This window comes from Mus caroli, unplaced genomic scaffold (genome assembly GCF_978045245.1).
Source record: "Mus caroli unplaced genomic scaffold, Mus_caroli_1 scaffold_22, whole genome shotgun sequence".
Lineage (NCBI taxonomy): Eukaryota > Metazoa > Chordata > Mammalia > Rodentia > Muridae > Mus > Mus caroli.
In genome coordinates this window covers 1,559,284-1,631,372 of record NW_028227277.1, presented here as the reverse complement: position 1 = coordinate 1,631,372, position 72,089 = coordinate 1,559,284, and positions in this window count along the sequence as shown.

Below are 72,089 nucleotides of genomic sequence, written 5' to 3'. Positions count from 1 at the left end.
CCTGCAAATCTCAGGATGTCCTCATTTTTAATAGCTGACTAGTATCCTATTGTGTAAATGAAACACATTTACTGTATGCATTCTTCTGTTACTGGACATCTAGGTTGTTTCCAGATTCTGTCTATAACAAAGAAGGACACTATAACATAGTGGCACTCATACACCTATGGAATGTTGGAGAATCTTTTTAGGTATATTTCCAAGAGTGGTACAGCTGGGTCTACAGGTAGATCTATTTCCAATTTTCTGATGAACCTGCAGACTGATTTCCAGAGTGTTTATACCAGTTTGCAATCCCACCAGCAATGGAGGAATGTTCCTATTTCTCCACATCCTCACCAGCATCTGCTGTCACCTGGTTTGATCTTAGCTATTCTGATTGGTGTATGGTGGAATCTTAGGGAAGTTTTGGTTTTTCATTTCTCTGATCACTAGGGACTTTGAACATTTCTTTAGGTGCTTCTCTGCCATTCGAGATTCCTCTGTTGTGAATTCTGGTTTCAATACTATTCCCCATTTTTGATTGGACTATTTGGATATTTTGTGGTTTGCTTCTTGGGTTCTTTATATATTTTGAATATTAGCCCTCTATTGGATGTGCTGTTAGTGAAGATGTTTTACCAATCTATAAGTTGCCGATTTGTCTTATTGAATATGCCCATTGCTTTGCAGAAGCTTTCCAGCTTCATGAGGTAACATTTTTTCAATTCTTGATCTTAGCTACTGAACCATTGGAGTTTTGTTAAGGAAATTCCCCCTGTGCCAATGAGGACAAGGCTTTTTCTCACTTTCTCTCCCATTAATTTCTTCTGTTATGTTGAGGTTCTTGATCCACTAGACTTGAGCTTAGTGCAAGGTGACAAATATGGGTCTATTTTAATACACTCAGCCAGTTAGACCAGCGCCATATTGGAAGAAGCTTTCCTTTTTCCATTGTATATTTTTGGCTTCTTTGTTAAAGATCAAGTGTGCATGTATGGTTTTATTTATGGGTCATCAATTTTGTTCCATTGATCAATGTTTCTGTATCTTTACTAATACCATGCAATATTTTTCACTATTGCAGAAGTGCAGCTTGAGGTCAGGAATGCTGATTCTCCCATCTGATATTTTTTTTGTTTTTTATAAGATATTTTATCTTCATTTAAATTCCAAATGATATTCTCTTTCCTGGTTTCCCCACCTCAAAAACCACCCCTTGCTTCCCCACTATCTCTGCTCACCAACCCACCTACTCCCACTTACTGTTCTTGGCATTCTCCGTTTAGACCGAGGCATAGAGCCTTCACAGTACCAAGAGTATTTCCTCCCATTGATGACTGACTAGGCCATCTTCTGCTACATATGTATGTAGCTGGAGACCTGAGTTCCACTATGTGTACACTTTAGTTGGTGGTTTGGTGTCTAGGAGATCTGCGGTTACTGGTTTGTTCATATTATTGTTCCTCCTATGGGGTTGCTAACCCCTTCAGCTCCTTAGACCCCATGTCAAGCACCTTCATTGTGGAACCATGTACTCAGTAGAATGGTAGGACTTAGGATCCACCTCTGTTTTAGTCAGGCACTGACAGAGCCTCTCAGGTGACAGCTATATCAGGCTCCTGTCAGCAAGCTTTTATTGGCATCCACAAAAGTGTGTGGGTTTGGTGATTTTATATGGGATGGATTCTCTGGTGATGCAGTCTCTGGATGCTCATTCTTCCAGTTTCTGCTCCACACTTTGTCCTTGTAACTCTTTCAATTGGTATTTTGTTACCCCTTCTAAAGAGAATTGAAGTATCCTAAAGTTGGTATCCCTTCTTCTTGTGTTTCGTGTGGTTTATGAATTATATCTTGGGTATTCTGAGGTTCTGAGCAAATATCCACTTATCACTGAGTGTGCACAATGTGTGTTCTTTTGTGATTGGCTTACCTCACTCAGGATGATAGTATATAGTTCCAAACGTTTCCCTAAAAATTTCAAAATTTTTGTTTTAATAGTTGATTAGTACTCCATTGTGTAAATAGACCAAATTTTCTGTATCCATTCCTTTACTGAGGGACATCTGTTTTTTTTTTTTTTTTTTTTTCAACTTCTGGATATTATAAATGAGGCTGCTATGAACATAGTGGAACATGTGTCCTTATTACAAAGTGGAGCATCTTCTGGTTATATGCCCAGGAGTGGTAATGCTGGATCTTCTTGTAGTACTATGTCCAGTTTTCTGAGGAAACACCAAAATGATTTCCGAAGAGGTTGTACAAGCTCACCATCCCACCAGCAATGGAGAAGTGTTCCTCTTTCTCCACATCCTTGCCAGCATCTGCTGTCACCTGAGTTTTTATCTTAGCCAATCTGAGTGGTGTGAGATAGAATCTCATAATTGTTTTAATTTGCATTTCTCTGATGACTAAGGATATTGAACATTTTTTAGGTGCTTCTTGGACATTTGATATTCTTCTGTGGAGAATTATTTGTTTAGCTCTACACTCATTTTTAGTGAGGTTATTTTGTTCTTTGAAGTCTACCTTCCTCAGTTCTTTGTATATATTCGATATTAGCCCTCTGTCGGATGTAGAATTGGTAAAGATATTTTTTCCAATCTGTTGGTTGCCTATTTTACTTATTGACACTGTCCTTTTCCTTACAAAATGTTGCAATATTATGATGTCCCTTTTGACAATACTTTATGTTACAGCACAAGCCAGTTGTTCAGTTCAGGAATTTTCCACCTATGCCCATATGTTCCAGGTTCTTCCCACTTTCTCCTCTGTAAGTCTCACTGTATCTGGTTTTATGTGGATGTCCTTGATCCACTTGGACTTGAACTTTGTGGCAGGTGGTAAGAATTTGCATTCTTCAACTTCCTTACTGCCAGTTGAACCAGCACCATTTGTTGAAAATGCTGCCTTTATTCCACAGAATGGTTTATCTACTTTGTCAAAGAACCAGTGAACATCCATGTTTGAGTTCATTTCTGGGTTTTCAATTCTACACCATTTATCTACCTGCCTTTCACTGTACCTGTACCATGCGGTTTTTCTCACAATTGCTCTGTAGTTCAGCTTGAGTCAGGGATTGCGATTCTACCCAAAGTTTATTATTGTAGAGAATAGTTTTAAATATCCTAAGATTTTTGTTATTCCAGATGAATTTGCAAATTGCCCTTTCTAACTCTGTGAAGAATTGAATGGAATTTTTTTTTATGGGAATTGCATTGAATCTATAGATTGCTTTCAGCAAAATGGTCATTTTTACTATATTAATCCCGCCAATACATGAGCATGGGACATCTTTCCATCTTCAGAGATATTCTTTGATTTATTTCTTCAGAGACTTTAAGATTTTATCATACAGAAATTTCACTTGCTTAAGTAGAGTCACACAAATGTATATTATATTATTTGTGACTATTGTAAAGGGAGCTGTTTCCCTAATTTCTTTCTCAGCCTATTATCCTTTGTGTAGAGGAAGGCCACTGATTTGGTTGAGTTAATTTTATTTCCCCCTAATTTGATGAAGTTGTTTATCAGGTTTAGGAGTTCTCTAGTGGAATTTTTAGGTTTAATTAAGTATACTATTATGGCATTTGCAAATGGTAATAGTTTAAATTCTTCCTTTCCAATTTGTATCCCTTTGATCTCCTCTTGTTGTCTAGTTGCTCTGGATAGGACTACAAGTACCATATTGAATAGATAGGGAGAGAGTGGACAACCTTGTCTATTCCCTGATATTAGTGGGATTGCTTCAAATTTCTCTCCATTTAGTTTGATGTTAGCACCTGTTTTGCTGTATATTGCTTTTCCTATGTTTAGATATGGGCCTTGAATTCCTGGTATTGACAAGAATTTTATCATGAAGGGGTGTTGAATTTTGTCAAATGCTTTCTCAGCATCTAATGAGATGATTATTAGGTTTGTCTTTAAGTTTGGTCATATAGTGTATTGCATTGATGGATTTCCATATATTGAACCATCCCTGAATCCCTGTGATGAAGCCTACTTGATCATGTTGGATGACCTTTTTGATGTGTTCCTGGATTCGATTTGGAATAATTTTATTATTTTTGCATCGTTATTCATAAGGGAAATTGGTCTGAAAACCTCTTTGATTTTTGGGTCATTTTGTGATTTAGATGACAGAGTAAAGGTGGCTTCAAAGAATGAATTGGGTAGAGTGTCTTCTGTTTCTATTTAGTGAAATCGTTTGATGAGTATTGGTATTATGTGTTCTTTGAGTGTCTAATAGAACTCTGGCCTAAACCCATCTAGGCCTGGGCTTTTTTTGGTTTTGAAACGATTAATGACTATTTCTATTTCTTTAAGGAAAATGGGACTGTTTAGATTATTTATATGCTCTTGATTTAACTTTGGTACCTGGGATCTGTATAGAAATTTGTCCATTTCATCCAGGTTTTCTACTTTTATTGATTATAACCTTTTGTAGTGGGATGTGATGATATTTTGGATTTCCTAAGCTTCTGTTGTTATGTCTCCTGTTTCATTTCTGATTTTTAAAATTGGGATACTGTCCCTGTGCCCTCTAGTCAGGCTAAAGTTTTATCTATCTTTTTTTATTTTCTCAAAGAACCAGCTACTGGTTTGGTTGATTCTTTGTATAGTTCTCTTTGTTTCTATTTGGGTGATTTCAGCCCTGATTTTGATTATTACCTGTCATCTACTCCTCTTGGGTGAATTTGCTTCCTTTTGTCCTAGAGTGTATAGGTATACTATCAGGCTGGTAGTGTATGCTCTTTCTAGTTTCTTTTTGGAGGCACTCAGAGCTATGAGTTTTCCTCTTAGAAATGCTTTCATTGTGTGCCTTAAGTTTGTGTAAGTTGTGGCTTTATTTTCATTAAACTCTAAAATGTTGTTAATTTCTTTCTTTATTTCTTCCTTGACCAAGTTATGATTGGCTAGAGTGTTGTTCGATTTCCAGGTGAAAATTGGCTTTCTGTTATTTATGTTGTTATTGAATGTCACCCTTATTCTGTGGTGATCTGATAGGATGCATGTGCTAATTTCAATATTTTTATGCCTTTTCAGGCCTGTTTTATGACCAATTATAGAAAAATGATTGTTGCTTCCTGTTATTTTGTTGTTGTTGTTGTTGTTATAGTTGGGATTCTTTTCTTTAGGCTATCATATTTTTGGTTTGTTGAAGCATTACTTTCTTTCATTTTCAAAGTTGTAGTTTCAGTCCTTGTGTTGTGTTTTCCCTTTATTATCCTTTGAAGGGCTGGATTCATGGAAAGATATTGTGGGAATTTGGTTTTGACTTGAAACACTTTGGTTTCTCAATCTATGGTAATTGAGAGTTTTGCTGGATAAAGTAGCCTGGGCTGGCTTTTGTGTTCTCTTAGGGTCTGTATAACATCTGGCGATAATCTTCTGGCTTTCTTAGTCTCTGATGAGAAGTCTGGTGTAATTCTAATAGGTCTGCCTTTATATGTCACTTGACCTTTTTCCCTTAATACTTTTAATATTCTATCTTTATTTAGTGGATTTGTTGTTCTCATTATTATGTGCTGGGAGGAAATTCTTTTCTGGTCCAGTCTATTTAGAGTTTTGTAGGATTCTTGTATGATCATAGGCATCTCTTTCTTTAGGTTTGAGAAGTTTTGGTTTTTGTTTCTGTTTTTGTTTGGTTTTTTGGTTGGTTGATTTTCTTCTATAATTTTGTTGAAGATATTTGCTGGCCCTTTAATTTGAAACTCTTCATTCTCATCTACTCCTAGTATCTGTACTTTTGGTCTTCTCATTATGTCCTAGATTTCCTGGATTTCTTGGGTTAGGATCTTTTTGCATTTTGCATTTTCTTTGATTGTTGTGTCCATGATTTATATGGAATCTTCTGCTTCTGATATTCTCTCCTCCATCTCTTATATTCTGTTGCAAATTCTCACATTTATGGCTCCAAATTTCCTTTGTAGGTTTTTTACCTCCGAAGTTGTCTCCCTTTGACTTTTCTTTAATGTTTCTACTTTCCTTTTTAGGTCTTGGATGTTTTTGTTCAATTCCATCACCTGTTTGTTTGTGTCTTCCTGTAATTCTTTACAGGATTTCTGTGTTTCTTTTTTAAGGGCTTCTACTTGTGTAGCAGAGTTTTCCTGTAATTCTTTAAAAGAATTTTGGGTTTCCTCTTTATGGGCTTCTACCTGTTTAACTATGTTTTTTTGTATTTCTTTAAGTGCGTTATTAAATTACTTCTTAAAATCCTCTTCCAGCATCTTGCAATATGATTTTAAAAATGAATCGTGTTTTTCAGGTTTGTTGGTGTATCCAGGACTCGCTGTGGTGGGAGAGCTGGTTTTTGATGATGGTGAGTGGTCTTGGTTTCTTTTAGTAAGATTCTTACATTTGCCTTTTGCCATCTGGTAAACTCTGGGGTTAGTTGTTATAGCTGTCTCTGGCCGGAGTTTGTTTCTACTGTGATTATGTTAGCCTAAGTCAGCAGTCCTGGGAGTCTAACTCTCTCCTGAGTCCCAGTGTTCAGAATATTCTCTGCATGCCACCTCCACTCTTGCAGGGAAGGTGCAAGGAGATCTGGAGTTCAGCTTTACCTCCTGGCTGAAAATGCAGGCCTGAAAGGGGCGCTTTCCCAGAAGCGATGTTGCTTCTGCAGCCTGTGAGCCCTCCGTGGAGACCACATCTCCTCGGGTGGGAAAAGTGTGCAGATGTCTGGCGCTCAGTTCTGCTTCCTGGCTGAAGATTCAGGCCCAAAAGATGCTCTGTTCTAGAAGCTTTGCTGCTTTTTCAGCAAGTGCACTCTCCTGCCCAGACTTGTCTCTTCTGGACCTGGGACACAAGATGACTCTCTCACTCTTAGAGCTTAGAGCTTAGTGCTTCGAGCCCTCCCTGAATGCCACCTCTCCTCTGGTGTAATAAGTCTCTGTGCTTCTCCTTTAAAGTGCTTCTATCTGTTTCCTTTGCTCCCCTGTTTTTCTCTAAGGGAGTTATTTATATCCTCCATAAAATCTTCTGTAAGCTTCACGACACATGATTTTAACTCTACATCTTGCTTTTCTGGTGTGTTGGGGATTCCAGGACTTGCTGTGTTGAGGGAACTGGCTTATGATGTTGCCAAATAATCTTGTTTTCTGTTGGTAAGATTCTTAGATTTGCCTTTTGCCATCTGGTTATCTCTGGTGGTAGATGTTCTTGCTGTCTCTGGCTGGAGCTTGTTCCTCCTGTAGGTGTGTAATCCTCTGTCTCCACTCCTGGAAGACTAGCTCTCTCCTGGCAGAACTTGTGCACTCAGGACTCTGGGACAGCCCAAGCTGTGGTTGGAGATTTTGGACAGGAAGAATCCTGCCCTAGCTGCTCCACTGATCTTGTTCTCCTTGTCAGCCCCTCTCTACAAAGTTATTGGACAGAAAGTGGCTGTCTAAACTCCTTTCCCAGGAGCAAAAAAAAAAAAAAAAAAAAAAACTCCTGGAAGAAGAGGTCCCTCCTGGTGGGAACCATGCTCAGCAGGCTGTGGAACAGCCTCAGGTAGCAGGTACAGATCCAGAAGTGATTTGTTAATGAACCAATATTATCGCTGTTATGTATGTGCTTCAAATTCGATGTGTTTGTTACAGTTATGTGAATCCAATAAGTGAGTCTGCATCCAATTTCATTCCAATATAGAAAATGACTTTACAATATTAGTTGCACCTAGTTGGTTATGATATTTAACGATGTAATATATAAATTAGTTGTGAAGAAAAGTCTATATTCAATTTAATATATCAAGTGAATAAAATAGATGCAAAATGCCATCGAGATCAATTTTGTTAGCCATCTCAATCTTAGAATGTAGTAGGGAACCATTTTTTTTTCTTTTGTTCATTTGTTTGTTTGTTTTTAATTTCATGTTACTCTTCTTTGTTTTTCCCAAACAGGTTTTTGTATATTATGGTTCTGTATTTTAATTATATTTTAATTGGAGTTTATTACTTCCTTTTTTTGGGTCACAAAAGGCTTACTATTTTTAGAAGAAATGTGAAGCCTTAATGATTTCAATGTCAAGTAAAATATGGAAACACTAACAACTTAGGAGAAAAGGCCAAATTCTCCAAACCAGTTTTTCTAGATCATATTCAAGGGAATATGGCAAAACAAATACAAATCTGTAATTAAAATAAATACAGAAAAGGAAGATAAATTCTGTTTTTAAAGGATCCCAAATCCTTTCAATTCTGGAAAAATGATTTATAAAACTTTCTTCATGAATTATATTTTAAAATTTAAATTATCTATTCTGGTTTTTAAAAAAGGAACTTTATTTTTTTTTTTATTCTCTAGCAAATATGGCAAGATTTTACTTACTTCCCTACATATAATTGCTGTTATCATCTCTCTCTCTCTCTCTCTCTCTCTCTCTCTCTCTCTGTCTGTCTGTCTCCCCACACAACAACAAAAACACAAAACCAAAAACTGAAAAGAAATGAAACGTAAATCTTGGAGTACATTAAACACAAACTTTTATGTATCCCATTTACTGCTTCTTATGGTATTGCTTGGGATTCATGAATGTGTTATCCTTAAGAGATCATGCCAATAGCTTCAATTGTATCATGATGTTCATTCCTATATCAGTCTTTGAGGGTAAAAAAGACAGAGAGTGTAAGGAATTTTTAATTATGTTTGTATTCCAGATATGGTAGGTTTTGGAGTATGGGTGTACAAAGTGTCAAGGCACAGGATAAATGGTCTTTCAAATGATTTTGAAATTATAAAATTATAAAACTCAATATGGATATTTTAAAACAGTAAGTTCTTAAACTGAGTGATTGTATATACAATCAACTGGAACTTATTTTTCTTTAAACAACAACAAAAAAATTCCTTCTTTGGTATATGTGTAGTCTTCTATTGTTTACCAAGTAAATTAGAACAATATGCTTTTTCACACCGTTTACATGAGACCACAAAATCTATATGAAATATTTCACATGAACACTGTGCAAATCAACCCACATTTTCAGGGTTGAGTCAAGCACTGAATTGTTATGTGTTCATTAGGTACTGATATGGACATTTAGGAAGTATGTCATATTCTAATTTCTTTCCAATGAAGAAAATAACTTCTGAGTATAAGTTATGCCTCCGTATCAAATTTTTATATACAAATTAGTGGTAAAGGAGAGTCTATATGTGGTTTAATATATCAACTCAATATAAGAGATGAAAAACGCTACTGATTTCACGGTTTGTGATGGCTATCTACTGTTCTGGGTGTTTTTCTCCTTGCTCCAAATTACTGGTTTCGGTTTCTACCAAAGAGGTATTTTTGTGGATTACATTTCTGTATTTTAATCTTTTTGTAAGATGAGTTCTGAGTCTGTGTGTTTCTCATGTATATTTTCATCAGATTCTGCTTGTTCCTTCTCTTTGTTCGATTCTGCTTTTTTTATTTTTGTTTAAGTCATTTTATATTATATTTTAAATATTAATTTTTGTTTTAGTAAGAGAAAATATTTGGGGCTGAGATGGGAAGTTTAAAGGATGAGACATGCTTGGTGGCACATGCCTTTAATCCCAGCACTTGGGAGGCAGAGGCAGGCGAATTTCTTAGCTCAAGGCCAGCCTGGTCTACAGAGAGAGTTCCAGGACAGCCAGGGATATTCAGAAAAACTCTATCTCAAAAAAAAAAATATTTTAAATAACAGTACCTATGGAAAAAAGTCAAATTCTAATTTTAAAAATTAAATAAAAGCTAGAAAGATTTCTTTACCTCACTTTAAAGACCTGTTTTCCTATGACATGCCCAAGGCTCATTTTCATGTGTGCCTAAACTCAATTGTTGTTAATATCTATTTACTCATCAAAAAGATAAAAAAAATTCAAGCAGGCACAACATTTCTTTGAGTATATGTACTCTAAGATGTATAAAAACATATTTAGCAATCTTAACGTTTGAAATATCTAATTAGGAAAATAAGGTAGTAAATGAATTGTGGTAATTTATAATCCTTCCTGTGTTGACTTTGAATGACATCACCAAAAATCTTAATATTCATACTTTATTAACTGAAATGGTGAATTTAAGTTCTCTGAGATATACTCACATTAAATTTCTTGGCCACAAATTTTAATTAAAATTGAAGACATTTATACAAGTTCCAAGATTTCTAATGAGACCAATCCATGTTAAAACCAATAGAAGATAAATACATAGTATTTCAATACTGAGATGAAAGTCATGTCATATTTTGCATGTTGTGGATATTTTAATTGAAAAAGTAGCCTAGAAAGAACAGTTATTCAAATCCTGGAATGAAAAGAATTTATCAATGAATGACATAATTGTGCAGCATTTAGGTTTTAGTGTTAAAACATAGGATATGAAATATGTAAAAGCAGTACTTCATGAAAATGTGTAAAATATTATTGCGAGCAAATAGCACCATGAGTAATTCTGCAAGCCAGGAAGAACACACAGTTATATGGGCAGAATGAAACAATGTTGTAGTCATGGTGTCATCCATATTATTTCTGCTTTGGTGGAGAATATAAATGGGAAAGAAAGTAGAAAAGAAAATTCTCAGAAGATTATGCTAGGCATGAAAACACTGAATGCAATGAAGAAAGGCATACCCTGATACAGCATAGAGTAGGTAGCGTATCAAAACCTGGAGAGAATTTGAATACATTGTATAACTGAATATTTGTCCTTTAACTCATATGAATTAGGAAAGACTTTTTAAATTATTGTAATAGAGTGTCATAGGTTAATAGAGTATGGCCAGGGGCAGGAGGCAGGTCTTTCCTGAACATTTAGAAAAGCAAAAATTTTGTACATGTACCTTCATTGACTCACTGGGATAAATTTTGCAGGCTCAGGTAAAAAACAATCTGAGTCTGTCCATTAACAGTTAAGACTCATGACCTAACCATAGGAATGAAAAACAGACCCACATTCATAATTATCAGAGACTCTTATACCTAATGTGAACTCAGATAAATTAGGATGTAAACTTCACAGTACTGCAAAAGAAAAAAAAAAAATCAGTTAATACCATGCTTTGAAATTGTTAAACTGTGCTTTCAAGTCAGGGAAGAAAAATCTTAATGCAAAAGTGACACTAAGACTCACCTGGCTTATTTCTGACTTTGTGCAGTCTTCACAATTTTAAGAAGGAAAGAGAGACCCTTAGAGCTCAGTAGCTTTTTTTTTTTTCTTTTTATTTATTTTTTTTTGGACTGGCAATTAAAATACCAATTCAATCATGATATAGGTGGAAATGCTAAAGTCTACAAACCAGTTTCTGTAGGTCACACAATAGGAAAAATTCAAGATAATTATCAATCTGTACATAAAATTAAAAAATAGAAAGAAGACATATTTAATGGTTAACTCTCCTGAAAATTTCTCAAATCAGCCAAAAATTTTTTTGAAAAATCTGTTCTGTAATTTACATATAAACTTTAAATTGTTTAGTATTCCTAATTTTTAAACAGTATATTTTAATGAAATATTCATCTTCTACCAAATATGTTCATGTTCTCCTCTGTTACCAACACACATTTTTTTCTTCATTATCTCTCTTAGGGTAAAACACAAAAACATAAACCATAAAACTGACCAAAAAAAAGGAAGGAAAGAAAGAAGAGAAAAGTAAATCATGTAGTCCATGAAACACAAACTTCTATTATCTGCTGAACTACTAATTTTGGTTAAGCTTGGGGTGGGTTATTTTGTTATCCTTAAAAGATCATGCCCATAGCTTCAAAAACTGTATCATGTTAATTATTTCTGTGCCAGTCTTTAAAGGTAACAAACATATTGAGTGTAAAGAATTTTAAAACTTGCAAGTGTTTCAGATGTGTTGACATTTTTACATGGGTAATGAGAGTCATGGGATATGATAAATTGTTATCTCAAAGGCTTTTGGAATTCTATTTTATTTCATAATTTTGGAATTATAAAATGAAATATAGATACTTTCATCTAGTAATTTTAAAAACAATAGAATTGATTTGTAATCAACTTGCACATGTTTTTTAATTCTTGTTTGGTATATGCTGTAGCCTTGTTTTATTACCAAAGAGATTAGAATGATCTGTTTTTTTGACATTGTTTACATGAGAGGTTAAAATCCATGAGATGTTTCCCAGGATAGCTCTGTAAATCAACCTATATTTTAGGTGTTGTGTAAGGGATTGAACTGCTATATGTCCATAATTTATTTTTATTCAGTAAGGGTGTCTCGGTCTACAAAATGAGTTCTAGGACAACCAGGGCTTTACAGAAAAACCCTGTCTCAGAAATCCAATACACACACACACACACACACACACACACACACATTTCCAATAAAGGAAATAATTTCTAATAGTAAGCTTGATCTCAATACCAAAGTATAATGTCCTAGTTAAGAAGAATCCATATTTAATTTAATATAACAAGTCAATAGGAGAGATGAAAAGTGCAATGAAGTTCATATTTTTTGTTGGCTCTCGACTGCAGGGAATCTTGTGGAGCTTTTTTTTTTTTTTCTATTTGTCTTGGATTCAAATTTTATGTTAATGTTTTGTTTTTGTTTTTAACCAAACAAGTTTTTTGTATATTAGAGCTTTACATTTTGATTTTATTTTACTATGAGTTCCATGTCTCTTTAATTCTCTTGTGTGTTCCCATCTCCTTTTATTTGTCTGTTTATTATGCTCTACTCCCGTTTGGTTGTTTATTTTTGTTAAAGTCATTGGACATTAAATTTTTTATGTATTTGCCTTTTAATGCAATAAAATATTGAGGATTATATAGGAAGTATAAAAGATATAATAGGGGAAGCTATCATAATACCTATACCTGTTGGAAAAAATATCTAATTCTATTTTTAAAAATGAAAATAAGCTAGCAATTTTTTTCTTTACCTCTCTCTAAGTATGTTTTCTTACACAATGCCCAAGAATCATTCTTACATCTGCATAAACTTAAATGTTTTTTAATATCTTTTCATCAAGAAGCTTACATTGGCAGTTACACACATATTAACAATGAAAAAGAGAAAACCCTGATACAGCGTAGAGTTATTTAGCATATTAGCACAAGATGAGATTTTGAATATTGGTGTTTGCCATGTATGAATTTTGGAAGATATTTTAAAAACATTGTATGAGATTCTCATAGGCTAATAATTAGAATGTCCGAAGTGGGTGAAGGCAGGTTTTCCTTGAACATATGGAAAAGGTCAAACTTAGTAAGGAAACCTTCCTTTACTTACTGAGATAAATTTGACATCATAAAGAGCAAAACAGTAGGAGTCTATCCATAGTGACTTAATATACATAAGATTCACAAATGACATGTTTTTTTTTTTTTTACATATAAGAGATGTCCTTAACTATGATTGTCTCAAAAATATTGTAAAACACAAACCTTTCTCTACTGTGACTAAAATAACAAACATCAATTATTACCATGTACTGCAAGAGTTAAACTGAATGTACTGGAATGTGAAGAAAATTATTAATTCAAACATTTCTATCAAAATTCACACGGTTTGTTAGTTCCTTTTTACAGTCCACAATTTGTGCACAATTTTAATAGATAAAGATGGGCCCTGGCAGTGTTTGGACTGCCAAGTAAAATCCTATATCAATCACATATTGGATAGCAGGCCAAATACTACAATCCAGTTTCTCTAGGTCACTCACCAGGAAATGTGGCAAGATAAATATCAATCTGTACTTATAACAAAGACAAAGATAGGAGAAAATTCAACATTCATAAGATCCTGAAAATTTCTAGACTCTGTAAAAGTTCTTATTTCTGTTCAGTAAAGTATTTTCTTTAAAAATTTAGATTGATTATTTTTTCTGGTTTTCTTACAATATACTTTAATTGTATACATTTGCTGTACATGTTCTCTCTTAGCACATAAACAAATACAAATCCCACAAAAATGAAAAATAAATCATAGAGTTCATTATACAATAAAATGTGTTGTTTGGGGAAAATTTCTTGAATAGAACAGCAATGGCTTGTGCTGTAAGATCGAGAATTGACAAGTGGGACCTCATGAAACTGCAAAGCTTCTGCAAGGCAAAAGACACCATCAATAAGACAAAAAAACCACCAACAGATTGGGAAAGGATCTTTACCTATCCTAAATCAGATAAGGGACTAATATCCAATATATATAAGGAACTCAAGAAGGTGGACTCCAGAAAGTCAAATAATCCCATTAAAAATGGGGCTCAGAACTGAACAAAGAATTCGCACCTGAAGAATACCGAATAGCAGAGAAGCACCTGAAAAAATGTTCAACATCCTTAATCATCAGGGAAATGCAAATCAAAACAACCCTGAGATTCCACCTCACACCAGTCAGAATGGCTAAGATCAAAAATTCAGGTGACAGCAGATGCTGGCGAGGATGTGGAGAAAGAGGAACACTCCTCCATTGGTGGTGGGATTGCAAGCTTGTACAACCACTCTGGAAATCAGTCTGGCGGTTCCTCAGAAAATTGGACATAGTACTACTGGAGGATCCAGCAATACCTCTCCTGGGCATATATCCAGAAGATGTCACAACCGGTAAGAAGGACACATGCTCCACTATGTTCATAGCAGCCCTATTTATAATAGCCAGAAGCTGGAAAGAACCCAGATGTCCCTCAATAGAGGAATGGATACAGAAATTATGGTACATTTACATAATGGAGTACTACTCAGCCATTAAAAAGAATGAATTTATGAAATTCCTAGCCAAATGGATGGACCTGGAGGGCATCATCTTGAGTGTGGTAACACAATCACAAAGGAACTCACACAATATGTATTCACTGATAAGTGGATATTAGCCCAAAACTTAGGATACCCAAGATATAAGATACAATTTGCTAAACGCATGAAACTCAAGAAGAACGAAGACCAAAATGTGGATACTGTGCCCCTTCTTAGAATTGGGAACAAAACACCCATGGTAGAAGTTACCGAGACAAAGTTTGGAGCTGTGATGAAAGGATGGACCATCTAGAGACTGCTGTACCAGGGATCCATCCCATAATCAGCCTCTAAACGCGGACACCATTGCATACACTAGCAAGATTTCGCTGAAAGAACCCAAATATAGCTGTCTCTTGTGAGACTATGCAGGGGCCTAGCAAATACAGGAGTGGATGCTCACAGTCAGCTATTGGATGTATCACAGTGCTCCCAATGGAGAAGCTAGAGAAAGTACCCAAGGAGCTAAAGGGATCTGCAACCCTATAGTTGGAACAACATGATGAACTAACCAGTACCCCGGAGCTCTTGTCTCTAGCTGCATATGTATCGAAAGATGGCCTAGTCGGCCATCAATGGAAAGAGAGGCCCATTGGACTTGCAAACATTATATGCCCCAATATAGAGGAATGCCAGGGCCAAAAGAATGGGAATGGGTTGGTAGGGAAGTGGGGGGCACTATGGGAAACTTTTGGGATAGCATTGGAAATGTAATTGAGGAAAATATGTAATAAAAAATATTAAAAATTAAAAAAAAATGTTTTGTTTCCCAAGTTCTCAACACGAATTGCTTATTGTAGGATCATCTTTCTTTTGTTTTTTTTTTGTTTTTTTTTTTTTGTTTTTTTTGTTTTTTTTTTTTGCATTATTTTTTCATTGTTTTTTTCAATCCAGATTCTATCCCCTTCTGACCCACCCTCTGACTGTTACATGCCACATGTCGCTTCCCAGGCCCCATCTCCATGAGGATGCCCAATCATCCAGGCCACCCAACCGGATTTCTTCACTTCCTGGAACCTTCAGCATCTTGAGGTTTAGGTGCATCTTATCTGACTGAGTGCAGACCTGGCAGTCTTCTGCTCTACTGGGGCCTCATATCAGCTGATGTATGCTGCTCCATTGGTGACCCAGTGCCTATGAGATCAAAAAGAGTTGAGACTATTGGTCTTCCTACAGGGTTACACTCCTTCTCAACCTCTTCCATCTTTTCCCTAATTTAACCATGAGGGTTGGCAATTTCTATAAATTGTTTAGATATTAATATCTGCATCTGACTCCCTCAGGTGCTTGTTGGATCTTTCAGTGGGCAGCAGCTTCTTCTTGGGGCAAGGGCTAAACTTCTCCTATTACAACAGCTTCTCTTACTCTACTTCTACTCATGGCAAGGGCTAAACCAACTCATATTACAACAGCTTATCTTCTACTTTTACTCACAGCAGGGGCTAAAACTACTCTCTTCACTACTTGTGCTGACTCACCTCCTTCTAGCTCCAACCCACCTCATCCAATTAGAATTCACACACGTTCCAGGCATGAGCTTAGGTCATTAACAGATAGGCTGACAGGTCCCAATCATGAGGAACATTCCAGCCTGGCAGGCAGAACACACATGCAGCCTCACTGAGCAGCTCGGGCAAGGCAGTAAACAAGTGGGTTTCATGGGGCCTGAAGCCATACTGCTTCCCACAGCAAACAGGCTAATGTGTCACTCCAAAAGCTTTTTAAACTCTAAGATGAGAAAATCAGTGGAGAGGCTGAATTGATGGCTCAGTGACTGTTCTTCCAAAGGTCTTGAGTGCAATTCCCAAAAAACACATGGTGGCTCCCAGCTATGTCTAATGTGATCTGACTGTGACACAATGATCATATGCATACAAAAAATCATTTATAAAAGTAAAATCAAAAGCAATACATGTAAATAATAAATTTGATAAACAGTATTCATGGATATGCATAGAAATGTCATTTGTTGAGGGGTTATTTGGAAAGACATCCTGTTCGAAAGCACACTGCTAAGCTTCAAAAATATGCTCCCATGTTGCTTGTTTGATTAATTGAAGTTGTCAAAACATAGTCTTTATGAGAACAAGAATGCTTGGAATTGGTTGCCGAAGGGATCTGCAATCCTATAGGTGGAACAACAATATGAACTCACAAATACACCCACCCCCCAAACTCCCCGGAGCTTGTGTCTCTAGCTGCATTTGTATCAGAAGATCGCCTAGTTGGCCATCAGTAGAAAGAGAGGCCCAGTGTTTGTGAATACATTTTGCCTCAGTACAGTGGAATGCCAGGGCCAAGAAGTGGAAGTGGGTAGGTGGGAGAGTGTGTGTGTGTGTGTGTGTGTGTGTGTGTGTGTGTGTGTGTGTGTGTGTGTGTGAGACTTTTGGGATAGCATTGGAAATGTAAATGAAATAAATACCCAATTAAAAAATTTTAAAAAGATCTATTTTCAGTTGAAAGTTCTAACACTGACACTATTACTTATGCCATGTTGTTCTTTCATACAGTAGCCTTTCATTGCTATCTTCTGAAAGGCCCTACAAGCAGCTGACTGAGACAGATGCAGATAGTTACAGCCAACCATTAGATTGAGGTAAGAGACAACTATGGAAGAATTAACAGAAAAACTGAAGGAGCTGATGGGTGTGACACCCCATTGGAAGAACAACAGTATCAATAACGTGGAAGCCCTCAGAGGTCCCAGAGCCTAAACAGCCACCCAAAGTACATATATGAGCTAGTCTATAGCCATGGTGTATATGTAGCTGAGGACTGCCTTGTCTGACCTCATGAGTGAGGATGAATTTAAATCAGTAGAATTTGTTCCCGCAGAGATGATGGCAGTGAGGTTAGGATGGATGGGGGAGCACACTCTCAGAAACAAAGGGGAAAAGGGAAGGGGAAAATCACAGTAAGGGGAATCTAGGAGCTGTAGTAACATTTGCAATATAAATGATTAATATTATTTAATAAAAAAGTTTTAAAAAGATGAATTTGAATAGACATAAACACCTAGATAAATGCTCTACCTATTTTCAAGTTTATTATTTTTGTTGCTTTTGCTTCTGAATTCCTTTGATTTTTGATTTCTATCCTGCATTTTATATAAATTATGCCTCCTGTATTTAAAATTTCTCTGAAATAGTAGTTGATAACTTTATAGCCCTAGAACAACATGCCAAACATTTTCTCTGAGAATGTTATCTATTGAGCTCATATTAGAAAATATTTCCCCTGTATTTTTTTCCTCTTGAAGGGGGTCTGGGAGTTTTATTACACACACCTACACACACACACACACACACACACACACACAGAGAGAGAGAGAGAGAGAGAGAGAGAGAGAGAGAGAGAGAGAGAGAGAGAGAGAGAGAGATATGATATATAAACGTACAAATACAAACGTAAATATATTGCATTTCTGATAAGTCCTTAGTCAAATTAACTAAAGGACCCAGAGGCAGCATTCCAGTTAACAAGATTAAAAATGTTTTTCTCTTTTAATTATTAAAAAAAAAATATTTCTCTTTTTTTTCAGTCCACATTTTATCCCCATTCTGGTCTGACCCACCAACGTTTTCTCATCCCATTCCTCATCTCCCTGACACAAAGAGTATGTCCCTACTCTCCCATCCCTCCCAACCTCCACCCACCATACCAGAACTGCTCACTTCCTGGAACCTAAACTCTGTGGAGAGTTAGCTATGTCATCTCTCCCTAAGCCTAGACCAGGCAGCACTATGCTTTACATGAGTTGGGGGCTCATTCTAGATGGTGTATGCAGCCTTTTTGGTGGCTCAGTGTCTGAGAGATCTCAAGGGTCCAGGTTAGTTCAGAATGTTGATCTTCATATGTCGTTGCTCAAATTCTTTCAGCCTTTCCCTATTTATGCCATATGGGTCCCCGAATTCATTGCATTGGTTAGGTGTATGGATCTGTTCCTGTTTCAGTCATCTGCTTATTTGACTTCTTGAAAAAAGAGCTATGCTAGTCTTCTGTCTGAAAGTAGACCATAAGATCAATAATACTGTCAGGCCTTGGAGCCCCCTCTTGAGCTGGATTCCAAGTTGGGTCTGTCACTGGACCTCTTTTCCCTCAGTCTCTTCTCCATTTTTGTCCCTGCAGTCCTTTTAGATAAGAAAAATTCCGTGACAAGCCCATCTCTCCACTTAGTACACTGCCTTTCTTCCGGAGGTGGACTCTTGCTTTTCTGTTTTTTAGTAATCAACCATCAGGATTATATGATAGTCATATTTCCTTCTGTCAATTCATGTCCTCTTTTCATCCATCAGAACATCCATATACTCATCTCTCTACAAATCTAGTATAAGCATTATCTGATTTATCCACTGTATCATATTTTATTCCCCAATGTATTTGTCTAAAACTAATGTAAATGTGCATGTAAAGAAACAGGTACAGGGGCTGGAGAGATGGCTCAGTGGTTAAGAGCACCAACTGCTCTTCTGAAGGTCCTGAGTTCAAATCCCAGCAACCACATGGTGGCTCAAAACCATGCATAATGAGATCGAATACCCTCTTCTGGTGCATCTGAAGACAGCTACACTCTACTTAGATATAATAATAAATAAATCTTTTAAAAAAGACAAGAAAAGAAACAGGTACAGTATTCATGGCTGTCAGGTTTATGACTATTGCAGTCACTATAGAAGTTAGTGTAGAGTGTTTTCTAAAAGCTAGAAATCAATCTACTGCAGGATCCAATGAGGCTACATTCTTTATCCATTTAAATGTTAGTGAAAAGGAAAAATGCATTCTCTGTAGATTGAATTCTATGAGTATATATATAATCAGTTGGATGTGATGTTGATCATTCTCAGTGCAATATATGACTATGTCAGTTTTTTATGTCACTCAAGGTTGTTCTTGAATATGCATTTCTCCAGATTTGTTGCAAACAGATGATCTTCGCAACTGCAAATAAATATCTGGGAATTTTCATTTTATAAGAAGTAGGTACTATGTCAGATTTTTATTAAATCAATTCAGTCTTGTAGGTTAGTATATGTATATCACAAACAAGCTTCTATTTAAGCCATGCTATGTAACCTCCACCCCCCATCAGGCTGAAACCTGTTTGCTCAGGTTTCACTATTTACGTCTGTGAGGAGCCTGCAACTCTATTGTTCTGCCACACCCATTGCCACCTTGCTCTTCTGGAGCCATACATGTGGTCACTCTGCATATGTAATATGGAAAATCATAGAAGGAAACTTTATTGAACATAGCCACATTGGAAAGAAGAACATAGTCCAATAATATCGAAATATACCATCTGATCAACTTGATTTTCTAGGGAAATTATTATATTTAAGTAGATGTTTAGAGATATACACAACTATGCAGTCTTATTATAAGTGTGGCCCCACCTATTTTTGACTCACCTTTATCTTGGTTTCAAGGTAGACCAGTTGTCAAAACTAATGAAACCACATTCAAAGAGGAAGAATGTACCTCTATTTGGACCAGATCTTCAGGTTTTACTTCTCTCTTCTTGGTTTTCCTAGCAGAATTCCAGCTCCTTAGACCATTGTGGCATTGCTTGGAAGCCAAAGGAAGGTAAATGGGACAATGTTTCCATACTTGGCTAGTTATAGAGTGATGTCAGAACCAGTCCACTCATCAATCCTTCAGGAGCTCATCAGCTTTTGTACGCGGACATTTTAAATAAATAACATATGGGCTTTTAAGATTTTGTTTTATTATTAAAATGTGTGTGTGTGTGTGTGTGTGTGTGTGTGTGTGTGTGTGTGTGTGTGTGTGTGTAGAGGTATGTGCACATGAGTAACTTTCTGATCTCCCTGAAGGGTGTTCTGAGCCAACTGATGTGAATGTTTGAATCTGAACATTGAGCACCAGGAAGGGCAGTGTGTACCCTTATATTCTGAGAAATCTCTACAGACCATTAAAGTATTTTCTTAAGATTTTACTTTTAAAATTTTCAATGACCAAAGTTAAAATACCATTAATCATATGGAACTAGAAAATGATTTATGAGAAAAGCACCAGGGCAGCTAGGGCGCAGGGTCGCCTAACACCCGCCAGCTACCCACGACCCCCGCCACAGGATTTTGAGACTGCTGGTAAGTTGAACACAGCTTCTGCTCCAGTCCAATCACGCGGGACCTGAGAATGCATTAGTTAGGGAAGCAGAAACCAGCCTGAGTAGGGCCACAGGCCTCATCTGGCCGGATCAGCGCCGGGGTAGCTAGAGCGCAGGGTTGCCTGACACCCGCCAGCTACCCACGACCCCCGCCACAGGATTTTGAGACTGCTGGTGAGTGGAACACAGCTTCTGCTCCAGTCCAATCACGCAGGACCTGAGACTGCTTTGGTTGGGGAGGCAGAAATCCGGCCTACGTAGGGCCACAAGCCTCTTCCGGTCAGAAAAGCACCAGGGTAGCTAGGGCGCAGGGTCGGCTGACACTCACCAGCTACCCACAACACCCACCACAGGATCTTAAGACTTCTGGTGAGTGGAACACAGCTTCTGCTCCAATCCAATTGCGCGCGGAACCAGAGACTGCATTAGTTAGGGAAGCAGAAAACCGGCCTGAGTAGGACCATAGGCCTCTTCCGGCTGGACCAGCACCAGGGTACTGACAGCTACTCACGACCCCTGCCACAGGATTTTGAGACTGCTGGTGAGTGGAACACAGCTTCTGCTCCAATCTTTAAACAGTGACAATGATAACAACTAACCCCAGAGATTACCAGATGGCGAAAGGTAAACGTAATAATCTTACTAACAGAAACCAAGACCACTCACCATCATCAGAACCCAGAACCACCACTTCGCCCAGTCCAGGGCACCCCAACACACCGGAAAAGCTAGACACGGATCTAAAAGCATATCTCATGATGATGGTAGAGGACTTCAAGAAGGACTTTAATAACTCACTTAAGAATTACAGGAGAACATGGCTAAAGAGTTACAAGTCCTTAAAGAAAAACAGGATAACACAATCAAACAGGTAGAAGTCCTTAAAGAAAAACAGGAAAACACATCCAAACAGATGATGGAAATGAACAAAACCATACTAGACCTAAAAACTGAAGTAGACACAATAAAGAAAACCCAAAATGAGGCAACACTGGAGATAGAAACCCTAGGAAAGAAATCTGGAACCATAGATACGAGCATCAGCAACAGAATACAAGAGATGGAAGAGAGAATCTCAGGTGCAGAAGATTCCATAGAGAACATCGGCACAACAATCAAGGAAAATGTAAAATGCAAAAAGATCCTAACTCAAAATATCCAAGAAATACAGGACACAATGAGAAGACCAAACCTACAGATAATAGGAGTGGATGAGAATGAAGATTTTCAACTCAAAGGACCAGCAAACATCTTCAACAAAATTATAGAAGAAAACTTCCCAAATCTAAAGAAAGAGATGCCCATGAACATACAAGAAGCCTACAGAACTCCAAATAGACTGGACCAGAAAAGAAATACCTCCCGACACATAATAATCAGAACAACAAATGCTCTAAATAAAGATAGAATACTAAAAGCAGTAAGAGAAAAAGGCCAAGTAACATATAAAGGCAAGCCTATCAGAATTACACCAGATTTTTCACCAGAGACTATGAAAGCCAGAAGGTCCTGGACGGATGTTATACAGACACTAAAAGAACACAAATTCCAGCCCAGGCTACTATACCCAGCCAAACTCTCAATTAACATAGATGGAGAAACCAAAGTATTCCACGACAAAACCAAATTCACACATTATCTCTCCACGAATCCAGCCCTTCAAAGGATAATAACAGAAAAAAACCAATACAAGGACAGAAACCACGCCCTAGAAACTACAAGAAGGTAATCCCTCAACAAACCTAAAAGAAGACAGCCACAAGAACAGAATGCCAACTTTAACAACAAAAATAACAGGAAACAACAATTACTTTTCCTTAATATCTCTTAATATCAATGGACTCAACCCCCGATAAAAAGACATAGACTAACAAACTGGCTACACAAACAAGACCCAACATTTTGCTGCTTACAGGAAACTCATCTCAGAGAAAAAGATAGACACTACCTCAGAATGAAAGGCTAGAAAACAATTTTCCAAGCAAATGGTATGAAGAAACAAGCTGGAGTAGCCATTCTAATATCTGATAAGATTGACTTCCAACCCAAAGTCATTAAAAAAGACAGGGAGGGACACTTCATACTCATCAAAGGTAAAATCCTCCAAGAGGAACTATCAATCCTGAATATCTATGCTCCAAATACAAAGGCAGCCACATTCATTAAAGAAACTTTAGTAAATCTCAAAGAACACATTGCACCTCATACAATAATAGTGGGAGACTTCAACACACCACTTTCACCAATGGACAGATCATGGAAACAGAAACTAAACAGGGACACAGAGAAACTAAGAGAAATTATGAATCAAATGGATCTGGCAGATATCTACAGAACATTCTATCTTAAAACAAAAGGATATACCTTCTTCTCAGCACCTCATGGCACCTTCTCCAAAATTGACCACATAATTGGTCACAAAACAGGCCTCAACAGATACAAAAATATTGAAATTGTCCCATGCATCCTATCCGATCACCATGGACTAAAGCTGATCTTCAATAACAAAATAAATAATAGAAAGCCAACCTTCACGTGGAAACTGAACAACACTCTTCTCAATGATACCTTGTTCAAATAAGGAATAAAGAAAGAAATTAAGGACTTTTTAGTGTTTAATGAAAATGAAGCCACAACATACCCAAACTTATGGGACACAATGAAAGCATTTCTAAGAGGAAAACTCATAGCTCTGAGTGCCTCCAAAAGGAAACTAGAGAGAGCACACATTAGCAGCTTGACAACACACCTAAAAGAACTAGAACAAAAGGAAGCAAATTCACCCAAGAGGAGTAGACTGCAGGAAATAAACTCAGGGGTGAAATCAACCAAGTGGAAACAAGAAAAACTATTCAAAGAATCAACCAATCAAGGAGCTGGTTCTTTGAGAAAATCAACAAGATAGATAAACCCTTAGCCAGACTCACTAGAGGGCACAGGGAAAGCATCCTAATTAACAAAATCAGAAATGAAAAAGGAGACATAACAACAGATCCTGAAGACATCCAAAACACCATCAAATCCTTCTACCAAAGGCTATACTCAAGAAAACTGGAGAACTTGGATGAAATGGAGAAGTTCCTAGACAGATACCAGGTACCAAAGTTGAATCAAGATCAGGTTAATGATCTAAACAGCCCTATATCCCCCAAAGAAATAGAAGCAGTCATTAATAGTCTCCCAACTAAAAAAAGCCCAGGGCCAGATTGGTTTAGTGCAAAGTTCTATCAGACCTTCAAAGAAGATCTAATCCCAGTTCTTCACAAACTATTCCAAAAAATAGAAACAGAAGGTACTCTACCCAACTCATTCTATGAAGCCACAATTACTCTGATACCTAAACCACAAAAAGACCCAACAAAGATAGAAAACTTCAGACCAATATCCCTTATGAATATTGATGCAAAAATCCTCAATAAAGTTCTTGCTAACCGAATCCAAGAACACATCAAAACAATCATCCATCCTGACCAAGTAGGTTTCATACCAGGGATGCAGGGATGGTTCAATATACGAAAATCCATCAACGTAATCCAGTATATAAACAAACTCAAAGACAAAAACCACATGGTCATCTCGTTAGATGCGGAAAAAGCATTTGACAAGATCCAACACCCATTCATGATAAAAGTCTTGGAAAGATCAGGAATTCAAGGCCCGTACCTAAACATGATAAAAGCAATCTACAGCAAACCAGTAGCCAACATCAAAGTAAATGGTGAGAAGCTTGAAGCAATCCCTCTAAAATCAGGCACTAGACAAGGCTGTCCACTTTCTCCATACCTATTCAACATTGTACTTGAAGTCCTAGCCAGAGCAATTCGAGAACAAAAGGAGATCAAAGGGATACAAATTGGAAAAGATGAAGTCAAAATATCACTTTTTGCAGATGATATGATAGTATATATAAGTGACCATAAAAATTCCACCAGAGAACTCCTAAGCCTGATAAACAGCTTCGGTGAAGTAGCTGGATATAAAATTAACTCAAACAAATCAATGGCCTTTCTCTACACAAAGAATAAACAGGCTGAGAAAGAAATTAAGAAAACAACACCCTTCTCAATAGTCACAAATAATATAAAATATCTTGGCGTGACTCTAACTAAGGAAGTGAAAGATCTGTATGATAAAAACTTCAAGTCTCTGAAGAAAGAAATTATAGAAGATCTCAGAAGTTGGAAAGATCTCCCATGCTCATGGATTGGCAGGATCAACATTGTAAAATTGGCTATCTTGCCAAAAGCAATCTACAGATTCAATGCAATCCCCATCAAAGTTCCAAATCAATTCTTCAACTAATTAGAAAGTGCAATCTGCAAATTCATCTGGAATAACAAAAAAACCTAGGATAGCAAAAACTCTTCTCAAGGATAAAAGAACCTCTGGTGGAATCACCATGCCGGACCTAAAGCTCTACTACAGAGCAATTGTGATAAAAACTGCACGGTACTGGTATAGTGACAGACAAATAGACCAATGGAATAGAATTGAAGACCCAGAAATGAACCCACACACCTACGGTCACTTGATCTTCGACAAGGGAGCTAAAAACATCCAGTGGAAGAAAGACAGCATTTTCAACCAATGGTGCTGGCACAACTGGTTTTTAACATGTAGAAGAATGCGAATCTATCCATTCCTATCTCCTTGTACTAAGGTCAAGTCTAAGTGGATCAAGGAACTTCACATAAAACCAGAGACACTGAAACTTATAGAGGAGAAAGTGGGGAAAAGGCTTGAAGATATGGGCACAGGGGAAAAATTCCTGAATAGAACAGTAATGGCTTGTGCTGTAAGATCGAGAATTGACAAGTGGGACCTCATGAAACTACAAAGCTTCTGCAAGGCTAAAGACACCATCAATAAGACAAAAAAAACACCAACAGATTGGGAAAGGATCTTCACCTATCCTAAATCAGATAAGGGACTAATATCCAATATATATAAAGAACTCAAGAAGGTGGACTCCAGAAAGTCAAATAACCCCATTAAAAAATGGGGCTCAGAACTGAACAAAGAATTCTCACCTGAGGAATACCGAATGGCAGAGAAACACCTGAAAAAATGTTCAACATCCTTAATCATCAGGGAAATTCAAATCAAAACAACCCTGAGATTCTACCTCACACCAGTCAGAATGGCTAATATCAAAAATTCAGGTGACAGCAGATGCTGGCGAGGATGTGGAGAAAGAGGAACACTCCTCCATTGGTGGTGGGATTGCAAGCTTGTACAACCACTCTGGAAATCAGTCTGGCGGTTCCTCAGAAAATTGGACATAGTGCTACTGGAGGATCCAGCAATACCTCTCCTGGGCATATATCCAGAAGATGTCACAACCGGTAAAAAAGGACACATGCTCCACTATGTTCATAGCAGCCCTATTTATAATAGCCAGAAGCTGGAAAGAACCCAGATTTCCCTTAATAGAGGAATGGATACAGAAATCATGGTACATTTACACAATGGAGTACTACTCAGCTATTAAAAAGAATGAATTTATGAAATTCCTAGCCAAATGGATGGACCTGGAGGGCATCATCTTGAGTGAAGTAACACAATCACAAAAGAACTCACACAATATGTATTCACTGATAAGTGGATATTAGCCCAAAACTTAGGATACCCAAGATATAAGATACAATTTGCTAAACGCATGAAACTCAAGAAGAATGAAGACCAAAGTGTGGACACTGTGCCCCTTCTTAGAATTGGGAACAAAACACCCAGGGAAGGAGTTACAGAGACAAAGTTCGTAGCTGTGATGAAAGGATGGACCATTTAGAGACTGCCGTATCCAGGGATTCATCCCATAATCAGCTTCTAAACGCTGACACCATTGCATACACTAGCAAGATTTTGCTGAAAGGACCAAATATAGCTGTCTCTTGTGAGACGATGCCGGGGCCTAGCAAACACAGGAGTGGATGTTCACAGTCAGCTATTGGATGTATCACAGGGCTCCCAATGGAGAAGCTAGAGAAAGTACCCAAGGAGCGAAAGGATCTGCAACCCTATTGTTGGAACAACATGATGTACTAACCAGAACCCTGGAGCTCTTGTCTCTAGCTGCATATGTATCGAAAGATGGCCTAGTCGACCATCAATGGAAAGAGGCCCATTGGACTTGCAAACTTTATATGCCCCAATATAGGGGAATGCCAGGGCCAAAAGAATGGGAATGGGTGGGTAGGGAAGTGGGGGGCGCTATGGGGAACTTTTGGGATAGCATTGGAAATGTAATTGAGGAAAATATGTAATAAAAATATTAAAAATCCCCCAAAAAATAGGTGTTTGAAAAAATAAAAAAATTAAAAAAAAAATAAAAGAAAATGATTTATGTGTTTATGTTTTGTGGACACTAGTGATCATGGATTGTCTTCTATGAGGTGACTTGTTGGACCTTTTTGATATAATCACTATGATTAAAGCAATGCTTCACTCATGTGTGTGTAATATTCAGAGTTGAGATACGATATTAATTTTATAAAGTTTTACTCCTTTTTTTTTTATTGATGTGTAAAGGAAATCCTTTATGCCTAGCTTCAAGTTAGTGTACAGTGAAGACTTTATATCTGTTTTTACGTGATTGATATTGAAATATTTCTGTGTAGATTTGAGTAAAATGTATGAATAAAGGCTTTTCTGTGTTTCGGTCACTAATTAGAGGGTGGAAAATTGTTTTTAGACTGTTTGAACCTTGAAAAAAATGTTGCCTCTGTGGAAGATCTGAGATGATATATGAGAACTTACAGAGGCACTAGTTCTGGTGCTAAGACACTACTGGCAAACCTTTAATTCTTATTTTTGATTATGTTTAGCCATGGACAAACAGGACAGGATAGAATTGAAGACCCAGAAATGAACCCACACAACTATCCTCACTTAAACTGTGACAGTGAGTACAAAACCATCTAGTGACAAGAAGACAGCATTTTCAACAAATGGTACTGCTTCCACTGGTTTTCGGCATGTAGAAGAATGCAAAATGATCCATTCCTATCTTCTTGTACAAAGTTCAAATCCAAGTTGATAAAGGATATCGACATAAAACCCAATATGTAGAATGTCTCTTAGTATGTTCTATCTTGCCATTCTTCCTTATGTCAGAAACTTGAAGATTTAGGTTTTGCATTGATAGTTGAACTGATTGATGAAATAAAAAGTGGGAAATTCTGGGTTAGTTCTTTTACCATAAACATAGGAAACATTATGTATCAAATATCACTTATACATGTATTTTCAAAACTTATAAAAAAGAAATCTTTCAAAAAATTGTGAAAAGAAATATCTAGGAAACATTAAAATTGCCTAAATGTTCGTGGACAAGGAAGCAGTGTGTCCTGGATTGGTGGTAAATATACATTAATCTAAGCACTCAGGACACAGAGGCAAGAATTTTCACTTTGTTGCCTTAACCAAATATATTTGAAATACTAAAAAAGAAACAATTTTCTCATTATAATGTTTAATTATAATGTTTAATTATTATATTATGAATATATATGTATGTATACAATGAAAGATGAAAACTTATTGTACTGACATTCTAATGTTGAATTCTTACATTCTTTTATTCAAAACTTAAAAATCTAAAAATCTTTTAAAAACATAAAAGTCTCTAAAACCCTAAAACAAAAACAACCCTAAATCCCTAAGGAAAATACCTGAAGCCTCCAAAAAACCTAAGACACTAAAAATCACCTAAGTACTCCAAAACCCTAAAATCATTAAAAAAAAAAAAAACTAAAAGCATAAAAACCCTAAAATCTTATAACAAACAAACAAACAAAAAAATAAACCAAAATCCTAAAAAAATGAAAATACTTAATAAATAAATAAATAAATAAATAAATAAATCGCTATATCCCTAAAATCATTTAAAAAACAAAAAGAAACACAAAAGCAAAATAAAATAAAACAAAAAACTAGAACCATGAAACTCTAAAACCCTAGAAAACACTGACCTCTTGACCAGGTGAGGGCAACATCTTGTATTCTGGTTCCCTCAGAGACCAGTCTGCTCAGGAGAGCACATTGGCTGCACAAGTAACATAGGTTCTGGGACAGGATGCCATTGGGGCATTCATCTTCTGAAATGAGGCAGAGCTGGGCTCCAAACCTCTGTGCACCTTCCCTGCAAGAAGAGAGCTTGCCTGCAGGGAGTACTCTGACCACTGAGGCTCAAGAGAGAGTTGGACTCCCAGGAGTGCTGACAGACGCTAGCAGAATCACAGCAGGAACAAACTCCAGCCAGAGACATCTATAACAACTAAAAACAGAGATTACAAGATGGCAAAATGCAAATATAAGAATCTTACTAATAGAAACCAAGATGACTCACCATCACCAAAAGCCAGGACTTCCACCAGAGCAAGTCCTGGATACCTCAACACACCTGAAAACCAAGATTCAGATTTAAAATCTTATCTCATGGTGATGGTAGAGGATTTTAAGAAGAAAATTAATAACTCAATAAAGAGATACAGGAGAACGTGGCTAAAAAGGTAGAAGGCCTTAGAGAGGAAGCAAAAAAAAAAAAAAAAAAAAAAAAAAAACTAAAAGATTTACAGGAAAACACTGCTGAACAAGTAAAAGCCCTTAAAGAAGAAACGCAAAAACTCCTTAAGGAATTCCAGGAAAACACAACCAAACAGGTGATGGAATTGAACAAAACTATCCAAGATCTAAAAACAGAAGTAGAAACAATAAAGAAAACCCAAAGGGAGACAATGCTGGAGATAGAAACCCTAGGAAAGAAATCAGGAACCATAGATGCAAGCATCAGCAACAGATTACAAGAGATGGAAGAGAGAATCTCAGAAGCAAAAGATTCCATAGAGAAACTGGAAACAACAATAAAGAAAATGCAAAATGCAAAAAGATCCTAACTTAAAACATCCAGGAAAGCCATGGTGGAACACACCTTTAATCCCAGCACTCTGGAGGTAGAGGCAGGCAGATTTCTGAGTTCAAGGCCAGCCTGGTCTACAGAGTGAGTTCCAGGACAGCCAGGGCTACACAGAAAAACCCTGTCTCAAAATAAACAAAAACAAAAACAAACAAACAAACAAAAACACCATCCAGGAATTCCAGGATACAATGAGAAGACCAAACATACAGATAATAGGAGTAGATGAGAATGAAGATTTTTCAAATTAAAGGGCCAGCAAATATCTTCAACAAAATTATAGAAGAAAATTCCACAAACCTAATGAAATAGATGCCCATGAACATACAAGAAGCCTACAGAAGCCCAAATAGAATGGTCCAGAAATGAAATTCCACCTGACACATAATAATCAGAATAAATGCAGTAAATAAAGATAGAATATTAAAAGCAATAAGGGAAAAATGTCAAAAACATATAAAGGCAGGCCCATTAGAATAACACCAGACTTCTCACCAGAGACTAGGAAAGGTAGAAGATCCTAGACAGATGTTATACAGACCCAAAGAGAACACAAATGCCAGCCCAGAATACTATACACAGCAAAACTCTCAATTACCTTAGATGAAGAAACCAAAATATTCCATGATAAAACAAGTTTCACAATGTATCTTTCAATGAATCCAATCCTTCAGCGGATAATAAAAGGAAAACACCAACACAAGGATGGAAACTTCAACCTAGAAAAAGCAAGAAAGTAATCCTTCAACAAACCTAACACAGCTGCAGGAACAGAATCCTAAATTTAACAACAAAAATATCAGGAAGCAACAATTACTTTTAGTTAATTTCTCTTAACATCAATGGACTCAATTCTCCAATAAAAAATACATAGACTAATAGACTGGCTACACCAACAGGACCCAACATATTGCTGCTTACAGGAAACCCAATTCAAGGAAAAGACAGACACTACCTCAGAGTGAAAGGTTCAAAAACAATTTTCCAAGCAAATGTTCCCAAGAAATAAGCTGGAATAGCAATTCTAATATCGGATATATCTGACTTTGAAACCAAAGTTATCAAAAAAGACAAGGAGGGGTGCTTCATACTCATCAAAATTAAAATCTACCAAGATAAACATTCAGTTCTGATTTTCTATGCTCCAAATACAAGGGCAGCTGCATAAATTAAAGAAACTTTAGTAAAGCTCAAAACACACATTGCAACTCACAATAATATTGGGAGACTTCAACACGCACTCTCACCAATGGACAGATCCTGGAAACAGAAATGAAATAGAGACACATAGACACTAACAGAAATTATGAAACAAATAGATTTAATAGATATCTACAAAACATTTTATCCTAAAACAAAAGGATATACATTCTTCTCAGCACAACATGGCACCTCCTCCAAAATTGTCCATACAATTGGTCAAAAAATTGGACTCAAAAGAAAAAAATATTGAAATTGCGCCATGCATCTTATCTGAACACCACAGACTAAGTCTGATCTTCAATAACAGCATAAAAAAAATAGAAAGCCAACATTCAGGTGGAAAGTAAACAACACTCTACTCAATGATTCCTTTGTCAAGGATGAAATAAAGAAAGAAATTAAAGACTTTTTAGAGTTTAATGAAAATGAAGCCACAACATACCCACACTTATGGGACACAATTAAGGCAGTCCTAAGAGGAAAACTCAGCCCTGGGTGCCTCCAAAAAGAAACTAGAGACAGCATACACTAATAGTCTGACAACACTCCTAAAAGCTCTAGAACTAAAGGAAGCAAATTCACCCAAGAGGAGTAGACCACAGGAAATAAACTCAGGGTTGAAATCAAACAAGTGGAAACAAACAACTATTCAAAGAATCAACCATAGGATCTGGTTCTTTGAGAAAATCAACAAGATAGATAAAACCTTAGCCAGATTAACAAGAAGACACAGGGACAATATTCTAATTAACCAAATCATAAATTAAAAAGGAGACATTACAACAAATCTCAAAGATATCCAAAACACCATTAGATCCTCTACAAAAGGCTATCCTCAACAAAATTGGAAAACCTGGAAAAAATGCACAAATTTCTAGACAGAAAACAGGTAACAAAGTTAAATCAGGATCAGATTAATTACGTAGACAGTCCTATATCCCCTAAAGAAATAGAAGCACTCGTCAATAGTCTCCAAGCCAAAAAACAAAAACATAAACAAAAACAAAAACATAAAACAAAACACATGACCTGATGGGTTTAGGGAAGAGTTCGGTCAGACCTTCAATGAAGACCTAATTCCACTTCTTCACAAACTTTTCCACAAAATAGAAGCATAAGGTACTCTAACCAACTCATTCTATGAATCCACAATTACTCTGATACCTAATCCACAGAAAGATCTAACAAAGATAGAGAACTTCAGAGCAATTTCCATTATGGATATTGATAAAAAAATAATAAAATTCTCGCTCTCCGAATCCAAGAACACATCAAAACAATCATCCCTCCTGACCAAGTAGGTTTCATTCCAGGGATGCAGAGATGGTTTAATATATGGATATCCATCAACGTAATCCATTATATAAACAAACTCAAAGGAAAAAAAAAAAAAACACATGATCATCGGGATAGATGCTGAGAAAGCATTTGTCAAATCCAACACCCATTCATGAAAAAAGTCTAGGAAAGATCAGAAATTCAAAGCCCATACATAAACATGATAAAAGCAATCTACAGTAAACCAGTAGACAACATCAAAGTAAATAGTGAGAAGCTGGATGCAATCCCACTAAAATCAGGAACTAGACAAGGCTGCTCACTTTCTCCCTACCTAGTTAACATTGTACTTGAAGCCCAAGCCAGAGCAATTTGACAACAAAAGGAAGTCAAGAGGATGCAATTTGGAAAGGAAGAAATCAAAATATCACTATTTGCAGATGACATGATAGTATATATAAGTGACCATAAAAATCCATCACGGAACTCCTAAACCTGATAAACAGCTTCAGTGAAGTAACTGGATATAAAATTAAGTCAAACAAGTCAATGGCCTTTCTCTACACAAAGGATAAACAGGCTGAGAGAGAAATTAGGGAAAGAACACCCTTCTCAATAGTCACAAATAATATAAGGTACATTGAGGTGACTCTAAGGAAATGAAATTTTGGTATGATAAGAACTTCAAATCTCTGAAAAAATAAATTGCAGAAGATCCCAGAAGATGGAAAGATCTCCCATACCAATGGATTGGCAGGATCAATATAGTAAAAATGGCTATCTTGCCAAAATCAATCTACAGATTTAATGCAATCCCCATTAAAATTCCAACTCAATTCTTCACTGAGTTAGAAAGGGCAATGTGCAAATTCATCTGAAATAATAAAAAACCTAGGATAGCAAAAACTCTTCTCAAGGATAAAAGAACCTCTGGTGGAAACACCATGCCTGACCTAAAGCTGTACTACAGAGCAATTGTGATAAAAACAAAAAAAACTGCATGATACTGGTATAGCAACAGACAAGTAGACCAGTGCAATAAAATTGAAGACCCAGAAATAAACCCAAATACTTATGGACACTTGATCTTTGAACAAAGAAGCTAAAACCATCCAGAGGGGGGGGAAAAAAAAAACCACACAGCATTTTCAACAAATGGTGCTGGCACAAATGGTGATTATCATGTAGAAGACTGTGAATTGATCCATTCCTATCATCTTTTACTAAGGTCATATCTAAGTGGATGAAGGAACTCCACTTAAAACCATAGACGCTAAAACTTATAGAAGAGAAATTGGAGGAAAGTCTTGAAGATCTGAACACAGGGGAAAAATTCCTGAATAAAACAGCAATGTCTTATGCTGTAAGATTGAGAATCGACAAATGGGACTTCATAAAATTGCAAAGATTCTATAAGGCAAAAGACACCATCAATAAGACAAAAAGGTCACCAACAGATTGGGAAAGGATCTTTACCTATCCTAAATCAGATAGAGGTCTAATATCCAATACATATAAAGAACTCAAGAAGGTGGACTGTAGAAAATGAAATAACTACATTAAAAATGGGGCTCAGATCTAAACAAGGAATTCTCATCTGAGATATCCGGAATGGCAGAGAAGCACATGAAAAAAATGTTCAGCATTCTTAATAATCAGGGAAATCAATATCAAAACAACCCTGAGATTCCACCTCACACTAGTCAGAACGGCTAAGATAAAAAATTCAGGTGACAGCAGATGCTGTCGAGCATGTGGAGAAAGAGGAACACTCCTCCATTGTTGGCAGGATTGCAAGCTTGTACAACCACTCTGGAAATCAGTCTGGTGGTTCCTCAGAAAATTGGACCTAGTACTACTGGAGGATCCAGCAATACCTCTTAGGGGCATATATCCAGAAGGTGTTCCAACTGGTAAGAAGGACACATGCTTCTCTATGTTCATAGCAGCCTTATTTATAATAGCCAGAAGCTGGAAAGAACCCAGATGTCCCTCAACAGATGAATGGATACAGAAAATGTGGTATATTTACACAATGGAATACTACACAACTATTAAAAAGAATGAATTTATTAAATTCCTAGGCAAATGGATGAACCTGGAGGGCATCATCCTGTGTGAGGTAACCCGATCACAAAAGAACTCACTTAATATGCACTCACTGAAAAGTGGATAATAGCCCAGAAAGTTATATTACCCAAGATATAAGGCACAATTTGAAAAACACATGAAACTCAAGAAAAACGAAGAACATAGTGTGGATACTTTGCCCATTCTTAGAATTGGAAAAAAAACACCCATGGAAAGAGTTACAGAGACCAAGTTTGGAGCTGAAATGAAAGGATGCATCATCTAGAGACTGTAATACCCGGGGATTCATCCCATACCCGGGGATTCATCCAAACCCTGACACCATTGCATACACCAGCAAGATTTCGCTGAAAGGACCCTGATATAGCTGTCTCTTGTGAGACTATGCCAGGGCCTAGCTAACACATAAATGGATGTTCATAGTCAGCTATTGGATGGAATATAGGGGCACCAATGGAGGAGCTGAAAAATGTACCCAAGGAGCTAAAGGGGTCTGCATCCCTATAGGTGGAATAATAATATGAACTAACCAGTACAAGCCCCCCCACCCCCCGGAGCTCATGTGCCTAGCTGCATATGTATCAGAAGGAGGCCCAGTTGGCCATCAGTGGAAAGAGAGGCCCACTGGTCTTGCAAACTTTATATGCCTCAGTACAGGTGAACGCAAGTGCCAAGAAGTGGTAGTTGGTATGTAGGGGAGTGGGGAAGGGAGGGTATTGGGGACTTTTGGGATAGCATTGGAAATGTAAATGAAAAAATGCTTAATTTAAAAATAAATAAATAAAATGTACTTTACTTTATATTTTATCTGATATTCTTAACATCCAACTTGTATATATTAAAGCTATTCCAAAGTTAAGCGATTCTGCACTGCCATATGCATAGTGTCACAGTGCTTCACACACTGCTAACTTTCACTCTTGTCTCTCTTTTCAAATCAATGCCTTTTATCACATCAGGAATCTATGACCTTCCAAATCCCAACAGAGACAATTTACCATTATGTGATTTCTTAGATTTTGTTGCTGGAAAAAACACCATGACCAAGAGAAACATGTGAGGAAAGTGTTTATTTATTTATCCACCTTTTTTCATAGTACATTGAATGAAGTCGAGGCATGAAATTGGATGCAAGAACTCCATGAAAGCAAATGGAACAATGTTGATTACAGGCTTTATATTCATTGTGTATTCAGTAGCCTTTCTTATAACTCAAGGACAGTGTACCTACAGGTGCCACTGTTCACAGACAGTAGGGTAACCTCATATTAATCATTAATTAAGGACATGGCTTAAACACACAACCACAGATCAAAATGATGGTAGCCATTCCTCATTGAGATTCCCTGATCTAAACATATTCATGTTTGCTTTCCTGTTTGTAAGTACACATGTGTATATTACTTAATTTTTTTATATGATGAAGTACTACTTTTATTAAGATGAAGAATAACATAAGTTAAATATCATCTAACATTTTCTTACCATGAAAATTTCAATAAAGCAATTTACCTTTTCAGTTCTTTATAAAATTTGAATCTGGTCTATTTAAAATAACATAACACTTTGGGAGAAAGAAACACATTTGCAACCCTACACTAGAAGGCAAGATTGAGAAAATGTCCACAACTACCATGACCTTCCCCCTGATGCTGTGGTAGACAGGGAGGAAGGTGATCCAGACACTGCAGAACACCAGCATGCTAAAAGTTAGGAACTTGGCTTCATTGAATGTGTCAGGAAGGTTCCTAGACAAGAAAGCCAAAGTGAAGCTCCCCAGAGCCAACTGCCCAAGTATCCCAGGACAACGTGGAAGGCAATGACAGAGCCTTTATTGCAAATTATGACAATCTTCCCATGTTCAAATTGTTTATCTCTGTCAATAAAGGGAGGAGATGTTACCAACCAGATTCCACAGAGAAGTTGGATTAGGGTACAAATGGGAATGACCAACTTAGGTGCCCCTGTTACCAACATCCCTCTCATTTTTCTTCCTGTAGTAGTGAGCTTGAAAGCCATGACCACAGATATTGTTTTGGCCAATACTGTAGAAACAGACACAGTAAAAGATACTCCAAATATGGTTTGCTGCCAGAAGCAGGTGATCTGGTCAGGATGTCCAATGAAGAGCAGGGAGCAGAGAAAGAAGAAGACAAGAGAGATGAGCAGGATGTAGCTGAGAATGCGGATATTGGACTTCACAATGGGAGTATCCTTGTTCTTCACAAATGTGATGAGGACTAGAATTGTGATGGCCGAATAGTACACTGCCATGCAGTGTAGAGCCATCCCAAATGGATCTTCTTAAGCCATAAATGATACAGCACTTGAGAGACAGTAGGTTTGCTCTATGTTGGCATTCTTATCATCTGGACATTTCACACACTGTTCCATATCTGCTGGCAAATGAAAACAATCCCTTATAAGTTATCATAATTACATAGGTAGTAATTTTATATTCATGTTATTCTTAGGAAATATCAATAAATAAGTTGATGTTGAGCATCTATTCCCTTCTTTTTTGCTGTAGAACCAGTAAATTGAGATTTCTCTGTATTAACCTACACATTGTGATAGCAAAAACACACCATCATTGGAAGTGGAAAGAAAAAAAATATTGAAAAAAACAAATATATGATGAATAATAATATGCATAATCTCAGATTATTTAATTACTCTAAACATAAATCCACTATTCACAGAAAAGTGTGGTGTGCAGATATCAGTACTGGTGTCAGTTGATGAAATGCATCATGTGCTTTGTTTGCTCTATGGTTTGTGCCTTTGTCTGTATCTACACATAGGAACCAGAACATACAATTCCTCATTCAAACACTATTTGCATAAAGGTATATTTTCATTCTTGAAGCTGTAGACCTCATAGACCAATGCATGTACCTTTCATTTTTTTTACAATCTCTATCTTGCCAAATACACATTCCATGCTATATGGCATGAAGATTATGAAGGTTCATATTTCTCCCTCTTTCCTTAGCTAAGCTCTAAGCAATCTCTTGTTGCATTTTTGAAATCTTCACTCTTGTTCTAATTCTTTAAGAGGAAATATTCAATCCTTTGTCCATCTAACCTCTTAAAATATATTTCATTAAACAACTGTTACACTGAGCATGTGGTCCTTTTCACAGAGTAAGCTGGGTGATAGAGGGAAAGATTATGGACTGATCAGGTGGTCAACTTTCTATGTACAACAAATCAAAGAAAAATAAACATATGCATAGATTACATCTAAAATGTTTCTTTAAAACATTTTTTACAGGTTTGTCCTCCTAAACACTTTCTATATTATATAAAAGCAGTAACCATCATATTGTGAGAAAAAATGCCTTGTTTCAAGAAGACATTGGAAGTTATTTGCTTGGTCTAAAAGAAGTTGGCACTATTTAACTGATTATGTTTTAATTCATGGAGATTTTAGGTCTTAATTTGCATCCAGGCCATTTGATATTTCTAGTTTGGATAGAGAAGGTATTCAAATTCAGCAAATTTTCTTCTGTATGCAAGCATGTACCTCTGTCATTGGAAACCTCATTTTCTGGGCACTGAACACAATCAAAGCAGCAGTCTGCTGTTTCTTACTGAAAATTTTCCCTGAATCCCGCAGTACATATCACACTACACACAGAAGAGGGAACCTGAGGCAGTGCAAAAATATTATATAATATTCATGTGAGTGTGTGTATTTCATGTATTTATCATATGAATAATGACCCATAGATTGATATATAGGGCACTAACAGAAATGGCTATACATATTCCTCTGATAACCTGTATCACTTAACAATATCAGGCACATTTGTATTCATATTACCCTGCAACACACTAAGTGTCACACAAAAATTACTACATTATGTAGTATTATTTATGTATCATTCAGGTTGTTGCAATTCAGAAATTGTCCTTCCTAAACCAAAAAGAATGTTTAGTTGGCACAAGTTTTGTCTCTCATGATTTATAAATTACAAAAAAAGAATACTGTGGTATATGGAGGGAGAATGTAGGGTAAATAAAGAAAGAGTAGTTTGATGATTATGACCAAAATATTTTATATAAGACTCCCATAAAATTAATTAAGTACTCCTAAGTGTAAAAGAAAACCTTGAACACACTGTCCCTTTCTCTCTTTCACCTGCATCTATGAGGGTACTCCCTACACACCCACTCCTGCTTCATCACTCTAGATTTCCCCTCTAGTTTTCCCCTGTACTTGGCCATCAAGCCTTCACAGGACCAAGGGATTCTCCTCACACTGATGCCAGATAAGGCAATCCTCCACGGAGGACGGGAATTCACGAAGGAAGATAACATTTGAAATGTAAATAAATAAAAAACCATACAAAATATATAAATTAAAAAGAGAAAACCTTGAATCTATAGAAACATTTATGTTAACGAATGCATGTAGTACTTAATTAGGCTATAAATACGTTTGCACAAAACTAAAAAAAAATCACATATTTAAATTTTTTTCATTAATCATATGTACATATACATTATACTATAAATCCAATATATTTATATATTCCTGTATTGTAGGATATAAGTAATTGTATCACTGTGTTTATCTTGAAATGGATAAATAAAATTAAATAAAATGGATATTAAAATGAGTAGCCTGATTGGTGATATTAACAGTTGAATATATTAAAAGCATGATCTACAAACATACAAAACAAATATAAAACATGTTCTAACATATTACTCATAATTTTCTTCCTTTGAATAAAATTAGCATTTTCATAATGCTTAAATTCATAGAGTTTTTGTTATTTGGAAATATGTAAAATATTCTTACTGATAAAATATTTTCTTTACTTAAAACACTGATAATCTTCTTAAAGTAAGCTGATTGTTAGTTAAGATACACAACTATATAATGTTTTTTGAATATTGTCAGGGGGTATCTAATAAGGGCTTTTGAATATATTTCTTAATTATTCACTATATAAAATTTTATGCTCCTTTATTATGCTTAATTCCCAAAGAGTATTTTGTATGTTTTGTAATAACTTAGTAGTGAACATTAGACTTAGTATCCTCAGTTATGGATATTATTAAATATGCATTAATGATATTATAGGGTATAAAAAGATAAGAATAAAAAAGTTGAAAGAACAGATATATTAGTTAATTCTCAAAGTATTCAATAATATTAAGATGATTGATGTATAAATTTCAGTTAAGTATAAGTTATAAGGAGAATCTGTTAGGTATTTCATATGTAGTGGAAGTCATGCTCTTTTATATATCTGTGGAATGACAACTCTAAGGTTATTTTATAGCAGTTTTACACAATAGGACTCTAATTTAGTTCAAGGATGGCACTCAGAGATAAAACAATATTTATTTATTTTCATGAATACAAAATGTATCATATCATAGTGCTCAATGTGTATAAATACTTAAATTGTATTCATCTCTAAGGATCCCTAATATGTCAGGCATATTTCAAGATATTTAGACTGAAATTTAGCGTATCTCATATTACAAACTTTACTGCAGTTGAAATTTTATATTTCACACATCTCCCTTAATCATCACTATGCCCTCTTGTAGAATTTCAGCAAGTGAATATGAGCTTCTTCTGGTAATGTTTTTTGCTACTGATGAGAGCAACAAGAATCCTTATCTTTTACCCAACATGAGTTTGATGTTCTCCATCATTGGTGAAAACTGTCAGCATTTATTGAGAGATTTGAATCAAGAATATACACAAACAGAAGGACAAATGAGTTTTGTTAATTATTTCTATTATTTAGATGAATCATAGGTCTTACAGGAGCATCATGGAAAACATCCTAAAAATTGGCAATGCACTCTTCCATGCGACTGGTAAGAATTTGTGACACTAAAAGGGTTAAGAACATTAAATTACATTTACAGGTGCCTACCATCCTAGGCTGTTGCAGTCTTTTGGAAGTCATTTGGTGCACATGAACAATGGATTGAGATCCATATCATACTCATTAAAACAAGACTGCATGTCAAACATTCAGGTCTTTAATAATCTTGAATTTGGGTTTGCCCAGATTTAGAGGTGAGGCTCCATGTGCTTTTCTGCAGAGACATCCTCCATGTTGCTTGGAGCACAAAGAGTATTTCTTAAAATTTATTTTATTTTGCCTAAAATTCATGTTATGTACTTGATTTGGAGGAAAGAAGGCAGAGCACATATCATAGTGTCCTTCCTAATTATCAAGGCATTATGTGGTTTCTATTTTCCTTTAAGTTTTTCTATTGGGTGGCAATCTTAAGCTATCCACTACAATACTTTTTGAGCTTATAAAACAAAGTTTTCTTCTGTTTCACAGATAATATTCCATAGCTTCTTTCCAGTTGCTTGTCCCTTTATTTCTTATTGATATCAGATATCTGAGTCCATGTTATTCTCTGTGTAAGAGGTGATGGCCTCTATCCTATTTTCATGACAGAGAATAGTCTTAGAAGTGTTGCTGTTGTATATTCATTAATTTTGAGGTCATTTATTAGTAAACCATTCTTATCCTGGTTTTCCCCATTAATCAGATACTGATTTGTGATTCTTCAATCACTTTAAACAAGATTTGATATGGCATAGAAGTACGATTTATACAAAGCATTGAAGCACTTTTGAGTATCTGCACTCATCAATCTACATGGATGGAAGAACTTCCTCTTTCATGAAAATGTATGCAGTGGCAAATATGTTATTCATGAACCACAGATAATTGAAAGGCAATGGGATGACCGTTATACAACTATGCACCAACAAATATAATTTCAGTTTCTTTAATACAAATATCATATTAATCTAATATACTTTAAATGATTTTTGTACAAAATTCAACTTATTCTAATGAAACTAATTGTGACATGTTATAGCTTGTTTACACACAGGATTTTTAACCCAATGCATTATAATTGGCACGACATATTACTTCACTAATACTCAACATCCATGCAGGATTGTTGATGGTGATTCTTCCAAGGTTTCCCCTTAAAACCCTTAATCCATAATACTAGGCTTAAAATACAGGGTCCAATTTCCCTTCCAATTTTCATTGTCCCATATGCATAACTATACTAATATTGAATACCAAAATTAGAATTTCAATATTATATAAACATTTTACACCTGTAGGACCTCTGCAGTCTGAACTTATGAAAGCAGGGTTTACCACCCAGCCCTACCAACCTACATGCCTAACAGGAGCTCTTCCATAATTATAAACATAGGAGAACCCTTTGGCTGAATACCCATATCATTTTGGACCTCCACAGTGATAAGCACATGAGGTACATATCGAGCTCTTCTTGAGTACTATTGTCTTTCCAGTTTGAATCTCCAACTGAAAATATTGAAGATCTATATGCTTTCCCTAGACCCCAAAGCCAACTTGGCTCCTATTAGATCTGCCAAATCTAGAGACTGTGTGATATATGATGGCTGTACCAAGCAAAGACACTGAAGGCATGTCCTAACCAGATACAGTACTTCCTGACTCCCAGAAGGCCTTCTGTGTTGCCCGCCGCTTTTGTTCCCCCTGGTAAGAACACACTCAGGGCAACCGGAATCTTCTGCGGCACAAGCTTTATTGCTTACCCCATCAGGAGCCAGTGGAGAAGAGAGCCAGAGAGAGAGAGAGAGATGGCGGAGCCCCCTCCCTTTTATGGAGGACTGTCCTCCGCCTCGGACGTGTCACTCCCTGATTGGCTGCAGCCCATCAGCCAGAGTTGTCGTCACGGGAAAGGCAGAGCACATGGGGTGGGAAACTACCCCAGCGCATGTGCAGATGGTTTGTTTACTACTTAGAACACAGGTGTCAGTGCCATCTTATAATGGCGAATGTGAGGACGGCTCCTTACACTTCTGGAATCGAGGTCACACTATACTATTTGATTCCAAAGAGTACTGATCCAATCCCAGATACCCAGACAATTTAACAACAGAAATAACCAGATGGTGAAAGAAAAATGAAAGGACATAACCAAAAGAGGCCAAAGTAATTTGGCATTATCATAACCCAGTTTTCCTACCCTGGATACTTAAACATTCATGAATAGCAAGATTTTGACTAAAAATTTCATTTCATGAAGATGAAAAATACCTTAAATGAGGATAAAATAACACCTTTAAAGAAATACAGAAAACCACAGACTAACAGGTAGAAGCCCTTAGAGAGGAAAAAAAAAATCACTTGAAGACATGCAAGAAAATACAATTTATTTTTTTTCCATTTTTTATTAGGTATTTAGCTCACTTACATTTCCAATGCTATACCAAAAATCCCCCATACCCCCCCACTCCCCTACCCACCCACTCCCCCTTTTTGGCCCTGGCATTCCCCTGTATTTGGGCATATAAAATTTGGAAGTCCAATGGGCCTTTCTTTCAAGTTATGGCCTATTAAGCCATCTTTTGATACATATGCAGCTAGAGACAAGAGCTCCGGGGTAAAGGTTAGTTCATATTATTGTTCCACCTATACGGTTGCAGTTCCCATTAGTTCCTTGGGTGCTTTCTCTAGCTCCTCCATTGGGGACCTGTGATCCATTCCATAGATGATTGTGAGCATCCACTTCTGTGTTTGCTAGGCCCCGGCATAGTCTCACAAGACACAGCTATATCTGGGTCCTTTCAGCAAAATCTTGCTATTGTATGCAATGGTGTCAGCGTTTGGAAGCATATCATGGGATGGATCTCTGTATATGGCAATCACTAGATGGTCCATCCTTTTGTCACACTTCCAAATTTTGTCTCTGTAACTCCTTCAATGGGTATTTTGTTCCCTATTCTAAGAAGGGGCAAAGTGTCCACACTTTGGTCTTCATTCTCTTGAGTTTAATGTGTTTATCAAATTGTATCTTATATCTTGGGTATCCTAAGTTTCTGGGCTAATATCAACTTCTCAGTGAGTACATATGATGAGGTTTCCTTTGTGATTGGGTTACCTCACTCAGAATGATGCCCTCCAGGTCCATCCATTTGCCTAAGAATTTCTTAAATTCATTCTTTTTAATAGCTGAATAGTATTCCATTGTGTAAATGTACCACATTTTCTGTATCCATTCTTTTGTTGAGGGGCATCTGGGTTCTTTCCAGCTTCTGGCTATTATAAATAAAGCTGCTATGAACATAGAGGAGCATGTGTCCATCTTACCCGTTGGGACATCTTCTGGATATATGCCCAGGAGAGGTATTGCTGGATCCTCTGGTAGTACTATGTTCAATTTTCTGAGGAACCACCAGACTGATTTCCAGAGTGGTTGTACAAGCTTGCAATCCCACCAGGCTAGACAAGGCTGTCCACTCTCTCCCTACCTATTCAACATTGTACTTGAAGTCCTAGCCAGAGCAATTAGACAACAAAAGGAGATCAAGGTGATACAAATTGGAAAGGAAGATGTCAAAATATCACATTTTGCAGATAATATGACAGTATATATATATATATATATATATATATATATATATATATATATATATATATATATATATGTGACCCTAAAAATTCCTCCAGAGAACTCCTAAGCCTGATAAACAGCTTCAGTGAAGTCGCTGAATATAAAATTAACTGAAACAAGTCAATGGCCTTTCTCTACACAAAGAACCAACAGGCTGAGAAAGACATTAGGGAAACAACACGCTTCTCAATAGCTACAAATAATATAAAATACCTAGGAGTGACTCTAACTAAGGAAGTGAAAGATCTGTATGACAAGAACTTCATGTCTCTGAAGAAAGAAGTTAAAGAAGATCTCAGAAGATGGAAAGATCTCCAATGCTCATGTATTCTCAGGATACATATAGTAAAAATGGCTATCTTGCCGAAAGCAATCTACAGATTCAATGCAATCCTCATCAAAATTCCAACTCAATTCTTCAACGAATTAGAAAGGGCAAATGGCAGATTCATCTGGATTAACAAAAACCTAGGATAGCAAAAACTCTTCTCAGCCGGGCGTGGTGGCGCACGCCTTTAATCCCAGCACTCGGGAGGCAGAGGGAGGCAGATTTCTGAGTTTGAGGCCAGTCTGGTCTACAAAGTGAGTTCCAGGACAGCCAGAGCTATACAGAGAAACCCTGTCTAGAAAAACCAAAAAAAAAAAAAAAAAAAAAACTCTTCTCAAGGATAAAAGAACCTCTGGTGGAATCACCATGCCCGACCTAAAGCTGTACTACAGAGCAATTGTGTTAAAAACTGAACTGGTACTGGTATAGCGACAGACAAGTAGAGCAATGAAATAGAATTGAGACCTGGAAATTAACTGACACACCTATGATCACTTCATCTCTGACAAGGGAGTTAAAACCATCCAGTTGAAAAAAAAAAAAAAAAAACAAAAAAAAAAACAAAACATTTTCAACAAATGCTGCTGCCACAGCTGGTGATTATCATGTAGAAGAATATGAATTGTTCCATTTTCTCTCCTTGTACTAAGGTCAAATATAAGTGGATTAAGGAACTCCACATAAAACCAGAGACACTGAAACTTATCGGGGTGACCTTGGGGCAAAGCCTCCAATATGGGCATGGGGTGAAAATCCTGAATAGAACAGCAATGTCTTGTGCTGTTAAGATCAAAAATCGACAAATGGAACCTCATAAAATTGCAAAGCATCTGTAAGGCAAAAGACACCATCAATAAGACAAAAATGCCATCAACATGTTGAGAAAGGATCTTTACCTATTCTAAATCATATAGGAGACTAATATCCAATATATATATAAAGTACTCAATATGGTGGACTCCAGAAAAATCAAATAACCCCATTAAAAAATGGGGCTCAGAGCTAAACAAAGAATTTTCACCTAAGGAATAACAAATGGCTGAAAAAAGGTTCAGCATCCTTAATCATCCTTAATCATCAGGAAAATGCAAACCAAAAAAATCCTGATATTTCACCTCACCGCAGTCTGAATGACTAAGATCAAAAATTCAGGTGACAGCAAATGATTTGGAGAAAGAGGAACACTCCTCAATTGTTAGTGGAATTCGAGCTCATACAACCACTTCGGAAATAATCTGGTGTTTCCTCAAAAAATTGGACATAGTACTAAAGGAGGATCCCACAATACCTCTCCTGGGCAAATATCCAGAAGATACTCGTACCAGTAAGAATGCTCTACACATGCTCTACTATGTTCATTGCAGTGTTATTTATAATAGCCCGAAGCTGAAAAGAACCCAGATGCTCCTCAACAGAGGAATGGATACAGAAAATGTAGTACATTTATACAATGGACTATTACTCAGATATTAAATAAATGAATGTATGAAGTTCCTGGGCAAATGGATGGACCTGGAGGGCATCATCCTGAGTGAGGTAACTCAATTAAAAAAGAACTCACATGATATGTACTCACTGGATAATAAGTGGATATAAGCCCATAAATTTAGAATTCCCAAGATATAAGATACAATTTGCTAAACATATGAAGCTTGGAAAGAAGGAAGACCAAGGTGTGGATACTTTGCCTCTTCTTGGAATTGGGAGCAAGGCACACATGGAAGTAGCTACAAAGTTAGAGTTTGGAGCTGAGACAAAAGGATGGACCATCTAGAGACTGTCATACCCGGGAATCCATCCCATAATCAGCCTTCAAACCCTGACAACATTGCATACACTAGCAAGATTTTGCTGAAAGGACACTGATATATCTGTCCCTTGTGAGACTATGCCAGGGCCTAGCAAACACAGAAGTGGATGCTCACAGTCAGCTATTGGATGGATCGCATGGTCCCCAAAGAAGGAGCTGGAGGAAGTACCCAGTGAGCTTGGGGCATCTGGAATCCTCTAGGTGGAACAAAAATATGAAGTAACCAGTACTCCTCCAGAGTTCATGTCTCTAGCTGCATATGTATCAGAAGATGGCCTGGTAGGACATCAGTGGAAAGAGAGGCCCATTGAACATGCAGACCTTACATGCCTCAGTACAGGGGAATGCCAGGGCCAAAAGGTAGGAGTGGGTGGATGGGTGTGTAGGTGTGGGAGGGTGTGGGGGATTTTTGGGATAGCATTGGAAATGTAAATGAAATAAATACATAATAATAATAATAATAAAAATGTCAATCTAAGAGTACATAAGGAGGGACCCATGGCTACAGCCACATATGAAGCAGAGGATGGTCTAGTTGGACACGAATGAGAGGCTCCTGGTCCTGAGAAGGCTCCATTCCCCAGTGTAGGGGAATGCCAGGACAGGGAAGTATGATTGGTTGTGTTGGTGAGTAGAGAGAGGATGGATGGGATAGGGGGTATTTGGAGGGGAAACCAGGAAAGGGAATAACATTTGAAATTTAATTAAAGAAAATATCTAATAAAGTAAAATAAAGTAAAATAAAATAAAATAAAATAAAATAAAATAATACTGGGGAACAATAACTTCATAGCAGAAAAAAATTAAAGAAATCAAAGCACACAGAGGAATGCAGAAGAGCACTGCTCCCAAAGACAGCCCTGTCCTTATGATACTATAGCACATTGTTTCACAAAATGGATTTGATCATGTCCTCAGATAGGGCATTTGACTATACTATGTAGGTTATCCCCATATGATCAGAAGAAACAAATGGAAGCAAGAAGAGCAGAGTCAGAAGCAGATCTTAGACTGATGCCAAGGCAAGGCTGGGAGGCACAGCATGCTTTTGGTCTTCAAGGTTCCAGAGTGTTGTTCTCCACCTTCCTGATGCTGCAGTTCCTACAAATATATATTATCTTATGCTGTGGGGAGTCCCAACAATAAAATTAATTTTTTACTACTTCATAACTGTAATTTCCTAGTGTTTGGAATCGTGACATAATTATCTGACATACAGATAGTCTTAGACAACTCCTGTGAAAGTGTCACAAGGACTTGCAACATATAGGTTGCCAACAACAGTTCCAGGCATGAGTAAAACTAGCTAACCCCTTGAGTTTTACACTTTCTGCCTTCTGGAATTGTACTAGAATAGATACGCTCTGTTTTAGTTGTCTAAAGATGTGATCATTTGTAACACTAACTGGAAACACACATACCAAAGTGGATAAGGGAGTCCAATTTTCCTGTCCTGGAATCTTGGCAGGTCTTAGAGTCAGCTCTAATCAAATGGAAGAGAAAGGATGCTGGATGATTCCCTACTCAAAGTCTTTGGAGACAACAGGGAGTCTGTTTGTTTCCATGGAGAATGGGGGAGGAATTGTACTCCATTATAAAGATCCTTACATTCCCTAATTTTATGCCTGCTGGCCTATTGGAGTGTACTTTGTACTTTTGTTTGCTACATGTTGTGTTCTGTGTTCATGATTATTAACTCTAGGGTTCTTACCATACTTTCAAAATGAAATTCTTCCGAGTTTGAAACCTTTCATATTTGTCCTTTGTATACTATATGATTCTTTTAAAAAAATCAGTTCATAGGTCTTTTGTACCAACATCTAGCTTTTGAGAAAATACTTTTTATTGAAAATACATCTTTTCATTCAATTCAGAGATAAGTAAATAACATTTTCCAAACTGTTGTAAAGGGGCCCTAGGGACTTAAGGAGATCTGTCTACTTCCTTTCCATAAAGGTGAAGAAGGCTGACGTCATCATCTCACCCTGTGTGCGAAAGTCCATTATGGTTCAAAATTGCCACTTTTGAAGTCTTTAGCAAACTAAAGAACTCCTTAATTATACCTTAAATTCTGGAGAAACAAAAAAGTAGGGGATTTTGCTGTTTCACTTACAGGTGGAAAGAAAGGCTAAAAATATTACATCTTCCCCACCAGAAATTTCTGTTGGAGGGCTCCTTTAAAAAAATAAAAATAACAAAAGCTTAAGAAAATTTTAGAGACGTGATCACAAAGCACAGATTTGTTGAAAATATTAAAAGATTTTTCCGGAGGTCCCTGTGTCTGCCCTTCATATTTCCAGGAGGAAACCTCCATCAGAGACTTAGAAAGGCTGAATCTGACCTTTTGTTGACCCCACTAGCTCAGTTCTCTTCAGTGGACATTCACAAGGTCATTTTAGCTGTAGAAGACACATGTGAAATGAGTGATTCCTGAAGGTATGCAGGCTCACTTTTTGCTTCAAAAGACAAAAGAACCTGAGGAAGCCACATGGAACTCAGTCCAAGCCCACTGTGATGAGAGCCAGTCACCTACAAGTAAGTGCAAAGCAGAGATCTGGATGGTTGATGGCAGGGAAAGGAAATTCTTTCTTTCCTCAGGTGGTAGATAATTATCAGGAGAGGATCATTGATATTTACTGCTGTACCCCAGTCTCTGAGCAGGCTCAGATTCAGCACAGGATAGCTGTTAAGTCTGTGTGACTATTGGGCCAGACCCTTCTTAGCTCCAAGACACTTTACTGATGGCAAAGGGGAGATATTTCTGGAGCAGTCTTCAAAACCTAATTACTTAATAACTTTGCCTCGGGGTAAGCTGAGGCCAGCCAGTATATGGCCGATCTGAGGAGCTCTGATATTCCAGAGCAGAACGTGACACAAGGGACCAGTCAGGTCTAGGAGGAAAGGAACTAGTTTTTAGCGCCCCACCTCCCACTCCCAGTAGCATCAGTTCCTGAGGTGCCTGAGACACGAGAGTCCCTGTTAGACATGAAGTTGGGAAGAAGGCCGCGAAGCTGACTGTTCCTGCAACATCATTATCTTTGCTGAGGACTGAGTGGCTACTGGATGGTTGACAACAAGGAGATGAGGTTGCTTCTGGGAATTGGGAAGGAGACAGAGTCGGGCCGGTGATGTGTGGAGTGGAGTTTAGCATGTGGGGTCGTTTATTACTCAGAGAAGGGGCCTTGCAAGCAAACAGACAGTACTGTGGCATTAAGGATAAAGCAAACTTTGACCTCAATGGAGCCTGTGACTTTACTAACTTTAGGATGCAAATTGCACGGTTTGGTAAATTGAGGTCGCCTGGTAAGCAGATGTTCCCTGGTAGGAAAGCCTTACACGCTGACCTCTCTCTCTGGAACCCACCATAACAAGGAAAGAACAAACTGTCTTAGGTAAAGTTGTACTCTGATGACAACCAGCACAAGGCTCGCCCTTGACAGTATGGACACACAAGAGAACTAAAATGAAAGCAAATGGCTTGATTGGGAACACGGAGGGGGCATGACCTGGGTGCGAGGTAGCCAAGCTGACTAACCTCATAACGATGATGGGCCAGTTACTTGGTGACTGTGTTTTAGATTGCCTCAGATCATAGGCGGGAAGGATCTTGATCGTTCCCTCTTAACAATCTTATGATTTATATTTCTGTCCAGATTTTTTTTTCATATTTTTATTGATTATTGTTAATTTCATGTCATGAACCCCAAGCAAAGTCTCTTCTTAGTACTCCTAGGTCTGCCCCCACCCATCTGCCCTACCCCCTCAAAAAAAAAAAAAAAAGATAAAAAATACAAGTCCAGTTTGCGTTGCTTATGCACTTTCACACTGGAGCAAGGTCAAACTCTCAGTGACCAGACAAAAGGACTCAGTTCCATCCAGTTTAATGAAAATTTTATTTCTTCATAGATGCATAAAACTCCATAGCTTATACATTTGGTGTGCATGTATAAATAGTGAAGAAAATTATATATAAATTCACTGGTGTGCCTTCTTCATATGGTAGTTCTAACAGCTTTAATTTAAATATTATTACCTTTTAGTTACTTTTTAAAATATTTAACTTCCAAAGAGCAATTTCTATAGCTAATGTGCTAGTTTGGTTTCCTTTGGTTGTCTTTTTCCCTTTCTTCCTTTCATCCTTGAGGCAGGGTTTCTCTGAGAAGAACTGGCTGTCCAGAACTTTCTCTTCAGGACAGGCTGTCATGGAACTCACAGAGAGTAAAAGGCCTCTGCTCCCCTAGTAGGAGGTTAAAGGCATGCACCACCACAGCCCAGAAGTAGTTAGGTTTTTATCCAGCAATATATAATGTTTTTCCCCACATACTCACCAGTACTTATTGCTGTTTGTTTGATAGTAATTGTTCTGACTGCTGTTAGATCTCAATTTAGCTTTAATTTGTCTTCCTCTGATAGCTAAAGATGTTGAATGTTTTACATGTATTTATTGGTGACTTGTATGTGCTGTTTTGAGTATTATCTATTAACTCATTAACCCATCCAGTGATGAGATAATTTTCCTTAAGTTTTAAGGTTCTTTATAGATTTGTCCAGATTAATATTTTTACAAATGTGGTTGGCAAAGTTATTATTTTTATTTTTTTAACTTTTTCCTGTCCTGTAGGCTCCCTCTTCATTCTCCTTTGCCACTTGCTTCCTTTGGAGACTGGAAGCTTTTACTGTCATGTAATGACATTTGTCAATTCTTGTACTATTTTTTGAGCTATATGTGACTAATTTAAATTCCCTCAGACCTTAGACAGAAAAGAACTAAGCTTACTTCGTTTAACCTGACCTCACTCCCCATCTAGTTTACTAAATTTTTTATTCTTTATTGCTGAATAAACATAAAATAAGTTGCTATTTTGGGTCCTTTTCAGAAACTCCTTGATTGTGCATAAAGTGGGATATTGTGATTTTATTTTCCTTTAGCAGTTTGGGTTTCAAGTGTCATCTTAAGATCATGGGTCCAGCCAGGCTTGGTGGCTCATGCCTTTAATCCCAGTACTTGGGAGGCAGAGACAGGCAGATTTCTGAGTTCCAGGCCAGCCTGATCTACAAAGTAAGTTCCAGGACAGCCAAGGCTACACAGAGAAACCCTTTCTCGAAAAAACAAAAATCAAACAAACAAACAAACAAACAAACAAACAAACAAAAAGATGATGGATCCATTTTGAAAACTTTTGGTCAGAGTGAGGGACACAGTTTTAGTTTTATTCTTTGACATATAAATACTCAATTTTTTGCCAGCCCCATTTATTTTTCCTCTTTAGTTTGTTTACTTTCCTTTTTGGGGTTTTGGGTTTTGGGGACAGGCTATGTAGTGAAGAATGATCTTGAATCCCTTTTTTTCTTACCTCTACCTCCCAAAGTACTGGGATTATCCACATCAACATTTCTGGTTTTATTACCATTTCTTGAAGACATTTTCTTGTTCATCAATGAATATTTTTAACAGCAATGTGAAAACAAAATGGCTGTAGCTGTGGGTTCACCTCTGCATCCTTTATTTTGTTCATGGATTTTCTTTATTGTGTCAGCATGTGACTGTTACTATAGCTCTTTACTGGATTTGTTGTAGTAGTTGTGGTTGTTTTTTTCTTTGTGGAGACAGGGTTTCTCTGTGTAGCCTTGATTGTCCTGGAAATCACTCTGTAGACCAGGCTGGCCTTGGACTCAGAAATCCACTGGCATCTAACTTCCAAGTGCCAGGATTGAAGACATGCACCACCCCTGCCTATCATATTAGTGGAAATTTAAATTGAGTATTGTGATCCATCTATGCATTTTCCTTCTGTTTAGGATTGCTTTGGAAAATCAGAGAGGTTTTGTATTTAAATATGAATTTTTATTTTTTCTTTTTCAAGTTCTGTGAAGAATGGCATTGGAATTTTTGATGAGGATTATATTAACCTTGCAGACACTTTCTGGCAGAAGTGCCATTTTCACAATCTTAATCTTCTAATTTAAGAAGTGGGAAATGTTCCCATTTTCATGTGTTTGGTTTCTTTTTACAATGTTTTTCAGTTTTCATCACCTTGGATAGATTTATTCTTAGCTATTTTATTTTTAAGACTGTATGGTTTGGTATTCACAATGCAGCCCAGGTTGGCTTCCAAGTCACAGCAGTTTTCCATATATTAATTTTCTGAATGCTGCAATTATCACAGCACAATACCCCAAACCCAGGTCTTCCTTTAACTTTAAGAATCTGGAATGAATGGAGTTCTCCCCTCCTGATTAACTTGTCCTTTATCATAATATATTTTTATATTATAATTATATTTTTAATTATATTATTGGTATAGAAAAAACACTAGTTCTTATATCCTGACTATACATTATTTTGTTGAATTTATACATCTGATCTAAGAGCTTTCTAGAAGGTCTCTAGGGGTTTTTCATGTCAGATTATGCTATTTATTATTAAATTATGTGACTTCAAATTTCTCTATTTGAATCACTTTTATAATTTTTTTCCTTGTTCTCTAGGCAAGATTCTAATCAATGTATTAAATACTACTGGAAAGACTACATGACTTTGTTTCTTGGTTTTAGAAGGAATGTTTTCAATTTTCCAGAGTTTATTGTAATTGGCTATAGGTTAATTACATATAGCCTGTAAGGAAATTTTATATAGTTTATTATGTTACACTTACATATTATAATTACATTATCAATCACTAAATTAATTATATTATTTCTATATTTAAAACATATGTAATCATATTATCAGTAAATTATTAAATAAATATTATTAATATATAAATGTGTAATATATAAATATATTGTATTTTATATGATTTAATATAATTGGCTATAGGTTTGTTACATATATCCTAAATGGATATTTTTTATATGTTTTATTTTAACATAATCATATATTATAATTATATTATTACTATATCATATTACTATAATGTTACTATAATATATTATAACCACACATTATTATTGTATGATCAATTAATTATTAAGAATATATTATTAATATATTAATATATTGTGATTTATATGATTTATGATTATTGACTATAGGTTTGTTACATATACCCTACATGGAGATTTTTATATGGTTTATCATATTTCTCTATTATAATTATACTATTTATATTATTAATATATTATATTCTAATAATATTATTCTAACATTATAATACTATTAGTCATAAATTATAATTATGTGATCAGTACATCATTATTAATTTTATAATATAAATATATAAATATATAATATATACACATAATACAATTTATATTAATTATTATTGTTGGCTATCATTTTCCTATATATAGCCTACATAGAGATTTTTATATGGTTTACCATAACATATATTATAAGTATGTTGTTAATTATATTGTTAATATAATAATATATTCTCAGTCAATTATTAATTAACCATTATTAATATATTAATATAATATAAAAGTATATATTATAATTTATATGATTTATTATAATTGGCTCTATGTTTGCTGAATATAGCCTATATGGATTTGTTTATACGGAAATCACTTTTTTCTATCCATATTTTTTTCCAGAGTCGTACCAAGAAGGGATGTTGAACTTCGAAAAGTCCTTTACCTCAGCTATTGAGATAATCATGTGATTTCTGTCCCTGTTATATTTGCTCTAGAAGTATGTTGATTGGAATACTTAAATTAAAGTCAACTTGACCATGGGTAGGGGATTTTTAATGCGTTCTAAAATTTGATTATTAAGTATTTTGTAGATTATTTTTGCCTTTGTGTTTATCAGGAAAAATGGTCTAGTTTTTGTTGTATCCTCTGATTGTTGGAATCATAGTAATACCAGCTTTATAAAATGTATTTGGTAGTACTTCTTTTTTTTTCCCAGTTATTGGAAATAGTTTCAGAATTATTGCTCTTTTTTCCATAATGGTTTAAAATATTGATAGTGAATCAATCTGACCTTGGGCTTACACACATGCATAAAACCAAACACACACACTTTAACTCTCTCTCACACACACACACACACACACAAACCTTACACATATGAACGCACAAATTTATATTATATATATAATATACAACATATATTCAATATATATCATTATATATTTGTTAACATATTTAATATTCAAAATGTATATAATATATAACATATTATATATGCATATATATGGATGTGTGTGTATATGCATATATTTGAACACTCTTTATGTTTAACATAAGCACTCAAAGTTGCCAATGATCATCTTGTTTTTATGTCTTAGATTCGAAACATAAGTACTTGCATTTTCATTTGGATCTTAGGGTTTTTACATTTTTTTCCCAATTTCTTTAAAACTTTGCAGATAATTCAAGTACATGTTCAATGGCAGTTTAATCGTATAGTATTTTGGGAGGAGTTGAGGAGAAATGTTGAAGTCTACATGGGAAGAGTTATCAGGAAGCTTTACCTTTGAGTTTTATCTTACAACAAGCTGCTGTCTTTTTGTTTTTTATATGAGACTGAATGAAAAAAAAAGATAAAAAATAATTACAAGGAGGCTATGACTGCTCCTAATTAGTTGAGAGAACTAACAGAGACAGATAGGGTGTTAGTATTGAGCCCTGGCAGGCCTGGGACTCACTATACATATCAGGCTAGTCTCCATGTCATGGAGACTTTCCTGCCTCTGCCCCCTAAGTGCTGAAATTATTCTGTCTTAGTACCATTTTACTGGTTATACTGTCAGTCTTTGTAGTTCCAATGTCTTATTCAAAGTTAAGGAAGATATTTATGCTCCATACAGTATTGTGTGGTTTCCCTGCCTTTGCTTGACCTCACTAACCCTGACCTAATCAGGAGACAGGGACCTAGGACCTTTCCACACTGACCCTTAAAACCCAGCTTTCTTAAGCTGTGTATACAAAAGGTGCCTCCTGAAGGTGACATATGGTCAATTGGAGCTTCAAAAGGTAGATGTGGCTAAGGAGTATGAAACTTGAATTGAAGCTAGTGTGAGGAAGAATGCAACTCCTTTGTATCTCTCAGCATTTGAACACAGAAGTGAGTCTTAGACTCTCATGTCAGGGACAGAGATTCCAGAGAGAAAAATCTAGCTCCTTCCAGAGTTACTCAAAGTAGGCACAAAGTGGAGAAATTTGTGTGTTGGTGGTGGTCAGGGGGAGGGGGATTATCTATGAGCTGGTAGAGATACCCTCATCTGACTCTTGCAGGCTCAAATGATAGATGCTGGCTAACCCCACCCCTGAAGTGTCAGTAAGACTTGCCATAGGCAAAAAGCAGCCAGATTCTTTGCATTATTAAACAGGTCTGTGGGGGAAAGGAGGCAGCTTTCTGAGAAGGGATTCTTTTCTGATGATCTGTTAGGCCAGCACCATGAGGTGTTTGATGCATGGAGATATTTGACAAAGGGAGACAGCAGATCAGTCAACTCTAGGAGCAAGGGACAGAAGATATTCATTCTTGGTAGCCCCAGTTCATGAAGTACCTAAGTATAAGGTGAGGTGAATGATTCTGAATAGGTCTTTGAAAGTTCCTGTGAATGGGGGAGGCAGGAGAAAGGATGTGCAATAGAGAGTGCCAGTTGACATAACTGAAGCTTGGATATTCACTTGAAGGATGGAGACCAGGTGGGTGGGACCTAGGAGCCAGGGACATGCTGCAACCTACCCGGGGAAGCATTGTTTGCTGTGTGTTATAATGAGAGGGCTCATAGGACTTGAAGTCAGGCATTGTCATGGTAAAAACAATGGTGTGAATTATAATGAGCACTAGGTTTCAAATGTGTGTGGTAGGAGGTAAAAGCACTCACTGTGCAATCTTGTGTACCTAGTTCCATCCTAAAAAACCTTGGTAGTGGGAAGGAATCTCAGACTCCCAAAAGCCACCCTCTAGTCATCCCATGCACCACAACCCACTTGTACAGCCATATTCTCACATATTCCTCATACATACAATGTAATAATAATAATAATATTACTATTTTTATTATTAGTCATAATAATAGTAATTTTTCTAATAATAGTAATTGTAATAATTATAATAATTAAATCCTTATTTTGGGGATACAAGATATGAGAAATAAGGGTTAGCAGCTTGGTATGAAATGTTCATGTTGACCACAAAAGAGGAGAGTACCTATTAATGTGTGATCTAATTAATCACGTAGCCTTTGACCTAGGATGACAGGGAGGAGGGTTTCTGGCCACTAAAGAGCTGGGACAGAGCTTACCAACAGATTTCTTGGCTTAGGGTCTCAGAAATATGGAGTCTAACACCTATCTTATAAATATTTAATAAGGTACTTATTTAAAAAACAACAAAATTACTAATCTGTTCTCCCAGAGCTTTGAGACACTTCACCCCAATTTCTCTTTGTAATGCTTTGCTTAGTCTTACGAAGTAAACCATAACTGTACTAAGTAAGCTTGTAGATGATTTCAGCGTTGTCTACATTTAAGTGTTAATATGTAAACATTTATATGTTTCTCAAATTACATCATGGATATGTATCACATGCTCATCTCTTGGGTGATACAAACCCAGAGGGCTTCATTTGGAAGCCTATATATCTAGATCAAGGAAAGTAGAATCTTCTAAGGGTTCCATAGAGGCTTTTCCTCTTCCATGTGCCTGGATACTATAATCCTTTCAGGCTCCTTGTAGATAGGCTCATAGTTGTTTCTGAGTCACCAATACACAGGCTAGGTATCTCTTCACTTTTGCAAGGAAATGTTACAGGAGAAATGGGGTTGAGGTCATTTTCATGGCCAGTCTTTTAGAGAAGATGTCAAGAAAAGAACCTGCTTTAGGAAAGGGAAGGGAAATGGGAAGGAAGGAAAAGAGTCACTGAGGGGGAGAGGGAAAAAGGGTACAAGGGCAGAAGTTGAAATCCAGCCAGAGAAAGAAGCTCTCCAATGCCACAGTAGGCACAAGCCCTGAAAGCTGGGGAGACCAGTCTTTGAGCACTTTCTATGAATTCAGTGACTCTAAGATTTTTTTTTTTATCTCAACCCTCATCATACCAAAGGGAAAGAACAATACTACTCTCTCTCTCTCTCCTAAGTTCTTGTGGGAGATAAGCACACAGATGTGTGAGGGATGTTTAGAATAGGCCCTGTCTCCAGATATGGAGTGAACTAAGTATTGATTTCACAATAGAAACTCCTGAGATATTTTTTATGACATTCATCTCCTCATATAGTGTTTTTTTTTCCTTCGAGAAAAATTATTATGAAGGTTATAGCAAAGACAAAGTGGTAGAGGTGGGCATGAGGTCATTCCACTTAGTGGGTGTGACAAGATCAAGAGAGGAAGGGTTGACTGCAAAGGTTACTAATGGACACTCAAAGCTGGAGGGCTTTCTCAGGGAAACTGTAGCTGTTCCCCTTTTGGGGACCTCCATTCATTTGGAAACACGTGGATACCATTATTGTGTGAGGAGTGGGATTAGATGCCTGCACCTCTTTTAAAGTTTTAATGTTTGTATCTTATAATTGTGTATGGATATTTTATGTTCCTGTACACATGGCTGACTATATACATACATGCATGCCTGGTATCTGAAGAGGATAGAAGAGTTTGTTGGATCCCCTTGAACTTGATTACAAATGGTTGTGGGCACCATGTGGGTGTTGAGAATGAAACCTGGGCCCTATGTGAGAACAGACAGTACTCTTATCCTAAGAGGCAGTTTTCTAGTCATGTGTCTCTGCAGAAGGATAGGTGTTCCCAGCTGCAGTCCATGGAACTGCTCAGAACATGGCTACCTAATAGCAGAGAACATTCTGCAGGGATACTTGCGGGTAGGAATAAAAGCTTCCAGCTTCCACTAATTCCAAGTTCAGTAGCCACACAGGCCAGTGGCTAACCTACTAGAACACACAGTTCCAAGGAGTCTGCAAAAAGGATTTGTGGGCATGCTTTGTATAACTTTTGACATCTCTGTGCAGAGTTGGATGTGTACACTTATGTTTTGGTGAACAGACCATGTCTGGCATCAGGTTCTGAAAGCTGAAAGGACAGGAACCATATACATGTTAGTTATCACTCCCGTGTCTCCTTTCTCACGGAGGCCACCTCTCTGCTGCAGCTGGTCCAAGGAAACACCTGAGACCTGAGGCCCCAGGACCAAGAAAGAGCCGTCCAGTGGGAAAAATGGAAGCACCCATTAACTCTGCCCCACAGGGATCCTCTACTCAGCCTTGGAAATATGTCAGCCTGTGAAGCCTTCATCCAGCGCTTCAGGCAGTTCCAGTATGATGAAGCATATGAGCCTCACGAGGCCTTCTGCAAACTCTGGGGACTTTGTTTCCAGTGGCTGAAGCCTCAGTCACACTCTGTGGAGCAGATCCTGACTCTGCTCCTGTTGGAGCAGTTCCTGTTTATTTTGCCCAATACAAACACCAAGACCCAGAAGTTCAGCCTGGAAATTAGACAAAGATTTCTCACCCTGATAGAAGACCTCAAGAGAGATCACAAGAGGCCAGGATACAAGGTGAAGATTGGTTGTAGTTGTTTGTTCTCAGTCCAAAAATGGAGGCAGGCAGCTGGGTCGGGATGAGCCATTCTGTCTCTGTGTCATTCCACAGCCACTAGCCTTCCACAGAGCCCTTTAAACATTCTCTTCTGCTGGATTCAGCAATGAGGTCACAGAGTCTCCACAGTTCCTGACTCCATGCCCACTCTACAACACCCAAATGGCAATGCCTCATTTATTATCAGTAAATGAATTTCTTGAGCAGCATCAGTTACTACAATTATCACTGTAGTGATGAGATATGTATTGCTTGGATCTTTATGGAACAGTTTGAAAAGGCAATGCCAGATAGTCTAGAAAACATATAAAAGGAGGGAACGGGAACATAGTTTATTATAAACTGTTATTGCTTCTGTATAAATGTGCTTGGACATTGTTTTACCTGAAGACACTTCAAATTGTCTTCCATGAAATGGTTCCATGCCTATATCTCTGATTACTCACTGTGGTAGGACAGTTAGAAGTTAACATTAAATTTCCTGTGCTATATACTCTTTATGTTTGTCATATGTTATCCTTAAGTGGATAGATGCTTTTACCTCCCTGTAACTACTAACCAGCAGCAAAGATATGAGCTTTGGTTAGGGTAAATAAGGACAACAAATGCGATGCTCTCCCTCCTGTTAAGAATTCATAGAACATCTAAGTGACAGGAAAATATGTAACAGTATCTGGTTCTTCCTAGGTTTTCCTGATCTGCATGATGAATATGGGGGGCGGTGTAGATGTCTGAATTTGTGAGAGCTTAGGAAGAGCTTTCCATCATGAGTGATACACATCACTGGCCCATTAAATTCCTATAGCTGTTCACATTAGCATACCCAAAAGGCCTCAGAAGAAAGGTAGTATTGCTTTGTGCTCAGAACCACTTCTCAAAGCCTCTGTACAGGGAAGGCCTGGATGTACACTGGACGGTGTCTGTGGGAGAGCAGCCAGCTGAGATTCATGACTTCAGCATGGGACAGGTGATGCTTTGCAGTTGCTTCAGCTTCAGGGCAGTTGACTGAATGGACAGGACTCTGCCAAAGGACTCTGCCTCCTGAAGGTAGCATGACTGAATGCTTTTGCTTTCTTCCTGTCTTCCTGATGTGTTGAAAATAGATGTCATCTTCAAGGGTCTAGACATGTCATGACCTGTATAGGATCCACATGCTCCCCTGGCTCTTGAGTAATTGAAATGTGGCCATTTAGGTATAAATCTGTTGTGAGAATGGAATGTATTTGACCTCACTGTCTCCTTTATGTGTGTTGTCTGTAGTGGTTACTGGAAAGGTAAAAGCTCCTCCCATTGCTCCTGGCCAATGATGTACTTCCTGTGAGGTAAAAGGAGCTGCATTTCAGTGGAATGATGGGTTCTGAAATTTTCTTCAGATCAACATGTGTGACATACTCCTGGAAGAACTGATGTAGATGAGTATGTTTGTCACACAATCCAAAACACCTGTGAGTCTACCCAAACTTCAGATAATAGAACCTGTCCAGGAAATCTCTGAGATCCCAGCACAAGGGCCACTGCAAAGCAGTTTCCATGATCCTGGCGAAAGCCAGACCTTTCTGACTATTGGTAAGGCAATCTCCTTCCCCTTCTGCTCTTTACTTCTGTTTGAAAGCTCGTGTTCTATGATAGAGTTGGGACAAGTTGGCATTATCAGTTCTCTAAACATAATAGACATGGTCAAATTTCCTCCCAAGTTACCTTCAAGCCTGTATTCTCCAGTCATAAATTATGCTGTGCTAGTTTTTGCTTCCCTCAGCAACTACTTTAGTTCTCCACAAACAGTTGGATGTCAGCCTTGTGACAAGAGATCTGGCTGTCCCCACTCCCTTGGTAGGCAGACAGAAGGAGGCAGTGTGACAATCCATGGAAAGATATTCAATAACTACCAAGTTCTCTCAGCATCAAGTGATGGTGTTTCATTCAATGTGAAGGAGTAGAGGGTATGAACAGAATGCAAGGTTAGCATTGGTTAGTGGCTTTAGCTAGCATGGGCTGTGAGCAGAGAATCTGAACAGAAAAATGGAGGAGGATTTTAGGAATAGGACTCTGTTTACCCAGGATGTGGAGGTTATTTGTACATGTCACACATTGTTGAATGTCACTGAAAATGATATTACTTTGTTTATTAAGAATTTTAATTTTTTTCTTGATTTTTGGTTCTTATTAGGGTTTAGTTAATTTTTTTAATGTTATACTGTTTTATTTGATTGTGTGTGTGTTGTGTGTGTGTTTTTAAGTATATGCTTAAAATTTTTAGGGTTATATTTGGGGGTCTAAGAGTTTTAGTGTTTCCAGGCAGTGGTGATCCATGCCTTCAGTCTCAGTCTTGGTAGGCAGAGGCAGGTGTATTTCTTAATTGAAGGCCAGCATAGTGTACAGAGTGATTTCCAGGACCTCCAGGGTATACACAGTGAAAAGTAGTCTCCAAAATCCCATGGAAGAAACAAAGAAAGAAAGAAAGAAAGAAAGAAAGAAAGAAGAAAGAAAGAAAGGAGGAAGGAAGGAAGGAAGGAAGGAAGGAAGGAAGGAAGGAAGGAAGGAAGGAAGGCAGGAAGGAAGGAAGGCAGGAAGGAAGGAAGGAAGGATGGAAGGGAGGATGGAAGGGAGAAAGCAGGGAGAGTGAGAGAGAGGGATGGAGAGAGGGAGGGAGAGAGGGAGGGAGGAAGAAAGGAAGGAAGAAAGAAAGAAAGAAAGAAAGAAAGAAAGAAAGAAAGGAGGGGAGGGAGGGAGGGAGGGAGGGAGGGAGGGAGGGAAGGAAGAAAGAAAGAAAGAAAGAAAGAAAGAAAGAAAGAAAGAAAGAAAGAAAGAAAGAAAGAAAGAAAGAAAGAAAGAAAGAAAGAGAGAAAGAGATAAATACAGTAAGTAAGAAATTTACTGTATGGAAATTTTTGGGTTCATTTATATAATTTTTTTATGAATATTAGGTTTTTTTTAAAAAGCGTTTTTAGGGCGTTTGGGCGAGTGTTTTATAGTTTTTATTTTTGGATTTTGGATTTTTTCAATTTTACTGTATATTTAGTGTCTTAAATATTTTAGATTTTTTTCTTGGCTTTATGGTTATATTTTAGGGTATTCTATTGTGTGTGTGTCTGTGTGTCTGTTCTTGAGTATTTTTCAAAAAACTTTGATTTTATTTTTTAGTTTAAGTATTTAGGGTTGCCGCCAGTCTGTAGTGACCCATACCTTTTATCCCAGCACTTTAGAGGCATGGGTCTTGGATGTCTGAGTTCATGGTCAGACTAATCTGCAGGGTGAGTACCAGGATAGCCAGGAAAACATAAAGAAATCTTGTCTCCAAATCTCAAAAAAAAAAAAAGGGGGGGGGTGGGGCTATTAGAGTCATTTTTAGATTCTTGAATATATAGAGACAGAGAGACAGAGAGAGCAAGAGAGGAGAGAGAGAGAGGAGAGAAAGGAGGGAGAGGAAGGAATGAAGGAAGGAAGCAAGGAAGGGAAGAAGGAAGGCAAGAAGAAAGGCAGGCAGGCGGATAGACTGACAGGTCAAAAAAGACAGACACAGAGAGAGAGAGAGAGAGAGAGACAGAGAGACAGAGAGAGAGAGAGAGAGAGAGAGAGAGAGAGAGAGAAAGGGAGAAAGAAAGAGACATGGAGAGAAAGAAAGAAAAAGAGAAAAAGAAAGAAAAACAGATAGAATGACAGAATTTATTAAATAAATGAATGAATGAATGAATGAATAAATAAATAAAAAATAAATAAATAAGTAAATAAATGTTTTAGGGATATTTCGACTTCTTACATATTCTTTTTAGATTTCTAGATTATTTGAAGTTTTGGAGTGTTTTTAAAGAGTGATTTAGAGTTTTTGTTTTGTTTTGTTTTGTATTGTTTTGTTTTCAGGCTTACAGTGTATTTTTATTGTTTTTTTTTTTTCTTTGTTGAAATGATTTTAGCGTGTTTTTGTGTTTGGGATTTAATTTAGCCTTCATTTGAATTCAATTTTTTAACATTTTACAGTATTTCTTACGGATTGTTTTTTTGTTGTGGTTGTTGTTGTTTTTGCTTTTTACTAAAAAAACATTAGGGTTTTATATTTGGTGTTTTATTGTTTTGGTTTGCCAGGCATTGTTGGCCCCTGCCTTTAATCCCAGCAATTGGGAGCCATTTGAAGGCTTTTGTTGTTGTTGTTGTTGTTATGTTTTTTGTTTTTTTTGTTTTTTGTTTTTTGGGTTTTTTTGTTTGTTTGTTTTGTTTTGTTTTGTTTACATAGGATCTACATGGTTTCCACAGAGTGATACAAGACAGCCAGAGATACACAGGAAAACACAACCTTCAAAACTCGAGAGAGAGAGAGAGAGAGAGAGAGAGAGAGAGAGAGAGAGAGAGAGAGAGAGAGAGAGAGAGAGAGAGAGAGGAGAGAGAAGAGAGAGAGAGGAAGGAAGGAAGGAAGGAAGGAAGGAAGGAAGGAAGGAAGGAAGGAAGGAAGGAAGGAAGGATGGATGGATGTCCCTGGCCATGTATCACCAAATAGCAGGATCCAGTCACCACACTGTGCAGAAGAGGAAAATCTAGTTTACCTTGGGTAGAGGGAGAACATAATGGCAGTGCATCATTTGATTCCATCTCTTCTTGCCAGTTTCCAAATATCGTATATACTATTGGAAGGAATACAAGATCAACATGCCCTTACAACAGGGTGAGTTGTTGTATGAACTCTAAGTATCCCTCATTGTTGTATTGGTCTGTAGATATCCATAAATAGAGATAAGAAAACAGCTGTTCTGACAACAAACTCTAGGAAGATTACATGCAGGTTAGTTTTAGATTTCTATTTTCTGCCCACTCTCCTCCACCCAGAAAGATGTGAGGTCCCACTGTGAGGTTGCAGTTGTGCTTGCCTGGCAATCTTGGTCACAGAGAATGGCACTAAAGTATTATGGCTTTAAATTCAAGTTTGAGGTGGCCTTGGAATGACAAGATGCTCTTGGGAATCCCATAGCTGGAAGCTATATAGGAAAGCCCATGTCTCCAAATCAGACTGTGGGAACTTTGCCTTCCACTCCAGGACCTTTGGGGTCTACCCAAATCACTGTGGTGGTCTCAGAGTCTTTGTCATCTGATCAGAAGTCTCTGGGAATTTCTTTATCTTCACCAGGAACTCTAGGCTCTTCATCTTCCTTAGAGGCTTTTGGACATTCCCTTTTTTCTTTCTTTTTTTTTTTCTTTATTCAGCATAATTCTTGTTTATTCTCTTTTTTAATATATTTTAATACATATTTTCCTCAATTACATTTCCAATGCTATCCCAAAAGTCCCCTATACCCTTCCCCCTCTCCCCCATTTCACTACCAACCCATTCCCATTTTTTTTTTTTGGCCCCTGTACTTGGGCATATAACGTTTGTGTGTCCAGTGTTCCTCTCTTTCCAGTGATGGACAACTAGGACATCTTTTGATACATACACAGCTAGACTCAAGAACTCCGGGGTACTTGTTAGTTCATAATGTTGTTGCACCTACAGGGTTGCAGATCTCATTAGCTCCTTGGGTACTTTCTCTAGCTCCTCTATTGGGGGCCCCGTGCTCCATCCAATAGCTAACTGTGAACATCCACTTCTGTGTTTGCTAGGCCCCGGCATAGTCTCACAAGTTACAGCTATATCAGGGTCTTTCAGCAAAATCTTGCAAGTGTATGCAATGGTGTCATCATCTGAAGGCTAATTATGAGATGGATCCCTGGATATGGCAGTCTCTAGATGGTCCAATCTTTTGCCTCAGATACAAACTTTATCTCTGTAACTCCTTCCATGGGGGTTTTGCTCCCAATTCTATGAAGGGGCAAAGTGTCTACACTTTGATCTTCATTCTTCAGTTTCATGTATTTTACAAATTGTCTCTTGTATCTTGGGTATGCTAAGTTTCTGGGCTAATATCCACTTATCAGTGAGTCCATATCATTTGAGTTCATTTGTGATTATGTTACCTCACTCAGGATGATGCCCTCCAGGTTCAACCATTTTCCTAGGAATTTCATAAATTCATTCGTTTTAATAGCTGAGTAGTACTCCATTGTGTAAATATATCACATTTTCTGTATCTATTCCTATTTTGAGGGGCATCTGTTTTCATTCCAGCTTCTGGCTATTTTAAATAAGGCTGCTATGAACATAATGGAGCATCTGTCCTTCTTACTGGTTTGCACATCTTCTGGATGTATGCCCAGGAGGTATTGCAGGATCCTCCGGTAATACTATTGTCAATTTTCTGAGAAACCGCCAGACAGATTTCCAGAGTGGTTGTAAAGCTTGCAATCCCACCAACAATGAAGGAGTGTTCCTCTTTCTCCACATCCTTGCCCGCATCTGCTGTCACCTGAATTTTTGATCTTAGCCATTCTGACTCGTTTGAGATGGAATCTAAGGGTTGTTTTGATTTGCGTTTCTCTGATGATTAAGGATGTTGAACATTTTTTCAGGTGTGTACTGGCTAGTTTTGTGTCAGCTTCACACAGCTGGAGTTATCACAGAGAAAGGAGCTTCAGTTGGGAAATGCCTCCATGAGATACAACTGTAAGGCATTTTCTCAATTAGTGATCAAGGGGGGAGGCCCCTTGTGGGTGGTGTCATCTCTGTGCTGGTAGTCTTGGTTCTATAAGAGAGCAGGCTGAGCAAGCCAGGGAAAGCAAGCCAGTAAAAGAACATCCCTCCATGGCCTCTGCTCAGCTCCTGCTTCCTGACCTGCTTGAGAACCTGTCCTGATTTCCTTTGGTGATGAACAGCATCATGGAAGTGTAAGCCGAATAAACCCTTTCCTCCCCCAACTGGCTTCTTGGTCATGATGCTTGTGCAGGAATAGAAACCCTGACTAAGACAAGGTGCTTCTCTGACATTCAGTATTCCTCAGGTGAGAATTATTTGTTTAGCTGTGAGTCCCATTTTTTAATGGGGTTATTTGATTTTATGGAGTCCACCTTCTTGAGTTCTTTATATATATTGGATATTAGTCCCTTATCTGATTTATGATAGGTATAGATTCTTTCTCAATTTGTTGGTGGCCTTTTTGTCTTATTGACAGTGTCTTTTGCATTGCAGAAGCTTTGCAGTTTCATGAGGTCCCTTTTGTCAATTCTCAATTTTACAGCACAAGCCATTGCTGTTCTATTCAGGAATTTTTCCCCTGTGCCCATATCTTCGAGGCTTTTACCCACTTTCTCCTCTATAAGTTTCACTGTCTCTGGTTTTATGTGGAGTTCCTTGATCCACTTAGATTTAACCTTAGTACAAGGAGATAAGAATGGATATATTCACATTCTTCTACATGATAACCACCAGTTGTGCCAGCACCATTTGTTGAAAATGTTGTCTTTCTTTCACTGGATGGTTTTAGCTCTCTTGTCGAAGATCAAATGACCATAGGTGTGTGGGTTCATTTCTGGGTCTTCAATTCTGTTCCATTATTCTACTTGTATGTCACTATACCAGTACCATGCAGTTATTATCACAATTTCTCTGTAGTACAGCATTAGGTCAGGAATGGTGATCCAACCAGAGGTTCTTTTATCCTTAAGAAGAGTTTTTGCTATCCTAGGTTTTTTGTTATTCCAGATGAATTTGCAGATTGCTCTTTGTAATTCGTTGAAGAATTGAGATGGCATTTTGATGGGGATTGCATTGAATCTGTAGATTGCTTTTGGCAAGATAGCCATCTTTACAATGTTGATCCTGCCAATCCATGAGCATGGGAGATTTTTCCATCTTCTGAGATCTTCTTTAATTTCTTTCTTCAGAGACTTGAAGTTCTTATCATAGAGATCTTTCACTTCCTTAGTTAGAGTCATGCCAAGGTATTTTATATTATTTGTGAATATTGAGAAGGGTGATTTTTCCCTAATTTCTCTCTCAGCCTGTTTATCCTTTGTGTAGAGAAAGGCCATTGACTTGTTTGAGTTAATTTTATATCCAGCTACTTCACCGAAGCTGTTTATCAGGTTTAGGGGTTCTCTGGTGGAATTTTTAGGGTCACTTATATATACTATCATATCATCCGCAAAAACTGATATTTTGACTTCATCTTTTCCAATTTGTATCTCCTTGATCTCCTTTTGTTGTCGAATTGCTCTGGCTAGGACTTCAAGTACAATGTTGAATAGGTATGGAGAAAGTGGACAGCCTTGTCTAGTCCCTGATTTTAGAGGGATTGCTTCAAGCTTCTCACCGTTTACTTTGATGTTGGCTACTGGTTTGCTGTAGATTGCTTTTATCATGTTTAGGTATGGGCCTTGAATTAATGATCTTTCCCAGATTTTTTTATCATAAATGGGTGTTAGATTTTGTCAAATGCTTTCTCCGCATCTAACGAGATGATCATGTCGTTTTTGTCTTTGAGTTTGTTTATATACCGGATTACATTTATGGATTTCCGTATATTAAACCATCCCTGCATCCATGGAATAAAACCTCCTTGGTCAGTATGGATGATTCCTTTAATGTGTTCGTGGATTCGTTTAGCGAGAATTTTATTGAGTATTTGTGCATTGATATTCATAAGGGAAATTGGTCTGAAGTTCTCTATCTTTGTTCAATCTTTTTGTGGTTTAGGAATCAGAGTAATTGTGGCTTCATTGAATGAGTTGGGTAGCATACCTTCTACTTCTATTTTGTGGAACAGTTTGTGCAGAAGAGAAATTAGATCTTTGCAGGTGTGATAGAACTCTGCACTATACCCATCTGCTCCTGGGCTTTTTTTGGCTGGGTGACTATTAATGACTGATACTATTTCTTTAGGGGATATGGGAATGTTTAGATCCTTAACTTGATCTGGTATCTGTCTAGAAATTTGTCCATTTCAGCCGGGCATGGTGGCGCACGCCTTTGATCCCAGCACTTGTGAGGCAGAGGCAGGCCGATTTCTGAGTTCAAGGCCAGCCTGGTCTACAAAGTGAGTTCCAGGACAGCCAGGACTATACAGAAAAACCCTGTCTCGAAAAACAATAAATAAATAAATAAATAAATAAATAAATAAATAAATAAATAAATAAATAAATAAATAAATAAAAATAAAAGAAATTTGTCCATTTCGTTAAGGTTTTCCCGTTTTTTTTTTAGTGTAACCTTTTGTAGAAGGATCTGATAGTGTTTGGATTTCTTCAGGATATTTTGATTATCTTCCTTTGCATTTCTGATTTTGTTAATTAGGATGCTGTCCTTGTGCCCTATAGTGAGTCTGGCTAAGGGTTTATCAATCTTGTTGATTTTCTCAAAGGACCAACTCTTCGTTTGGTTAATTCTTTTAATAGTTCTTCTTGTTTCCAGTTGGTTGATTTTGCCCCTGAGTTTGATTATTTCCAGCTGTCTAATCCTCTTGGGTGAATTTGCTTCCTTTTGTTCTAGAGCCTTTAGATGTTTTGTCATGCTGCTAGTGTGTGCTCTCTCTAGGTTTTTTTTTTTTTTTTTTTTTTTTTTTTTTGGAGGCACTCAGAACTATGAGTTTCCCTCTTTGAAATGCTTTCTTTGTGTCCCATAGGTTTGGGTATGTTGTGGCTTAATTTTCATTAAACACTAAAAAATCTTTAATTTCTTTCTTTATTATTCCTTGACCAAGGTATCATTGAGAAGAGTGTTGTTCAGTTTCCTCGTGAATGTTGGCTTTCTATTATTTATGTTGTTATTGAAGATCAGCCTTAGTCCATGGTGATCTGATAAGAGGCATGGGACAATTTCAATATTTTTATATCTGTTGAGGCCTGTTTTGTGACCAATTATATGGTCAGTTTTGGAGAAGGTCCCATGAGGTGCTGAGAAGAAGGTATATCCTTTTGTTTTAGGATAAAATGTTCTGTAGATATCTGTTAGGTCCATTTGTTTCATAACTTCTCTTAGTTTCACTGTGTCTCTGTTTAGTTTCTGTTTTCACGATCTGTCCATTGATGAAAGTGGTGTGTTGAAGTCTCCCACTATTATTGTGTGAGGTGCAATGTGTGCTTTGAGCTTTACTAAAGCATCTTTAATGAATGCGGCTGTCCTTGCATTTGGAGCATAGATAATCAGAATTGAGTGTTTCTCTTGGAGGAGTTTACCTTTGATGAGTATGAAGTTTCCTTCCTTGTCTTTTTTGATAACTTTGGGTTGGAAGTCGATTTTATTCGATATTAGAATGGCTACTCCAGCTTTTTCTTCAGACCATTTGCTTGGAAAATTGTTTTCCAGCCTTTCATTCTGAGGTAGTGTCTGCCTTTTTCTGTGAATTGTGTTTCCTATAAGCAGCAATATGTTGGATTCTGTTGGGGCAGCCAGTATATTAGTCTATGTGTTTTTATTGGGGAATTGAGTACATTGATGTTAAGAGAAATTACATAAAATTAATTGTTGCTTCCTGTTATTTTTGTTGTTTAAAGTTAGGATTCTGTTCCTGCAGCTGTCTTCTTTTACGTTCGTTGAAGGATTACTTTCTTGCTTTTGTTGGTATTAGTTTCTGTTCTTATATTGGTGTTTTCCCTTTATTATACTTTGAAGCGCTGGATTCATTGAAAGATATTTTGTGAAATAGGTTTTATCATAGAATACTTTGGTTTTTTCCATCTACAGTAATTGAGAGTTTTGCTAGGTATAGTATCCTGGGCTGGCATTTGTTTCCTCTTAGGGTCTGCATGACATCTGTCCAGGATCTTCTGGCTTTCATAGTCTCTGATGAGAAGAATGTTGTAATTCTAATAGGCCTGCCTTTATATGTTACTTGACCTTTTTCCCTTATTGCTTTTCATATTCTATCTTTATTTAGTGCATTTGTTATTCTGATTATTATGTCGGGAGTAATTTCTTTTCTGGTCCAGTCTATTTGGATTTCTGTAGGCTTCTTGTATGTTCATGGGCATGTCATTTTTTAGGTTTGGGAAGTTTTCTTTTATAATTTTGTTGAAAATATTTGCTGGCCGTTTAAGTTGAAAATATTTATTTTCATCAACTCCTATTATCTGTAGGTTTGGTCTTCTCATTGTGTCCTGGATTTCCTGGATGTTTTGAGTTAGGATCCTTTTGCGTTTTGTATTTTCTTTCTTTCTTTTTTTTTTTTTTTTTTTTTCTTTTAGATTTTTTTTTTTTTTTTTTTTTTTTTTACCTGTCCTGAGATTTGGAGCCTGTATGCACAATGTAACTTTTAACTAATCTCTAATATCTTGGCCAGTCCTTGATTTACCTGGGCAAGGAAGGCAGATCCATTACCTCGGGAAGATTTCTTTTAGGATCTTTTTGGCTATCACATTGGCCATCTCAGTCTTTTAACTGTAAGGCCATTCGTGTACCAGCTTGAACTCTCAGACCAAGAATGATCTGATCCTTCAGATCATTTTGAGTACCAGTTTTTTCTATCAGAATGTCAGCGCAGGGATGAATATGTGAAGTCTTGGGCAGTAGGGTAGAGATTGAGGACAGCAGGTGGAGCGAAGTTCACTAGTTCAGTTAACAAAAAGCTCTGATAATGTGTCACAGGAGCGTTGGTAGTCATCTATCAGTCAGGAGGGTTTTGGATAATGCTTTTAAGTGTGTGGGGTGCCACTACAGTTATTTGCTGTCCCAAAGTGAGCTTATCAGCATCTTTGATAAGTAGAGCTATTGCAGCAGTAGCTTGTAGGCAAGAAAACCACCTGCTGGCAACAGGGTCTAACTTCTTGGATAGGTAAGCCACTGGCCTTTTTCAAAGTCCTAAAGTCTGAGTAAGGATTCTTTTGGTGACCCCTGATCTCTCTTTTACATAAAGAGTGAAAGGCTTGGTTAGGTCAGGCAAAGGCTGGCCATCATTAGGGCCTTTTTTATTTCACTAAAGGCTTTCTGGTGATCTGGGGTCTACACAGACACTTCCTCTTCATTGGTTAGGGGGTACAACGGGCAGCTAAGGTAGCTAACCCAGGTATCCCGAGCCTGCAGAAACCAGCGGTGCCCAAGAATTTTCTTACTTGCCTTGGTGTAGTTATAGACTTTTTTTGTTTTTTGTTTTTTGTTTTTTTGGCTTTATTTAGCCACTGCTTCCCATCAAGAAAGGTGTATTTTAAATAAGTAACTTTAATCTGACACAGCTGAGCCTTTTTAGCTGAGGTTCGGTCTTCTGTTGCCCAGATTTCTTGTCTAGATCTTGTCTTTTTCTTTTTCTCTTATCACTGTGGCCAAGATTCTAGTCAAATTTCTCTCTTGTTTAAGATCCCTCTTATCTTCTCTTTTTTTGCCTCTCGCCTCTCTCTTTCTTTCTCTCTCTCTCTCTCTCTCTCTCTCTCTCTCTCTCTCTCTCTCTCTCTCTCTCTCTCTCTCTCTCCGTTTGTAATATGCCTTTTCTGCCTCTTACTTACTGGTTTTACTCAAAATATTTTTCATTTGGGGTATCTCTCTCATCTCGGAACTCTCTAATCTCTTTTATCTCTATTTTTAGTATTATCTATTTCTTCTCAGTCTGCCGAAGCTTTGCTTTTTCTTACAGTCTAAGCTCACATTTTTCTAGACCTCTATATGCATTTGTCAGAGCCTGGAGATTAGACTTGTAGGTGCTCTTTACCTGGGACAGAAGTTTTAAGTGGGCAGATGTCTCCCTTTCTGTTAGCAGCATAGGGTGAGACCACCCTAGAAGAGAAAACATGTGAGGCAGGGAAGGGAAGGCAGCTCTCACAGATGGCTGCACCAGGCCAACTCGGGGATGCAGGGGAAGGCGGCAGAAGAGGTGACTCTAGTTGGCCCTAGGAAGCCAGGAGAGGTCAGCGCTGGGGGACTCCCCGCAGGCCTCGCCCCTCTTTCTTTTCTTGCAGGTCCCACAGGTGGTGAAATGTGTGGTGATGATGGGGCAGGCATCCTGGGGAATCCTCCATATCGGTGTTCCTGGGCCACAGTTTCCCACGTAGCGCCTTGTCTCGGCCAGTGCATGCCACTGTTGCTGAAGTTCTCAGTCCGACCCTGTAGCTGCATGCAGCTCCAAGGGGTCTTTCGGGTTTCCTGGGTCATGCAGATCTCCGAGGAACCTCCAAATGAAAGAACCTAGTGGGGAAACCCCCACTCAATTCCTGTTCGGTGTGCATCCAAGAATCACGAACAGACGACCATCTTAATGTAAAAGCATGAGGTAATTTAATGACGGAGCTCTGGGCCGACACATATCTTCCACAGGAGACAGAGGTGTCGACCACATGGTGGAGCCATAATAGAGGAGCTCCGGGTCGAAATTATCTCTCGCAGAAGACAGTGGTATCGACCTGTATTTTCTTTGATTGTTGTGCCGATATTCTCTATGGAATCTTCTTCATCTGAAATTCTCTCTTCAATCTCTTGCATTCTGTTGCTGATGCTTGCATCTATAGTTCCAGATTTCTTTCCTAGGGTTTCTATCTCCAGCGTTGCCTCACTTTGGGTTTTCTTTATTGTGTCTACTTCCCTTTTTATGTCTTGCATGGCTTTATTCAATTCCATCACCTGTTTGGTAATGTTTCCCTGCAATTCTTTTAGGAATTTTTCTGTTTCCTCTTTAAGGTCTTCTACCTGTTTACCTGTGTTCTCCTGTATTTCTTTAATGAGTTATTAAAGTCCTTCTTGATGTCCTCTACCATCACCATGAGTTATGCTTTTAAGTCTGGGTCTTGCTTTTTGGATGTTTTGCGGTGCCCAGGACTAGGTGATTTGGAGTGCTACTTTCTGATGATGGTTAGTGGAATTGATTTCTGTTAGTAGGATTCTTATGTTTG